Genomic DNA, 71,463 nt, shown 5'->3' with positions numbered 1-71,463 from the left:
AAATGGGTCTGGAGAATTGTTCAAAAGGTCAAAAGCTTCCAAAGCATTTGAACCATTGAAATTGCAGTACAGTTAACAAAAATTTGGGCCATGTAATCGGTGTTGTCCACACAAATTTTAGACATGGCTGATGGGGTCAGAACCTCCCTAGCTCTATCCAAATTCCAATCAAATCAGCTGCTTATTTGACAAAAAATCATGGCATTTGACAGGTGTTTTGTTTAAAAATCTAGATGGGTGTAGAAATGGGTGTTTGATGGAGAGAGAGGCTCAATAACCATCTCATTGCTCAATTCAAGCGTCTAATAAAATGAAAGAAAATGATTAGAACAAGTTGTAAAATCCAACATAATGCAACCAATATGTAATGGTTTTTTTTTTTTTTGGTAATTTTACGTTATTGTAGAATCTAGAGATGTATATGGATAACCAAAGATCCGAACCCAATCCGCATCTTTATCCGTTTAGAGACATTGGTATTTGTTTAGAGATATCCAGAAAAAAAATCCAAATACTCCAATAAAAACCAGTGTAGAAAAAAATTTATGATCCAAGATATATGGATTGAGAGTGAATTGTATCCGCTAGGGAGAGGAAGGTCTGGGTTACATAAGGCAGAGATGTAAACGGATGGTTGAAAATCTGAATTTGATCTGCATTCGAATCCAGAGGTATTTGTATTCAGATAGAGAATATCCGGATCCGATCACTTCTAATCCGTATCTGTTCCCTATCACTTTTCAGCTAATACTTTTAATTTCCCTTTCGTTCATCGCTACCGGCCCCATTTGATAATCTTCTATGAGAGTGATTCTTGTAATTTTTTTGGGGGTAAGAGATTGCTACCTTGGGCCTCTAGCGTCTGTATGCTTGTTGCCACTGGGATTGTGCGCACAAGCATTGCCTTCGACGAGATTTTCGCTTTTCATGAGGACAATGCGGAATTTTTGCATGCTTTTGTGTCTAAGCGCAGGAGCCAAGCAACCACGTATCGTTCTTTCTATCTATTTCCCTTTTTTTTTCATTTCTCAGCTTCCATTTGCATTGCTCTTCTCTTTCCATATTCCTCTTTTCCCATATTTTCCTTCTCTTTTTTGTTAGAACTCAATTTTCCTTAGTTTGTTTGGATCCATGTAGCCGACCTCATCAAATTTGGATAAGGCAAAGTTTGTTGTATTAATTTCAAGGAAAGAATGATTGTTTGATTGTTTCCAAAGAACTCCTTGGCATGGAGCCTCCACAAGTAGGTTTTTTCTTTTAAACTGTGAACAATGTCCCAATATTTCTTTCATTCATTGTTACACTCTTAATCTCTTCCTTTGTATGGGAACAAAGATTGAGGGATCGCACAGCGAGAGAGAGAGGAGCAAGATTTTCGTTGGAGATAGGGAGAAGTGCAGAAACACTATATATATATATTAGAATCAAGTGTTTCTGCACTGCTCCTATTTGATGGAGTGAAGTTGCATGTATGGGAACAAAGATTGAGGGATTGCACAGCGAGCAAGAGAGGGGAGCAAGATTTTTCGTTGGAGATAGGGAGAAGTGCATAAACACTTAAATTTTTTTTTTTTTTTTTTTGAATTGGGAGCTTATATATATATATATATATTTCGTTAAGGGGGAATTGAGGATGGGGGAAGGTAACAGCTAGGAGACTCGAACCCGAGACCTCCTAATAAGCATGGGCATGAAGCGCACCACAACTCACCAACTGCACTAAGCAGCTATTATTGAAATACTTGAATATTACAAAAATCCATTTTACCCCACAAAATACTCCCTCAGAATAGGATCACAAAAAAAAATCACTTTTAGCTCAATCACTCTCTAATAATAGAAATGTCGTGAAACAAGGTCTTAACTTCCTTGTTTGTTTGAGGATCAAACTGCATATTAGGATTCAGGTAGAACTTCCTTAAAAGATAGCCATTAATTAAGGAGAGTGCCCAAATTTTTCTATGCCTTCACATTGGACAATGGGAGCACACGTGGGATCATTGTTTTCGCATGGAATCCCAACAATCTCCCCCTCCACATGAGAGCACACATGGGAATAGATCTTCCCCGAGGTATTTTTTTTTCCTCCTCAGAGGCACACCAAAGTTGCCACCCCTTGCTCTGATATCACTTATTGTAAAACATAAATCATTTTTCATCTATGTGCAAATTAATGAATACATAACGAAACCAAGTATGCGGAAACAAACAATACACTAAAACAAATCAAAGCGACCACAAAAGAACAAATCAATATTTAACGTAAAAAAACTTCTAAGATAAAAAGGAAAAACCATAGACCTTGTTTAGGTAAAACTTTCTATTATAATCAATAAAGGGATTACATAGCTTCTCTCCACTCAATGCCAAAGCCTACTAAACATCAAAAGGGAAAAATCCTTCATGGATTATAGAACCACTTACCAAACAAAGGTAGATTCATAAAAATATGATACTCCTTAAAAAAACTGATATGACAAATTTAGGAAAATCCGTAGAACGTTCTTTTCTTTCGTAAACAGAGAGAATATCGTGATGTCGCAACCTAATATGAGGAACACGAGAGAGAGCACTTATAAACCTAGGTTTTCTTTTTCTTTATTGCCTCTTGTCTTATTCTTAAAAATTATTTTCGTTGGGAATAAAAAGGGTTTTCAAAGTAAGTTAAACTTGACTTATCATTATGTCAATTTCAAAAGTTATTATTGTCCATGTGAAACGACAAGATTTACCCTCATGGGGAAAATGTAATATACTGAAAGGGTCAAAAAAAATTAGGTTATAATTATTTTTTTTCATAAACTTAGGCTAAAAAAAAAATTAGGTTATAAGAAAAATAAATAGGAAAAATCTCATGGTCCTCTATCTATCCAAGTGCGATATTGGTAAACTCAACCCTCCACTAATAATTTGATGGAAGAAAATCCTCTAATTGGGAAAGGGGCATATTGTTGAAATGTTCACAAAATTTTACCCTTAACAATTCAAAGGATTTTTTTTTTTTAATCTAATGGTTGGAATTGGACTGACTATATTATCAATTTATGTGGGTTAAAATGGATTAAAATAATGAAAATATGGAAGCAATAAAAAAACAATAATAATAAACGCCAAGGTTGCTTTAGACATACCAACCTCATAACTTAGCAGGGTACGTGGTTCATCAATTTTAGCCACATGGTGGGATAATATGGTAATTTTGACCATTTATAGATAGGTCTATAATTGGATCACACAAAAAAAAAGTGTATGACCTAATTCAATAAAGGGAAGCAGTTTTCTGTACGGGAGTGTGGCCTACATCAGCACTCTCATGTGTCTATCTCTCTCCTCCTTAAAATAAGGGGGCAGAGATGTCTTTTCACATGAGAAAGAGAGAGATAGACTCATGGGAGTGCTGGTGTAGGCCACACTCCTGGACAGAGAACTTTTTCCCTTCAATAAAATATCCACTCATATGTTGGCATGCATCTTCCTATATTTCAATAGTCATAAGGGTTTTAAAACTTTTATTTTGCCACTTGGTGAACTCAAATTGATCTAAAGCTTCCTTGAGACCTACGTATCTATAAAATTTTGATTCTATCCAAACTACAATGTGAGGTAGACAGCTCGTACTAGAAAATGGGATAATTATAATTTTTTATTTTACCTCTTTCTCTAATTTTAATTTTTCTTTTGGTAAAATTAATGTTCAATTATAAATGCAAGAGACAAAATGTGTACACCCTCCCATACTACCACGACGAATAATTTCAAGACCATAAAGGTTATTCTTTGATTAACTTATGAGATTAGTTCCAAACATCGAAATAAAGGAACTAATTAATTACAACCCAAATAGGTTTATTTACTTAAACAAAAATAAAGCACCAAAATTGAGGTGAGGTCTCATTAAACATCTGTCGTTGCAGAATTGAAGACCTAATAAACATGGTTGGAATAATCAGCTCCCTGTGTTTTTCTTCGCTGCTCCTGCTATTACTGGTACTACTGTTGGTGTTTTCCGAGTAATTCCTCTGGAAAAGACATGAAAAAGTCAAACTCTCATGGGAAAAAAAAAATTTGAATAAGGAAAATGAAAATTGATATATAAAAAAGTGCTGATATTCTTTGTGCCGGAGCGCAGTCTGTGCTAAGACATACGGGCCTGCCATTCAAGGAGGCAGGGTGATCATTTCGTTCACCTTCATGTGTCTGAGCGCAGCCTGCACCCCTGGTACAGAGAACATTTGGCCTATAAAAAAAACAAACCCGATGATGACATCCCGAGCCTTTTTACGAGCCGCGTTTATAAAGTCTGTTACAATTCCACTGGGGTTGGCCTTTATGCCATCGGTGGGTGGTGCCTGGGCACTTCCCATTGCTTTGTTTGCTTTGTCTTGCACATTTTCCATAGTCGGTGGCGCATCAGAGGAAGCAGAGTCCATTAGAAACACAAAGGCAAATGCCAAGACCAGAACGAAGATTGCTGCTCCCTTTGCCATCTTCTTTATTAATTGTGTGTAGCTTGCTTGTTTTCTGAATTTCAAATATAAAGAAAGCTTGATGGATGGATATATGAGCTTCTTTGGTTGATCTGATCTTGTTTAGCCTTTGCGTTTGAAAATGGGGGAGACGAGGGGGGTTAATTTATAGTGTTTTGAGAGGCGAATTATAAGGGAGAGCTGAGGTTCTTAGGATCAAAGGGAGAGTTTTACGCGAGTGATAAGCGTGAGACCACCTGTAAATTGTGATCCTCATTGTTTTAAAATCATGGCATTTGAGAGGTGTTTCTTTTTTTAAAAATAACCTTCTAAAAAAAATCTAAATGTGTGTAGAAATGGGTGTTTGATGGAGAGAGGCTCAACAACCATCTCATTGCTCAAGCTTCTAATAAAATGAAAGAAAATGATTAGAACAAGTTGTAAAATCCAACATAATGCAACCAATATGTAATCTTACGTTATTGTAGAATCTAGGGATGTAAATGGATAATAGAAGATCCGAATCCAATCCGCATCTTTATCCGTTTAGAGACATCGGTATTCGTTTAGAGATATCCAGAAAAAAATCCAGATACTCCGATAAAAATCCGTGTAGAAAAAAATTCATGATCTAAGAAATATGGATTGAGAGTGAATTGTATCGGCTAGGGAGAGGAAGGTCCGGGTTACACAAGGCAGAGATGTAAACGGATGGTCGAAAATCTGAATTTGATCTGCATCCGAATCCAGAGGTATCTGTATCCGGACAGGGAATATCCGGATCCGATCACTTCTGATCCGTATCCGTTCCATATCACTTTTCAGCTAATATTTTTAATTTCCCTTTCATTTCATCACTACCAGCCCCATTTGATATCTTCTACGAGAGTGATTCTAGTAAATTTTTTTGGGTAAGAGATCGCTGCATTGGGCCTTTAGCGTCTGTATGTGTTATACCCGCACCCCAGATTATACCCGCACCCCAGATCATAATTAATTATTATTTCTTCCCTGTGACGTGTGGTTATCATTGCCACGTGCTGGTGAGCTGTTCTCACTGATGGTCAAACCCAGTTACAAATTATTGACCATGATACGGGCTTACCATTGATACACCATGGCAATGGAGAAGTAAGTTCTAGCCCTTGGCTTATTTATTTATCCTTTTCCTCGATGCTCTCGAAGTGCGGGTCAAGATTTAGACCGCCCGGGCTATTTTAGTTGAGTTGGGAATATTCTATTTGTGGGTCCCACTTATTTAAGGGAGCGTGTGATGGGCTTATAATCCCATGGTGGATGGACCCATCCCCAAGTGGGTTCTTTTTTTTATTTGAAACCTGTGGGGAGACCCATTTAGTTAAGAGGCCCATCCAACTTGAGGGTCCATCTAACTCTATTTGACCCAAAGATGGGTTAACCCATTCCTTTACCCTAAATAAGACCATGGGTCAACCCATTAAGCCATCTTGACCCATTTAACTTAAACTATCCATTTGGCCTAATGACCCATTTATCTTGGATCAACCCATTTAATTTTTGACCCATTTAACTTAAAGGACCCAAGGTCCATTTTCTTTAAATAAGACAAAGGGGGGGGAGAAGCTTTCTTTCTCTTTATTCTCCCATCTAACCTAAATCGTGGAGGAGAGAAAGAGGAGAGAAAGGAGAAAGAAGAAAGAAGGAAGGAGAAAAGGAGAAGGAGGAATGAAAAAGCTTGGTTGAAGGCTTGGAACCTCACCTTATGGAGCCCTCTACGTGGAGCTTTTCTACATTGGGGAAGGTAAGCCATTGAAACCCACATCTCTTCATCTATTTTGAATTTTGAGGTTTGGAAAATGGGAGAGATTCGACCTAGGGTTCTCTTGGAACCCAAGGAATCGATGGAACCTCTAAACCTAGACTATGGTGGAGTTATTTCACTCCATTACAAGCCCTAAGCCTAAGTAATCTCTTTCCATTTAAGAAATTTAAGGTTTCTACCCTATTATGTCCTAATTTAGGTTCTCTTTGTTTTTCCTCTTAAATCCATGGGATTACATGGACCTAATGAGGTCTTAGAACCCTAATGGACCTAGGAGGAAGCTATCTTGAAGCCTCCCTACCTTTAAACCCCTTGGAAAATGAATCCCTAGCAAGAAACCCTTCAATTTTCGATTCTGCAGGTATGTGGTTTTACATGTGGTTTCAGACCTGAGAAACCACACCTGCAACTACCCTTGGCAGAGACCTTCCTAAGCCCCTGGTTAGCTAGGATTTACATGTGATTTCAGACCTGCAAGAAACCACCCTGAAATTACCTTCCTGAGAAGGCCCCTGTGAAGCTCGGACTTACACTCGATTTCAGTTTTCTGAAACCACATCTGCATCCGACCTTGACTAAAACTGTCCTGAACCCCTGGTTTCCTAGGATTTACACTCGGTTTCAGTTTTCTGAAACCACATCTCGCATCCGACCTTGACTAAAACGTCCGAACCCCTGGTTTCCTAGGATTTACATGTGGTTGCGAGAATTTGGGCATGAAACCACTCCTGCAACCACTTTGTTTCTGAAACCTTATACTTAAGTGATTATGGGAGACCTTTTGAGGATCCTTTCCCTTCGCTCGTTTAACCTTATTTCACTCTTTGTTTAGGTTAATATATTCATTTTGTGGCTTATTGCTTGATCGAGGCGACAACTGATAATCTTGGTGCTTGGCGTATACGCTGTGAGTGGGTTTGGTTGTTTGGGCTTGATATTATTATTGCATTGTATATTATGTCATCATTATAAATTATTAAGCATGCTTGTGCATATTACATATTTTATATATGAATGTTATGATGTAAATTGGAGATGCTTTACTTTGATGGGTCTGGTGCGGTGGGTGTCGGTGCTGGAACCCTGGATAATATATATAATTATGAAGAAATTATGTTGAATGTCATGTTGAATCAGATGCGCCGTGCCGTCTGTGTAACCGGGCACTAAACCAGATGAAAAGTTGATGCGCCCGGATTACCTCTCGGGACGATAGGACTTGCATGTAGTTGTGGCTAGGATTTTACACCCTTACCAACAGAGGTTTAGGTGTTGGGTAATCAGTACACCGGATTCTGTGGAGGTGGGAGAGGCTAGTCATGGTAGTATTGGTTATGAGGGGTCTGCCACTTAGTGGTCTTGGAGGCTTTGATCGGCGTAGGTCCCAGGTGACAATTGAGGTTTCATTGTGGCGATAAGTTAAGTGACCCACAGTGTCTCCCGAGTTGTCACAGTAGCATATGCCATTGACTTAGTTGTGATGTTAGGTGGAAAATTTACTTAACATATGCATGCATCATTGGACTATGTGAATTGTGTGTTTGTGCATCCCCATCCCCTCACTGGCTCAATGGAGAGCTAACCCCCTCGTGTACACAATTTTTAGATTATGATGTAGGTACGGAGGAGCCGGAAGCTGTGTTAGAGGAACATGGCAACGGGTGTCCTTGTGACGATTGCGCCTACGGGCCGTGAGAATTCTTGGGACTTGTTCCCCTTTTGTTTATTTTAGAGCGTAGGCCCATGTAAAAACATTTATTGTTATACCCTTGTTAATCATTATTAGATGGTAATGAAAAATGGATTAACTACAGTATTTATCATCTAGGCTTTGATCATCTTGTAACTATTGATTTTATACGCTTCCGCAAAACTACTGATCATTTGGAATGTAATATTTTCCTTTCCGCACTCTGATATTATATTGTTTTAATATTAGTTATGACTGTGCGTTGGGACACTGTGTCAGTGATCCTGGCAGCTTAGTAGGATGACAAGCGTTGTCCTAGTCACCCCTTATAATGTATTTTATCCCTTGTTGGTATGGGGGCGTGACAGTATGCGCGTTGCCAATGGGAGTGTGCGCACAAGCATTGCCTTTGATGAGAATTTTGCTTTTCATGGGGACAACGCGGTATTTTTGCACGCTTTTGTGTCAAAGCGCAGGAGCCAAGCGACCACGTATCGTTCTTTCTATCTATTTCCTTTTTTTCATTTCTCAACTTCCATTTGCAGTGCTCTTCTCTTCCCATATTTTGCTTCTCTTTTTTGTTAGAACTCAATTTTCCTTAGTTTGTTTGGATCCATGTAGCCGACCCCATTAAATTTGGATAAGGCAAAGTTTGTTGTATTAGTTTCAAGGAAAGAAAGATTGTTTGATTGTTTCCAAAGAACTCCTTGGCATGGAGCCTCCACAAGTAGTTTTTTTCTTCTAAACTGTGAACAATGTCCCAATATTTCTTTCATTCACTATCACACTCTTAATCTCTTTCTCTTTGATGGAGTGAAGTTGCAAAATTGTACGGGAACTGTAAATCGGTATTGGGCTTGGGCTCAATAAGGACCGCCCACAAGGGGTAGGTCGCGACTCGCGTGATGGAGGGGGGCGGTCACTTAAGTGACCAACCCCTTTACCTGTTGATCTCTATGACTCCCAGTGGGAGTCGACATAGGGTGGGTCGTTGTTTGGCTATAAATAAGTCTTTATAGCATAAACCCTAACATATACGATATAACATCATTCAGAATTTTCTCTCCTCTTCAACTTCTACGTTTCCTAGGGGTTCCATTGTTGCCTAGGGCTTTGTGGTGTGGATTTCTGAAGCGGAGAAACCTATTGAGACCATGGTGCTTTGTTCGTGTGCTCATGACCATAAGCTCGGCATTTGATCCTTCTTCCGCTGGGCTTCCGTACACATTCAGGTATGATCTAAACCCTAGATAATTGGGATTTTGGTGTATGTAAGCTGACAGTAACAAAGATTGAGGGATGGCACAGCGAGCGAGAGAGAGGAGCAAAATTTTTCGTTGGAGATAGGGAGAAGTATAGGAACACTTGACTTTTGTTTTGGGAATTGGGAGCTTATATATATATTTTTCTTTAAGGGGAGGAATTGGGGAGGGGGGAAGGTAACAGCTAGGAGACTCGAACTCGAGACCTCCTCATAAGCATGGGCATGAAGCGCACCACAACTCACCAACTGTGCTAGGCAGCTGTTGTTGAAACACTTGAATATTACAGAAATCCATTTTACACCACAAAATCACTCCCTCAGAATAGGGTCACACAAAAAATCACTTTTAGCTCAATCACTCTCTAATAATAGAAATGTCATGAAACAAGGTCTTAACTTCCTTGTTTGTTTGAGGATCAAACTGCATGTTAGGATTCAGGTAGAACTTCCTTAAAAGCTATCCATTAAGGAGAGTGCCCAAATCCTTCTATGCTTTCACATTGGACAATGGGAGGACACGTGGGATCATTGTTTTCGCATGGAATCCCAACAATCTCCCCCTCCACATGAGAGCATACATGGGAATAGATCTTCCCTGAGGTATTTTTTTTCCTCCTCAGAGGCACACCAGAGTTGCCACCCCTTGCTCTGATACCACTTATTATAAAATATAAATCAGGGATGGCATGTTCATTGTTCATGCTTCTTATTTGGCTGCACGTGATTTGCTACTCTCCATGTTCCCATGATGGTGTTAAAGAACACTTATACAACTGGTACCCCATGCTTTGGATGACGTCCTCTTGACCATTGAACGTGAGAATATTGCTGTCTGGGTGCAAGTGAGCCCGGTTCCTATTGATGCTTTCTCTTCTGACACACTCAAGCAAGCTGTCTCTTGCGTAGGGAAAGTGCTGAATTTGTATCTGCGCAATGATCTTGGGTTGGCTCACAATGTTGCTCGAGTCAAAGTCAGTTTGAAATGGAAGAGACCGGTGTGTCCTAACTTAAAAATTTGCAACAACCGAGGGGATTTACTGCCGGTTAATTTAAAGTATGAAACTTTCCAGATTTTTGGACTGTGTGGCAGATTAAGCCACTATGCTGGCATTTGCCCTTTCACGGCTGACTTGAGGGTGTCTACAATTGATCCTCATATGGGTCTTTTTGAGAATGCTATTACAACTCCTCTGTTTCTGAACTCTACAGGTTTGGAGGATCTATCTCCATAGCATTTGGAGCCTAATTCTTAGGGTACCCTTGTGTCTTATGGCTGGGCATTCTATGGTGGTGGCGACTGAACCGGTGATTATAGAAGTTGATGATGATCTGAGTTTCACAAATGCTGCTCACGGCTTGATCATCTCCGAGATGGACTGAGAGAGTTCTGAACATGATAATTCAGGAATTGGCCTTAACTCTGGCTGCTTTGATGTTGACCCTTCTATTCCGGTGGTCCAACTGCCAACTGATGAACTTGCGGGGAGAAACAGTGTCTCCGCCCCTGAGGATTTCATTGCTTCCTTGCTTACTGATAACTGTCCAGTGGCACTTCCTGATGATCTATCCAATTTGACAACGACTAACGGTACAGACACCTCCCTATTGCTTGCTCCTACGACACTTCTAGATCTGGACCCATCTTTTGGGGTTGCTTCCAACCCTGTGGTATCGGTTGCGGCTGTCGACTAGAAGAATATCATTGTGGGGCATCCTCTTGACGGTCCTACTTTCAAGAAACGCAAATTCAGTCCTGATCATGTCTCCCGGTCTCTGACTAGTGAATTTGCTGAGTTTCGGTTGGGTTTTGAGTCCGCTTTAGCCTGCTTCAGTAATCCTGATGCTCTTTTCTCCATGGTGCATGATTGGTTCCTTGAAGGTCGTTGCTACATCCCTAGGGGTCCCTCACACCTCATTGTTGTATCTACTATTGTGCCTATGCCTGATCATGGTTCTGTGGTACTTCCAGGCTCGACTAACCCGGTCAGTCCTTTACTTGTCCTACACCTTTACCACCTTTATTGTGTCTTTTTTATCATCTTATTATCCTTTGCTTTTTGAATTTGGGATTTTAACGGCCGTGCTTTCGCATCGTTCGTTTGTTCGTCGTAGACTTTACAGATTCTGTATGTACTATTATTTTCCTGTTTTTGTCATCTTGAATATGCTGATTTTAGCTTGGAATACCCGTGGCTTATTTGAATAATCATTTCACTTGTAAATATCTTGATTTCCATCTTAATAAGTTTAAACCTGATGTGTTGTTTTTCTGCGAAACCAAGTGTGTGAATCACCAATGGCTTCACCACAAGTGCCCTTTTAATTCCTATATTTCGGTCAGGTACCAAAATAGTGGTGGTGCCCATGGTAAAAAAGGAGGATTGTGGGCTCTAGCCTTGCCTCATGTGAATATTGTAACTTGTATTTTAATGGATAACTTAATTGCTTTACTGGTCTCTGATGGTTGCTTGGGTTTGAATTGGGTTGTCTGTATTTATGCCCCACCTCGGGCTTCAGATCTTACTTCTTTTGGGCCTCGTTGGGCAAATTCCTTCAATCTCTTGAACATCCTTTTTGCATTATTGGTGACTTCAATGAAGTGATTCATAAGTTTGAGAAGATGGGGGGTCCAAGTTCTCCATTTCCTCTTCGGGTTTGGTACTGAAGGGGTTGCTTTCTGAGTTACATATTGAGGAAGTTGTCCTTTTTGGGTCCAAATTCACCTGGTCAAACAAACAAAAACCCCCAAACCTCATCAAGGAATGCCTGGACCGGGCCTTTGCAAGCAATACTTGGTTCAATTCCTTTCCTATGACTACCCTTTCTAAACTCTCCCCTCTTGGCTCTGACCATAATCCCATCCTTCTCTCAACGATGGGTTCTCGGCCTTCTTACAAAAAACTCTTTCACTTCCAAAACGCTTGGTTACATCACTCTGATTTCTCCTCCTTTTGTCATTCAACTTTGACTTCCCATTCCTCTGATCATCTTTGCAGTAAACTGACCACCCTTTCTAACTCGTTAAGAAAATGGAATCGGGATGTGTTTGGTCATGTAAATAATCTGAAAGATAAGCTCTTCTTCTCTTTCCAGTGCCTTTCAGACTCCACTAACCCTGATACTGAGATGTTACAGGTCATCAATAGAAAGATGGATTGGATATTTGACGCAGAGGAGGCTTTTTGGCTTCAAAAAGTAAGACATCTTTATATTAAGGACGGAGATCGAAATACAAAATATTATCATGCCTTGACCAAATCACACCTAAGGAGGAGACAGATTAACTTTATCTGGGATGCGAATGGAAATAAAATTGATGATCCGAATTGTTTACCACCACTAACCCCTTGGAGGCAAGTTTTATTGAATGCTTATTCCCTCCCACCTCGTTGCATGGTAATCTAGATTATCTTTGCTGTCTCCCCTCCCTGGAGGAGATATGAAATGTTGTCTTTTCTATTGGCTCTCTAAAGGCTCTAGGTATGGATGGGTTTAAAGCTGGTTTCTTCCAAAAATTCTGCGATTTAGAGTTCACATGGATGTCTTTCATCTGGTTTTGAATTTCTTCGAAAATGGTCACCTTCCATCTGGAATTAATCACACTCTCATCTGTTTGATTCCTAAAATGAACAATGCTGCTCATGCGGGTGACTTTAGACCTATCAGCTTGTGTAATGTTACCTACAAAGCCCTTTCGAAACTTATTGCCACCCGGCTTAAAAATACCCTTCACTCTTTTGTTTCACCTTTTCAAGCTGATTTTATCCCTGGTTGACAAATTACTGATAATATCATTATTGCCTAGGAAATTTTTCACTTTCTTAATCATACTCGTGGTAAGTCTGGCTTTGTCGCCATTAAAATTGACATGTCTAAAGCATATGACAGAGTTTAGTGGAATTTAATCCTTTCAATTTTCAAATTCTTGGGATTTAGTGAGAAATGGATATCTCTTATTCGGGCTTTGATTTCTTCAACTTCTTTCTCCATTAAGGTTGATGTAAGCCCCTTTGAGTTCTTTCATGCTTCCAGGGATCTTCGGCAGGGGTGCCCACTTAGTCCCTATCTTTTTCTAGTTGCGATGGAGGTGCTTTCCCCCCTGCTCTCTGTTTACCGTGAGCTGAATATGTTCCATGGGGTGAAGATTTCCAGAAGTGCTCCTGAAATTACTCATCTGCTCTTTGCCGATGATATATTTATTTTTTGTCGAGCCAATTCTGATGACATTCTTACTATTAAGGCTGTTCTTGATCTTTTCTCTGACCTCTCGGGTCAAGAAATTAATCTGTCCAAGAGTTGTATTCACTTTAGTAGAAATGTCCCTAATTCTCTCAGACACTCCCTCAGCTCTCTGGTAGGAATAAAGGAGATGACAACTGAATCTATTTATTTGGGTACTAACTTATTCCATGGCAGGTCAAAACATAGGGAGTTGGGTGAGTGATAACCAAAATGCAGCATAGACTTGCTTCATGGAAAGCAAATCTCTTATCTTATGCCGGCCGTAGTGTTTTAATTAAGTCAGTGTTGGTTTCGACCCCTGCATTTTTAATGAACTGCTTCCGTTTTCCTCGGAAGACATGCCACCAAATTGATTCTATGTGTCTCAATTTCTGGTTGGGGAAAAATAGTGGCTCAAAGAAAAAATCTGCTCTCATCTCTTGGGATAAGATGTGTACCCCCAAGGTGTATGGTGGTCTTGGGTTTTGGAAAGCAAAAATCCACAACAAGGCTCTGCTGATAAAGCTACGTTGGAGATTGCTCACAGAGTCTCATTCACTATGGGCCAAGTTAATTAAGGGGAAGTACTTTAACAAGCATTCGCTGTTTGACCCTTCAACAAGAGCCAGGAAAGGCTCATGGGTCTGGAATAGCATTTCTTCAATCATACCCGATCTGGAAAAATTAGTGATCAAAAAGATTGGTAATGGTTCTACCACGTTTTTCTGGTATGATAAATGGATCCCCAATTTGTCAGGTAATCTCTCTATGTAACACCTTTTAGCTTTAACTTCCACTGACAAAACCACAAAATACCAACTGGGATTTCACCCGGATTAATGCTTGTATCCGGCAATTTTTCACTACTTTCCTCAGTTCCATCACTATTTCTAATGTAGCTGATAAATGGTCCTGTATCAAAGCAAAGAATGGGATTTTCACAATTAGCTGCTCATACACTTACTTCTAATTTTTGTGCTAACTTTTCTGCTGTTGAATTTTCTTGGTGGAAGTTCTTTTGGAAAGTTCCTATTCATCCGCAATTTAAGATTTTCATTTGGCGTTTACTAAATGCAGGATTACCCACCAAGGCCACTCTTTCGAAATGGATCCAGATTGACTCTACATGTGCTCTTTGTGGAACTGGTGTTGAATCCTCATGGCACCTGTTCTTTTCTTGTGATTGGATCAAACACATCTGGGCGGGAGGTCCTTTGGGATTAAAAACTGATTCGCTGGATCTGGATAATCTTAAATCTGTTTGTTTCTTCGTTTTCCTTCATTTTAAGACGGACAAATGTATGCTCTTATGGTTCTTTAGCCTTTTTTTCATTACTTGTTATTTTATTTGGATGGTTAGAAACAAGTTGGTTGTGGCTTTGGTAATGCCTGATCCAGGGTAGGTTTTAGAAAATGTTTACCTTCATATTCCCCCCCCCCCCCACGATTTCCTCCCTGGGTGTAATCGATAACTGTGATGACTTGTCAATTTCTCCTTTGCCTTTCACCTTTTCCATGCTTAACTTCCCTGTTTTAATCTGTGCAGGATACTCTAACACAGGACTAACTACAACAGGATGGTCCTATGTCTTTTTGTTACATGGCAGACTAAAGTTTTTTGATACAGGAACTATCCCTAACACTACAAAGTTGGTAGCTGTTCTTTTTGCTATCCGCAAAGGTTGTGATCGAGCGGCCGGTATTGGGTTGAAGATTAAAGAAGTATGGGTAGATCGCAAGTTGGTTACTGATACTCTTCCATCTCCAACCAAATGCGCGTGGCCGTGGTTTTTGTTTAAAGACTTTCTATATATTTCTAACCATTCCCAAGGTGTAAAGTTTATTATGGACTATGATAGGTAGGTTATGTTTAACTTTAGCTAAAAATATGGCTCGTAATGCCTGCTCAGGTACAGTTACAGACGTTGTTTTTTAACTACCTTCTTAATATATTCTTTCTTTTCTCATCAAAAAAAAAAATCATTTTTCATCTATGTGCAAGTTAATGGATATACAATGAAAACCAAGTATGTGGAAACAAACAATACACTGAAACAAATCAAACCAACCACAGAAGAACACATCAATATTTAACGTAAAAAAACTTCTAAGATAAAAAGGAAAAACCACAGACCTTGTTTAGGTAAAACTTTCCATTATAATCAATAAAGGGATTACATATCTTCTCTCTACTCAATGCCAAAGCCTACTAAACATCAAAAGGAAAAAATCCCTCATGGATTATAGAACAACTTACCAGACAAAGGTGGATTTATAAGAATATGATACTCCTTAAAAAAACTGACATGACAAATTCAGGAAAAGCCGTAGAACGCTCTTTTCTTTCATTAACAAAGAGAATGTCGTGATGTCACAACCCAATATGAGGAACACGAGAGAGAACACTTAAAAACCTAGGTTTTCTTTTTCTTTATTGCCTCTTGTCTTATTCCTAAAAGTTATTTTCGTTAGGAATAAAAAGGGTTTTCAAAGTTAAACTTGACTTATCATTATGTCATTTTCAAAAATTGTTATTGTCCATGTGAAATGACAAGATTTACCATCATGGGGAAAATGTGATATACTAAAAGGCCAAAAAGTCAGGTTATAATTGTTTTTTTTTTCACAAACTTAGGGTAAAAAAAAAAGGTTATAAGAAAAATAAATAGGAAAAATCTCATGGTCCTCTATCTATCCAAGTGCGATATTGGTAAACTCAACCCTCCACTAATAATTTGATGGAAGAAAATCCACTAATTGGGAAGGGGGCATATTGTTGAAATGTTGCACAAAATTTTACCCTTAACAATTCAAAGGATTTTTATTTTTTTTTAATCTAATGGTTGGAATTGGACTGACTATATTATCAATTTATGTGGGTTAAAATGGATTAAAATAATGAAAATATGGAAGCAATAGAAAAACAATAATAATAAATACAAAAGTTGCTTTAGACATACCAACCTCATAACTTAGCAGGGTGGTTCACCAATTTTAGCCACGTGGTGGGATAACATGGTAATTTTGACCATTTATAGATAGGTCTATAATTGGATTACACACCAAAAAAAAATGTATGACCTAATTCAATAAAATATCCACTCATCTGTTGGCATGCATCTTTGTATATTTCAGTAGTCATAAGGGTTTTGAAAGTTTTATTTTACCACTTGATGAAACTCTGATTGATCTAAAGCTTCCTTGAGACCTACGTATCCACAAAATTTAGACTCTATCCAAACTACAATGTGACGTAGACAGCTCGTCCTAGAAAACAGGATAATTATAATTTTTTATTTTACCTCTTTCTCTAATTTTAATTTTTCAATTAATGTTCAATTATAAATGCACAAGACAAAATGTGTACACCCTCCCATACTACCGCGACGAATAATTTCAAGACCATAAAGGCTATTCTTTTATTAACTTATGAGATTAGTTCCTAACATCGAAACAAAGGAACTCATTACTTACAACCTAAATAGGTTTATTTACTTAACAAAAATAAAGCACCAAAATTGAGGTGAGGTCTCATCAAACATCAGTCGTTGCAGAATTGAACACCTAATAAACATGGTTGGAATAATCAGTTCCCTGTTTTGGTCTTCGCTGGTGCTGATGCTGGTGCTGGAACCTTCCCATTAAAAACTCCTCTGGAAAAGACATGAAAAAGCCAAACTCTCAGGAAGAAAAAAAATTTTGAATGAGGAGGAAAATGAAAATTGATATATAAAAAAGTGCTGATATTCTCTGTGCCGGAGAGCGCAGCCTGCGCTCAGACATATGGGCCTGCCATTCAAGGAGGTAGGGTGGTCATTTCGTTCACCCCATGTGTCTGAGCGCAGCCTGCACCCCCGATACAGAGAACATTTGGCCTATAAAAAAACAAACCCGACGACCAAGTCCCAAGCCTTTTCTGCAAAGTTAGCTCCACCTCCTGGGTGGCCCTTTCTGCCGTCGGTGGCTGGTGCCTTGGCATTTCCCATTGCTTTGTTTGCTTTGTCTTGCACATTTTCCATAGTCATTGGCGCATCAGAGTAAGCAGAGTCCATTAGAAACACAAAGGCAAATGCCAAGACCAGAACGAAGTTTTCTCCTCCCTTTGCCATCTTCTTTATTAATTGTGTATAGCTTGCTTGTTTTCTGAATTTCTAATATAAAGAAAGATTGATGGATGGATATATGGGCTTCTTTGGTTGATCTTTTCTTGTTTTGTCTGTGTTTGAAAATGGGGGAGACGAGGGGGTTAATTTATAGTGTTTTGAGAGTGGCGAATTATGAGGGAGAGCTGAGGTTCTTAGGATCAAAGGGAGAGTTTACGCAAGTGATAAGCGTGAGACCACTTGTGAATTGTGATCCTCATTGTTTTAAGGTCTCCTAGTGGCTTCGTTTGGGTCTTTGACTTCTGAGTATTCATTCTTACATATGTGGATGAGAGAGATTTAAGTCCTAAAATTAATCAAACCCCATTCAGTAGGGCTGTAACAGGGTCAGGTGGGCTGGGTTTTAAACCCTGAGTCCCCTTAGCTGGCTTAGGCCCGATCCCGCCCAACCCTGACTCAATGCCAGAAATTCCCATCTACCCTGACCTACCCTCAGGGTCAGTATCTTGGCCTAGGGCCTTTGGGCTTAGGGCGGGCTTGGGCCAACTGGTCAAACTTACAGCCCAACCCGGATTCCGATTGTTAAGATAAAAGATCTCCGGTAGAATCCGTCAGACTTGGCCCTGACACGTCTAGATTCTGAACAATTCAGTCAAACTCAGTAGGCAAAAAATCAAGGTCTTGGAATTTGTGCCTCGATTTCGCCCCCTACCTGGCCAGTTTTGAAATGACAGGCCTAGCTTTGTCCTTACCCAATGCACAAGACTCCCACGTTTAGCAGGGTCTGAGGAGGCTCAAATGTACGCAGCCTTACCCCTGTTTCCAAAGAGGCTGCTTCCAAGACTTGAACCCGTGACCAAGCAGTCAGCAAGTGAACATTTGACCAACACGCCAACCTTCTGCTTCCTTGAGAAAATGTTTGAAAATAAAATGAGAGGTCAAAATGGATGAAGAAATTCTTATCCCATAGTTCACTCTTAGTTAGTAAGTTCGGACGGCAATTGAACGGGACGGATCGTACGGCAATTAAACGGACAAGACGGTAATAATACTTTTTAAAAATTCGGCTTCATAAAACGCATACGGTAATAATACGATACGCATTTAATACGTGTATAATACGGCATAGACGACAATAATACTTTTAAAAAAACGGGCATATATTCATTATATAACATGCATTCACCACCTAATAAACAAAATAATATCATGATTTTATAAACTAAAATAAACACAATAATATAATATCTTATATTACATCTCTAAGATTAGCACTTAAAATATCAAAATATCAATAAAGTAGTCTCTAAACGATAAAATATCAATATAATAGTCTATTACATCTCATCAAACATAAAAAAGTAAGACATAATGTATTCGGAACCATGAAAACCCCATAAAATAGTCTCTAATAGGAACAAGTCCCATAAAATAGTCTCTAACAATAACAAATCCTTCATGTCATAAAGAAGGAAACCATCAATCATTGATATCTAATGGTTCTTGTGTCTCGAAAGTTGAACCATGTGTGAAAGGAGTCTCGAGAGATTGCGCACTGACTTAGAGTGCCACCATATGTTGGAGTTTGAATACTATCACTGCCTCGTGCATATTCTCCAATCCCAAGTTCTCTATGAAGCCAATCGCATCATCTTCCATTCTTTCATACGAAATAGAGAAAGGGATACTAACCACGTGGAAGAAGTTCTTCCGAAGAACAACAGTGGAAGAAGAAATAAACAAGGAGAAACATCGCCAGCTGCCGCCTGTCATCGCCTTGTCGCTTCGCCGCTGGGTCGCCGCTGCCGCTCGCCGCTCCGTCTTGCCTGCCGCTGCGCTTGCGTGCCTCTTGTTGGTGATTGCATGCGGTGTTAGCGGTGAGGCTGCGTGCTCTGAGTCTTGCCTTCTAGGGTTGGACTTTGGAGTGAAACGCAAATCACAAAAGAAGGGAAAGTGAAATCGTGAAAAATTCTAATCTTTGGGGTTTTTTTTTTTTTTTTTAAACATTAGAGTAAAACTTAAAAGTATAAACGTATAATACCAATTATACGATATAATCGGATCGGTTAAAACGCGTTTTTATAAAAATACAGGAAAGTGCGGGACGGGAGTATTATTCGTTCAAAATTGTGCGTATAATACGTGTATTATACGGTCTTACTAACTAAGGCCTGATATGATAAATAAGAGAAAAGTGAAGGGGTATCCCTTGATTTGTTTCCCACCTATTCAGTGGGATAAATTTTGTTGGGAACACCTTTCTCACTCATCAGTAGGACTGCTTTTTCTCTTTCCCCTGGTTGAAATCCAATGTACATTTCAAAATTTTTGGGAACGACTTCAACTTAAACATTCTTCCCTAGCAAAGCAACCAAATCCAGCATTGGGGGAAGCCTATTTTTGCATAATCTTCAAGACTGACATATATCAGTCTCAAACTTTCTACATCTGTAGCAACCATCTCAAATGCTCTAATTCACTTCACTATACCCATATAAATGAACGAAAAATTAATTTATTTTCCATACAAGAACCCCAAAAAAAAAAAAAAAATTTCCATCATGTGGAGGAAATATGTTTGGAGGCCACTCTTCCACTCTTGTAAGAATAATCTGAGGAATAAATTTCTGAGCTAACTAAACACCAGTTGCTGCAAGCTTCATACGCTGGTGATGCTCTGCAACTTTATAATCTACAACTTCATTGAAAAGTTGGGAATCCAAAACACAGTCTGGTCTCCCATACACTGCAGCTTGGACACTGGCCATAAGCTTTGCTATCTCCCTACCAGAGAAACCTTCTGTCTTCCGGGCAGCCTCGCGGATCACATCCTCGGAAATGTCTTTTACAATTATCTTCTGTTGTTTCTTTTTCAACATCGATCCATACAAGGATTCAGTCTTCTCTTCACTGGAGAGGTATTTGTTCAAATAGAGATTCAGTAGTTTGACACGCTCCTCCTCTCCCGGGAGTGGAAACTCAATCACCTCATCTATGCGGTCTGTGATAGCACTATCAAGATCACCAGGTCTATTAGTGGCCAGAACGAGGACTATGTCCCTCGACTGATCTCCAGTTCGAAACAGCAACGCATTAAGAGCACTTCGTTGAGCTTCACTCATGTGAGTGCTGTTACGCCTGCAATACAACAAGGACATGTAACAAGAGTCTTTCACACAAATGGTTCCTGATGAGATCCAATTCTTTATCACCATGAAATATTGGTGAGATAGTAAAAGTACCAACATCGTTTAAAATAGTCTTACAGTTGCAAAATTTAGTCACTGTACATGCATATAAGCAAGGAACAGGACCAACATGAATAACCATTCAATAGGATGTGGAAGGGGATCTAGAAATATCTATGGTGTACCTTGCCATCTCCTTCTGGCTTCATATGTTTTGGCAAAACAAATATTCTTGGAAATACAATTTGTAATGTAACCTTCCTTTTATTTTCTTTGTTGGGAAAAAGATCCCCATGCCAAAAGTGTGGGGGTTCTTTCCATTGCCCTCACATAACTAACACTCTCTCTCCTCCTAACATTCTCTTTCTTCCCCGACCTTGTGGGCCCCCTATTGACAAAACCAACTGTCATGCACTGATTGGTGTGGCATGGGAGATTTCCACCCAAACCAGCAGCATGAACCCTAGCCCTTCTTTGTTATCTGTCCAAGTGTCTATTATCTTTCTTCTTTTTTTTCATTTTAACATGGGAAGGAATCATGATTGATTTAGGAAAAGAATCCAACCATATGATGGGGATAGTGTTATCCATGTGAGCCAATTGTACAATTGACCATGATACCATCACTTTTCTCGGAAAACAACATGTAGATAATTAAATTGGAAGATATTTTCTGAATTTTGTATTTCAGTTTTAGAACATTATTTTTCCCTACAAAATTTTCTTTTGCTTTCAAGACAATTCCTATAAAATATTTCTCACTGAAAAAGATGTAACCTTAAACTGAATGTGGACAGGGGGTACACCATAGATAAAATCAAGTAGGGTCATAAAAATTCAAAAGCATCTTGGAGACTATTACCCATTCTAGAAGAGATGCTAATAACGATACCCCTACTATAATCATAATGATGATGATGCATAACAATAACAATATTCCTATGGGGTAAACAGAATATTAATGTTAGAAAAAGTACGAAGCACTCCATGAGAAGCTCATTCTTTGCATAACAAACCGACCATACAAAACATTGTCACTATGAATCTTGAAAGAGAGAACTTGCCTAAAAATGCAACTAAAGATTTCTTCGATCAGAAAGAGAACTGCAGCAACTTTGGAAAATTATAAATTGGACAACATACGCAAGTACATGATAACTTACTCGCAAAGAAAAGCATCAGCCTCATCAATAAAGATCAGTAGGCCTTTCCTTGACTTTTTAGCCCAATCAAAAATTTCATGGATTTTTGTCACAGCCTGAGGACCCAAAGGTGCAACATCTCCCCCTGTCATCATGGCGTAATCCAGACCCTGTAAGATGTCATTCAATACAATCAGGAAGAAGTCATATATTGTCACCTTTACAAATTTCCCTTTCACCAAACAAAAATCTCTTATCAATGTCTTAGAGAAAAATCTCAAAGTGCGTATAGATTGAAATTTTGCAGAAAAAATACACCAATAAACAAGTTCACATCTCAAAAAGGAAGCAGATACAACCAATAAACAGGTTTTCTATACCAATGTACTAAAGCCAAGCATTTTTAAGGGTTGTGCCTACTAGTTATTCTATTACACAGAAACCTAACCAAATACATGTTGCAACAGGGGGGGAAAACTCAAAAATAAACTTGTGAAAGAAATCAAGAATATCGTACCGATTTCCGAGCTATCTCCCTTGCAACCATAGTTTTACCAGTCCCAGGAGGACCATAAAACAGCATGTTGCGAAAGGGTGCCTGATGAGTCTTGGTGTTTGCTGTAGCCCGAGCAAGTTGCTCAATCCTCCTCTGCAATGATGGGTGAAGAATTATGTCCCCAAAACGAGCTATATGTTGCGCACCAGTATCTTTATTCAAAACCTTCTTAAGACCACGAGAAACGACCCCTGACAATGGAAATTTTGCAATAGATGATTCTCGAATAAGCGAAGGCTGGCCCAGTATCCGGTTGATGTAACCCCAGGTTACTCTAGCACCTTCTCTGTAAGTATTCAGAGGGGGAGGGGGGGAAGAAAAAGAAATAAGAAGCATAATGTAGTACATTCCTATTATGACACATTGTATAAAGGAAAGTACAAGGGGTAATAACCACACAACCACAAACCATAGGTTAAGAATTTTACCCACCCCACCAACCAAGCACAAGAGATTTTTAGAGAGAGAGATAACAATAATAATAGGAGAATGATCTCATGACCTCAGTCTGATTTTTACCCCTCTCTTTTATCAAATTAAGTTATTTGAAATAGGGAAAACTTAGCTGGTTCCATCGAGGATAGATTAAAGGTCAAACCGCCAGTCATTGTAAAACATGCACACTGATACATATCTCTCTAGTACCCATAACCATGCCTCTGGCTGTCTTAACAGTTAAGACTAACAATGGTGGCAGATTCACATTACAACAATAAAAGCTATTGTGACCAAATGAACCTTATTATACAGAGCTTTCCATTCCTGACATATAATTCAAATTCATAATAGCTGTTGCCAAAAGTTGATAGCTTTTTAGCAAATGAAATGAAGTAGAATAAACAAATGCATGTTGTATACCGAGTCGTGTAAATTCCAGCAGCTAAAGCAGTAGCTCCACCAACGGCCATAACCAATTTACTCTGGTCCGTCAATAAAATCCTGACACCCCCTACAAGTAGAAATTGAACAGTGATCATCACAATATCTTCCACATGTTTCATAAATAAAGATTATATTACAGAGTAATAAATATAACAGCATGAATTTTTGTGTCCAACTCAAACCTGACTAAGCCTTCCACTCAATCATATGTTTCCCTGGGTTAAAATAAATATACAATTTCAACACAAGATATATCTTATATTTTATTAAACAACTCTTTTGAGAGACAAGACTGACACTAGGATAACATGCCAACCAAAACTGAATGAAAATAGAATTGAAGTTTAAATCTCAGTAGTTGAGACTGACTTAGAGAACCCAATATCTAGTATGGGTCTACCACAAATTAGCCATGCTCCTTTGTATCTAAAAATATTGGATATAATTAACGTGTAGGCCTAAATTTAATGAGGCTTAAACCACGTGATTTCAGATGAGAGATAAATTGGATATTCTATATCAGCACAAGTCAGCCATATCATAATTTTAAGCATTTAATGATCAGGTCGTTGAACCATGATACAAGCACAAGTTCTTACAGACTAGCTTGTTTACTCATCTGAAGCTCAAATCAGATGAAATTAATACAACAATAACATTCAGCGAATATATACCTTCAATATGTCCAAAAGTTGTATTGATGGCAGCAAGCCACTTCTCTCTTTCACCATTAATCCGTTCTACAAGCATTCTCCTGTTATGGTCTTCTGTCAGTTTGGCCTCATGGGCTCGAGCTTCAGCCTCAGCCATCGCCTTGACTCTTATTGTTTCTCGTTCTATCTCAGCTCTCTCTTTTTCAGTCTGGCGTTGTTGGGCTTGGATTTGTTCTTCTGTGGCACGTCTAGCTTGTTCTTTTCGAACCGAAGACTCCTCTTGCATCCTAACCAATTCGCGATTATTTTGCCTCTGGGATTCATGATCTGCCTACAAAGAATAATCAGGCACGGAGACATTGAAGGATTTCTTCATAAAACACAACCATTCTAATATTGGGCCTGGCAGTAGAGAAGAGTCTGGGATTTTAAACAATAACAACAACAGCCACCTGCATTCTTTTCCTGGCCAACTCATCTTCATGACGCGCCATTTGTGCCTTTATTTGTGCTTGTTGTTGTACTAGATTTCTTTGTTCTTCTGCCATTTTTCTTTGCTTCTCCTGAGAAGACAAAATAGCTAGTTGTAAGGGAAAAAGGAAGTAATAAATAGATTATAAAAACAAACTCATTATACAACGATGAATAAAATCTAATAGGAAAATACAATTCAGATGGTTAATTCCAGTTCTTGCTGCCTTTAAATGTCAGTTATATGACTGACATGGACACACAGAATTAAATGAACAAAAGGTTTATAAAATAGAGCGCAGCAAAACACACACACACATTAACTTAACTGCTCTCTAATGTATTTAAACCTTAATAGTGAAAAAATTGACTTTCCACCTCATCGAACCCTGCTATCAACAATCATTCTGTAATTGAAATTTGAACATTTCCGATTATGAACTTAACAGAGTTATTGAGTACAAAAAGATTAAAACCACTCACAATATCAGCTTGAGCTTGGAAGGCTTCAAATTGGGCTTTCTCAACATCCAGCTCGGCCAAACGAGTCTCCTCTTGCTTCCTCATTAATTCGAAAACCTGATGAAAACAAGGAAATGCGGACGCACCAAATTCCAGAACTCAGATATAGTTCCAAACAAAATACAAACCAACGCAACCTCGAGAACACAATAGCAAACACCTGTTTAGCATATTTTGAGTTGTTAATCTCTCGAAGGGCTTTGGCACCTCTTTCTAATGATTCGGGATCGAATCCGGATGAGCCGCGTTGTGGCTCTTCGGCCTCCGGCTTTGGTTCTACTTTGGGAGGATTCGTTTGATCAGCCTGCGATGTCGAGGGAGGTGAAGAGAAGGAAAATAAGCGAAATGGGCCGTCAGCGTACACGCGATCAGTATATGAAAGCGAAGCGACGGCTGCAGCCATTGCTGCGCAGGATGATATCCTTGATGCAGCCATTGCTGACCTTCAAAAGTATCGGCTTGCTGCCTTGTTCTGTTAACAAAGAACATGAATAATTCTTTTAACGAAGAAAATTTTCGAAATCCATGTTTTAAAGAGAATGGAGCTTGGGCAAGAAGAAAGAAGATGAGAAACGCGGCTAGGGTTTAGGGTTTTACGTTTGAAGCAGAAGCAGAAGCACGAAACAGAAGGCCCAAGTCCTAAAGTATTATGGGCCAGCCAAAAATATCAGAATAGTGGTCCAACAAGAGGAGAGGACTGACCCATTACCTCGACAAAGTACGCTCTCGTAGTATGGGCTGTTGGGCTTGCAAGTCAACCCCATTGTAGGGCCGAATCTCGCATCTTCTTATGTTTGAATTTAAGCCCACGGCCCGTGTCCACACATTTTTTTTCCCTTCTAGTTCTTTTTCTTTTATAAGTACAAGGCAAAAGATTTCGTGCACGGCCGTGTATGAAAACTCTCCCCTAAGTACTATGAATCTATAAAAGGGGATCCGGCTCCTCTCCAAGGAGCTCAGCACCCAGGGAGTGCCCAAGGGACATCCAAGGGTTGGGTTGTGCCACACACATCTCGGCGCATGCCTAGAGATACGTGTAGCACAACCCAACGGCTGGATGCCCCCTGGGCGTGCTAGGCTCCTTGGAGAGGAGCTCAATCCATAAAAGGGTCTACCCTTAATATATGATAAATGATTAAAAAAATCATGAGAAAATAGCCTCATATTTTGTTAGGTTATTTTTTACATAAATTGGAAAACCAAGTTTTGAGTATGACGAATCACCTCTCTAGAGAAGCATAACCACAATGGGTAACGAAGTTGACAAAAGTCTTTTGGTAACCCAAGACTTATATAGGGATTTTTCAAATGTAGATTTGTAGAGAAGTGTTGAATTTTGGATTTTCCTCTATTTGGTTGCGTGCGGCGTGGCTCTTGCACCTAGACACATAATTGTATGAAATGACTATTGTGCCCTTAGGGATTTTCATCTTTCCATAAGGGTGTGGCAGTCATCTTACGTGATTTTGTGTCTAGGCACAGGAGCCACGCATTGCACACGATCAGGTAGAATTCTTCCCCCCCCCCCTCCCCATCACCCCCAAAAAACAACAAGCGATTCCAAAACCCTAATCCAAGAGGACATTCATTGTAAAGTGTAAATCCATGACGTCTTCGGAGACAATGTCTCTTTTATTTCGTTTTAATCCAAAAAACCATTTGGGCAATAAGTATAGCGTATCTATATCCTCCATGTTCATTTCAATGTAAGAATACAAACCTTGATAAAAAAAAAATCCGTGAACTTACAGTTCTATAGCCGGATCCAGATCCTCTACTATCATGCTGCTCGACAGGACTGTGCTGCACAGACATGGTGAGGCGCGCAATAACTGCCTTATCCCAACTCGGGCAAGGCGCTCAGGCAGGGGTCTCACCGTGTCTGGGCAGCATGGTCCTGCCGGAGCAACTTAGCACTAGAGGATCCAAATTGTCTGTGGCCAAAGCACCTAATGTAATCCCGTATTTTGTCAACCTTATTGTGGAATCTAATGCATCAAAGCTCAAATGGACGGGATAGATAATTAAATACCATATGATAGCATATTTTGCCGGTTTACCACAAGCCAGACAAATTTTTCTCCTCTCAGGTTCCCTGCCCGACCAGGTTCGTAGGTTCCTCTCATAGGGAGGGCGGAAATGACGACCTCATCCCACCCGGGTAGTGTGTTCCGGCAGGGGGTGAGGTCATCATTTCCAGTCCCCTATGAGAGGAACCTACGAACCTGACCGGGCAGAGAACCTGAGAGGAGATAAGTCCCAAGCAGACAGGTAGAAGAAACTGTCCTCTCAGTCTCCATCGTCCCTTTTGCCATTTCTTTCCTTCAAAAGACCAAAAAAAACAAAAAAAATAACAGAGAGCAAGTTCTCGAGTTCTGCAGTGCCTATAAACAAGTGCACGTGTGAATCCTTAAAGAAGATTTTGACTGGTGGTTCTGATTTTTCTAATGGAGTTCGGCAAATCCACTCTTATATCACCATCATACACGCTTGAGAGGGCAGGGAAGTTTTTGGTGGGTGAAGATTTGTATAAGATAATGCTATTAAATGAGGAACTGAGGAGAGAAAGGAGAAGAGAGTCCATAAGGGAGTATCTACTCCAATTTGGATCCTCTAGTGCCGAGCTGCCTGGCAAGACCCTACTGTCAAGACACGGTAAGGTGGTAAATGACTGCCTTACCCCCACTCGGGTAAGACACTCAGGTAGGAGTAAGGTGGTAATTTACCACCTTGCAATGTCTTGGCAGTAGGGTCCTGCCGAATAGCTCGGCAGTAGAGGATCAGGGTCCGTATCTACTCCACGGATAAAATTCCTCTGCAGTGCATTGATCTGGCGGTGAACTGCGGTGTGGCCTTGCAAGCTCTACACATGGACGCGGTGACATCTAATAGTATGAGCTCGATTACACTTTCTTTTTTTTTCCTTCTCAAGCTTGGCACCGTTGGATGTCGCCGCATCCATGTGTTGAGCTCACAAAGCCGCACCGCAATGCACCGCTAGATCGGTGCACTGCAGAGGATTTTTTTCCTTCTACACCACACGTATGTGCTCACCTTTTTTAATATTTTATTGAGAAAAAGTTTCATTCCCAGCAGTGCCACCTTCATTAAGGGTGTCAATTGATTTGATTTCGGTTTTGGTTCAATTCAAGTTACAATATTGTATCACCAGTAGACTATCCATTCTTTCCAAGTTCAATCAACAAACAACAACTTAGTCTTATCTCAATCAAATGGGTTCGGCCACATCAATAAGTGTCCTCCAATCAATTTCAATCAACATCTATCACCCTAAAAAAAATTGAATCAACATCTAACTTCACTTTGAGACACCAAGATACATTTAGAATGTGCCACTTGCCCTCTTGCAAGGATCTTGGATTATTGTGGTTAAGTTATGAAATGGAATGTGTTGCCAAATATAAATAAATAAATAATCATCAAATGGGATTTCCTTCCACCCTTTATTCTTTTATTCCTTTATTTTGAAAAATAAAAAGAGTTCTTTTCGAAAGTGAGAAATTGGCAAATCCACCAAGTTGATTCAAAATAGTTCTTTCCAAAAGGTGAGAAATTGGCAAATCCACCAGGTTGACTCATCTACTTGAATCACTTTCAAGCAGAAAACTGCTAGCACATGGTTGGTTGATGCTTTGCTAATAGAGTGCAAGATGTTAAGAGGTCACAGATTCAACTCTCTTGCTTTCACCTAAAGCACCCCGACATCCCCTCCAATACTCTCTGGCAGTTGTAGTTAAAGCCCCTTGGGATGGATTCAGATCGTCTACGAGACGTTCGGGCAGGGGTAAGGCGGTCATCGCAGTACCCCCTGTTTGTACGCCGCTATAGACAGCGTGCTGTAGAGGATCTGATACAAGGGGAAACATAACCCGCCTTACCCCAATCCAAAAGCACACAAACTCACTCTAAAAAGCACGCCCAACCCCGGACAACTTTACAATCTAAACACTGGAAGACCAGCTTTGTCTTCACGCAAAATAGTCTTAAGATTTAGACGTAGATTTTCCCCTACAGGGAAAGCAGAATTAGTCAAAATGGTAATTAGCCAAAAAGTCAGTTGCACGATTACTTTTCCAAAAGGAAAAAGGACAAGTTAACGCCCATAGTGTCGACCAATTTGAGAACCTCTTGAAACCAATAACAGCAGCTCCATAAGGTGCACTTCCTACACTGCACTAATCTAATACTGACCAAAGAATCCGAATTTACATGACAGCTTGTAAAACCAAGTTTCTTTTCTCTTTTTTATTTGTTGTTTTCAATAACAAAAAACCAGGGAGATAGAGTTATCATGCAGGACCTTGCCTATCCAGCCCTATTCTATAAAAGAGTGTCATAAACCATTTTAATTAACCACAAAAACATGATGAGTTCCAACGGAGATTTATGGTTAAAGAAGCCTACAAACCACAATGGCGGGTCCCTAATGAAAATTAAAAACACAGTTTGTAACGCAAAGCATGGCATTTATGCTAATACAGTACAGTACTCGTATATGGACTGTCTGGGTATATATTTGTGTCCAGCTGAAAGGAAGAGAGGAAAGTATTTCAATTGTAGGGTCGAGGTAAGACTTTGGAGAGAATATAAAAGTAAGGTGCACCCATGGGATCATTATGCTTTATAGAAATGCTATCCCTACGCATCAGTTGCTGTATAGCACCACTTGTTCCTCGCTGTTCACGAGAATGGTTCAGGTTTCTCGTATGAGAACCATTCTCGTACACCAAGAGCCACACAGATAGAATCCAAAAGAGTGAGTGGTCCATAATTAATGCGTCACTATTTGCCTTTTGGTAGTACATGGATTAGAGGATATGAATACATCTCAATGGCCAAATTTTAATTCAAAGTAAGCAAAGGAAGTTGTTCAAAAACTCTGATTCAAAATTTTAGTAAAATTTTCCAAAATGCCATCAAATGGAAATGAAAATGACATACTTTTTAATTTTAGCTACTTCCTCTACTCATTTTAAGTTGAAATTGTACCAATTAAATGTAATTTGTCTGATCCTTTATATTGTACCAATTAAATGTTTGTCCGATCCATATACTGTCATGTGATAAGTAGTGAAGCGATATATTTCACTAAGCATAATGATGAGGAGCAAAACTCAATACATATAGTAACTAGCACACAAATGACTTTTAACAACTTGATATCATTGAAAAAAAAAGAAACACAAGGTGAGTCATATGGTTGAATTAAGACCCTAAATTTGATACATAACTATTACACTGGGTAAATCTTTTGGGTTTATCCAACTACAAATCATGTGTCAGAAATAAGGGATTCAAGGGGGGTGTGGTGGTCATTTTGCACACCCTACGTTTGGGTGCAGGGATGACGTGCGCTGCACAACTACGTGGCATTCTTTATCCCTTAATTTAATTTCATCTTCATTTTTTTTATGTCCATGAATTGTTCTTGGAATTCTGAATTAATCACTATATTATTTGCCTTGGTAAACTACTTCTTTTGGGCTGAAACTTGAGTTGTTTGCAAAGACTTGGTTATACCAGCCCATCAAAAATCAACTCCACCCAATCATGCCACATGACACAATTAAGGGCCATCCAATCAACATTGGCCAAGCGACCCAACTAAAGGAGTTGGGCTCACATTTACGTGAACTTACGAGAACAGGTCACATCCGTTCAGATAGAATTCACCCCCTATGGGTCCCGTTGGGTGGATTCCATTTGAACGAACGTGACCCGTTCTCGTACATTCACGCACGTACGTGAACCTGACTCCAACTCTCAAGGTGCTGTCAGTTGTTGGGCTGTGCCACACACATCCCTAGACGTGCGTCGAGATGTGTGCGACATAGCTCAACCGTTGGATGCCCCCTGACAGCACCCTGGGCGGCGCTAGGCTCCCTAGAGACGATCCTGATCCGACCCATTCCCCAAAGAAAATAGGATTGTTATATTGGATTAAGTTAACCTTTATCTAAGGTGAAGAGAGAGAATCTTCACCAATGGTGATGTGATGCTATAATTGGACTTTGGACTTATCATTAAATTTAATTCAAGATCCAAATAACTAATTTTTTGTAGGTCCAATCAAAAGGTCAAGATCAGGCAGATGAAGATATTCTCTCTTGGGCGGAGAGAAACTTTATATACAATTGGATGGAAATCTATGGGTAATTATTGAGAGATTCCAATCAGAGAGTTGAGTGCTTCGTGGCAAGGCTGTCACGTTGTTTTCAAATCGACATCTGGGTAAAAAAAATAGGAAAAAAAAGTTCTTCAAGCGCGAAGGTATAAAACCGGGCTTTAATTTGAAGTAGATGCTTTCCCGCCTCTTGATCTCCCATATAAAACTTAAATCCCTGCATAACGTTTCTCCCCGGTTCTCCTTCCCGAGCTCTGTTCGTTTTCGTCATCCACGGACTACGGATCTGTCGGTATGCCCATTTCTCTGCACTTGTTCATCAATTCAGGATATTGCTTTGGAGGATTTCGATGGTGAAAGTGTTTGATCCCCACCTATAACCGAACAGGTTAGCAATCTACATAATCTCCGACGAATTTGATCATTCCGGTTTTTCATTTTCTTTGATTGTTCAAGTATCCATGTCAGTAACGATGAAGAAATGTTTAATCGCATACGATTTCGATCATTCCGGATTTTCATTTTCTTTGATTGTGGATTTGATTTTGTTATTTCATGTTATTTAGTTGAGATCATAGCTGGTTCTGTTCAATCGGCAGTCCTAGGGTTTTATGTTTAACTTTCTACTGTTTGTCCAATTGGTATATAAAGAAATATTCGCTCAATCTGGTACACAATTACAAAAATTTTCTTCGAATTAGAGAATCAATTACAACAGGAACGATAATAAACCAGGATTTATTGGTCCATTCTTGTTACATTCATTAGACGAAGAAAGTAGGAATAATTAAAGAAGAAATGGCGAACCACGGCTGCATCTATTTTTTTAACAGATCTTTTACCAGTGCAATTTACTTTAGTTTATGAACCTTGCTCCAATCTCACTGAAGCTTTAGATACTTCAGAAGCCTGTTAAGAAGAAAGACAGAATCAGTTTTAGCCCATATAAAATAAAACCTTAGCATTTCCCTGAATTGGAGGAAAACTTGAACAAAACTGTCAATGTATTTCATTAATAATGAAACCGATAGGGCCTTAATAGAGGGAGGTTTAGGGATGATATAGATTATAGAGTTTGTTATATTACCAACGGAAGCAACTCATGGACCACATTAAGCACTTTAGGTTTAGGGATGATATAGATTATAGAGTTTGTTATATTACCAACGGAAGCAACTCATGGACCACATTAAGCAATTTGGCTCTCCTTCAGTCGTGGCGGCGGGAGCTGGACGGTCCAACCAGCAAAAACAGGGGGTATGGTCATTTCACAGATTTGGGTCCTCTGTAGCGCGACACAGAGTGTAGCGTATCATTCGACGACCCACAGTGCTCGGGCATGCAGCTCAATACACAGGCAGAGCATTGGGCTATGTGCTCAAACACTGTAGACCGTTGGATGTGCGCTACACACTCTGTTGTAGCTGAGGAGCCCAACGCTCATTTCACAGGGGGGACTCAACTTGGGTCGTCCCACGTTAAGTTATATTTTATGGACCCTCTTTCCTCTTTTTATTCATAGCTCATAGAATCCGGATCAATTTCCTTCGTGGGGAGAGGAGTTACCCTCTCCATCCCATCTCCCACCTCCTTAGCGGTATCTGGACCACGAATCAGGGCATTTAATGCACCATTGACTCATGGTTTTATAAGGTTGACTCAGGTACTAGTATGAGAACCATTCTCCTACTCTTCTGGGCGCAGAGATGGAATCCACTCATTCTCTTGATTCCATCTCTGCACCTAGTTTGATGAGGCTGGCTTAGGTTCTTGTATGAGAACCATTCTCGTATGCCCTTGGGCGCAGATATGGAACCCACTCATTCTCTTGATTCCATCTCTTCACCTAGGGGTGTAGGAGAATGGTTCTTGTACGAGAACCTGAGCTGGACGTGTAGTTTGATACCCCCATGAATGGTGTAAGATGGGATGAGAACATGCTCATGGCCCGCTCATACTGCCCCTTTAATTGCAGTGGCGGTGCTATGACTTGCATGCAACCTCCTCGGACATTTTCCTAAACTTTTAGGGGAAGGTCCCTCAGAATGACAGGACATGGCCCCCTTACATGAAATGGGTTACTAAAATACATTTTGAGATACAGGACCAAACTCAAGACCAGTGTGTTTAATTACAGAAGTATAAAGAGGTTAACTACTTATATATTCCTCGTCTCCCATACCTTTTCCATTGCTTCCACTAGACCTGTAATTGGGGAAGGGAACTTGACCAGACTCAATGTTCTTGAGATCCTCTATAAGGATCTCGTAATGCCTTTTCACTTCTTCTGCAGATTTCCCTCCCACAGCCTTAGAAACATTCTGCCACCGGTCAGGGGTGTCTTTGTCGTATACGGCCAGGGCCTCCTCGAACAATTTGTCTTGCTTGCGTGTCCAAGATGAGCCAGAGATACGTGAGGAAGAGATAGAGTTAGACGCCATTACCTTTAGATGATTTGAATGGCGACCTTTTACCTGGAAAAAGGTGATAGGTAGAGAGTCTTAAGGGGGAAGGGAGGGTAGAGCTGCGTGCTTCAGTTAAGGGATGATATGGGTAAGAGCCAGCTACCATGCGTCTCCTTATAAGCAAGGAGGGTGCATGGTAGGGTGGTGGTGGTGGTGGTTTGGAGCCAGTTGGCGAATATATTTTTGCGAAAGGGGTAGCAGCATATGGTGTGGGTGTGACCCGTCCTCTCAGGAACCACCACAAGATGGAGCAGAACAAAGGAACAACAAGAGGGAAGGAGAATAACTGTTATAAAAAGAAAGGGGTTCTTTACTCAATTAATTAGAATTAGAATATGTTTACTCCCTTCTCTGTCCTTTTAGCATGTCACCAGCTATTCGGATTTCCTAGGCAATTTACCTGCTGGTAGTGGGACTGGGATTAGATATGTGAGTACATATACGGAAGCATGAGAAGCAAATAGTCCCTCACACCCATCCATTACCTTCGCAAAACCAACAGAGCTTAACTTTCAGATATTTTTGGCAACTGTTATCGTCAGTGCTAGTTACAGCAACTTGGCATAATCCACCTGGTAAAGGTAATTGGAGGGTTATCACCATTCACCAAGGATGAGAACCCAGAGCCAAACCCAAGTGGTTTACTAGAAATGATAAAGGATTTTCATGGTTTTCTCGTGTACACCATTAAATTGTTGGGATATCTATGCATAAGACAAAAAGAATAATCTTGCATCGGATATGAAAAGGGATGTGTGTGAGTTAATAGATATTTAGGCATCCTCTCCTTAACGGCTAGTTTTTGAAGATGAGACCCAAGTCCCTAACAAGTGATATCAGAACCGGATGTGAGTGAATTGATCGTGATAAATGGTTTTTGCAGTTTTGCCCTTGAGAGGGCATCTTCTCCTATGAAAAGATAGTTGGAGCTTTTATTCCTATACTTTGTTTTGAAGCTGAATCAGCCGAGGGTCAACACGTTTTATACAAAGAAGGACCCTTTGTCTTGATGCAAGAATGATCTTTTTGACTATTTACTCCCTTTGGTCTCCCTTTATGTACAAGCAATTACGAAGCAAAAGTCGCCGTTCTTGTAGCTGGAAGATTATTTATTTAATTTTTTTGGGAGTAGAGGGGAGGGGGAGGGGGTGGGTGGTTGGTTGGTTGGGTGGGTGGGTGAGAATGGGGTTGAATTATACTGTGAAAACATATATTGTCATGTGAAAATTGTAACAAATGTGTTTCATATCTGCACACCCCTGGAAACTGCTAGTTTGCCATGTGAAAATTCTAACAAATGTGCTTCATATTTGCGGTGGAATTATATTAATCACAAAAAATAAGCACTTACCATTAGCTCCGTTTGATTGTTAGGGAAATTAAATAGAAAAGAAGTAAAATTTTCAAATCTAGAAAGCAAACTTTTTTGTATTTATTATTTCACATAATTATATTATTAATTTCAAACCATTTCATATTTGGTTAAGACAATTCCCTTTCCTTTGCATTTAAATCTCCTATATTTGTTCTATGGAAGAAAAAAAAACCCCTTGTATATGAAAAAATAAAATAAAAAATACGTTAAAAAAACATCATTACTAAATATGATACAAAAAATTAAATAATTTATGCAATCATGTTAAATAATGATTACAAAAATTTTTGTTTCTCTTTAATTTTCCTTCCAACCAAGTGGAGCCAAACGATCACTCTTTTTTAACATCATATAAAAATCCTCATTCAGAAAATGGACTAAGCTTTACCATTATTCCTTTTCTGCAAGAAAATATAACTAAAAAACGAAACTGAAAACTTAAATCGTATTATATCAATTTTTTTAATCTTTAAAATAGTCATAGATTAGGATTACCATTTTCAAAGACTAGTGTATTAAAACAACGAAAGCCTATATTACCACCACCACAACCCTTGCAACTTGGTTTTGAAGATAATCTAATCTTTATTACCTAACAAAGTCTTGTTCTTTAATAAGCCCGTCTAGCTCAGTTGGTAGAGCGCAAGGCTCTTAACCTTGTGGTCGTGGGTTCGAGCCCCACGGTGGGCGATATTTTTGGAAAAGTGGCATTAGCTTTTAAATGCCAACTTTTATGGAAACAATCTCTCAATTGAGAACAAAGGAATCAACTTCTTGTAAAGGCTTCCTTGAAGCATCCGAACTTGTTTGTTTATTCACTTTTTTGGTAGTTGTTATCACCCCCATGGTAGTCTTCTGCCCCCACCTCTAAAATGACCAATCCCTCCTTGTGTTTTTAAGGCTGGATCCTCTAGCTCCCGCCACGGTTGGAGGAGAGTCAGGAATCCTCCAGCCTTGTGAAACAAAGTCAAATAGATAACCACTGAAGGCAGTGGTAAACACACTTGGGAGTTCTGAGTAACTGCTGCTGCCAAGTCCTGATTTCTGAGTCCCATAACTCCTCTCTGACCACATTCATGAAACTGTTTGGGCACAGGACTGCACAAAATTCCTGTCATATTCCCCAATGGTGCAGTACGGTGCAGTTCGGGGTGGAGAGGTCAACACCTGGCTTTTGGTTCAAAAGATCTATCGTCATGCTATGCTTCTAGCTAGCTGCCTGTTCCTTTGTTTAAACCAGTAATGGGCAATGACCTCGATCTGTGCTTTCAAAACGATTGTAACAAATTATATTTCTTAAACATTCTTTTTTCCTGTACAGTCAACAAAGAATGAATTGAAGATCCTTCCAGCTCCTTTATATATTCTGTCAACTTTGGCCCTCCTCTCCAATACCAGATACCTTAACACGCATGACCTGTTACTCATGTCGTCGGTGAATCTATCAATAGTTGGTTTGATCTCCTGCCATTTGATATTTTGATTTTATTGGGATTCTTTTTTAATTCTCCCTTAATTAATAGACCACTATAGATAGAAGCGGGATAACAAGTGGGGATGAAACTGATTCTCAAAATCTCAAGTGTTCTATGAAAGAGTCTTTTAGAGATTGAATAGGATCGAGTGGATTCTTTAGATTCTAGACCTGAAGGATCTTGGAATCCATAATGGTGGGTGGGGTGGCAAGACCTCTACATATATTAGTTGTTTAGTAATAAACTTTTGATGCATGCTATTGCTAGCTAGCTACTAACCTAATAAGATACGTTCTGGGTTCTCAGTAAATAAAATAAGAAGCTAAAATAAATTCCATGAATTGTTAGGGTTTCTTTCTAGTATACTTTCTTCTGCAAGTTGGTTGTTGCAGAGAACCCAATGTTATTCAAGTGTACTCTTAAGTCTTGCCTATTTTTATTTCCACCACCCACTTGGAGTCCGGTTCTCATTTAATTCAATAAAACAGGAACTCAAAAGATTTGGGGGTTCTGTCCCATCAAGTACAAATGTAGTTTTAGAAAGTCTGCAGCAGTTTCCATTAGAGGATCCTGCTCTGTTCTGAGAGAGAGAGAGAGAGAGAGAGAGAGAGAGAGAGAGATGGAACTGTGGTAGGATTCTGTACGAAAAGTGATCCTTTAAGATTAAGATACACCATAATGCAGATATATAGAATCCTTATCATCTCAAGTCTAGTCTCATCAAGAAAGCAAATATACATATATGATGGTGGATTCCCCTGGTAGCTCTTTTCCTTGTAACGACCGTTTCCTTTTTACTCCTCCATGAGGAGGAGGTCGGTGGTCCAAGCTTCCTTACAAGTTGGAGTTGGGCCACAGGGAAGGGACTGTGTATGGTTCGTTATTGCTTAATAGAATAACTTGTACGTTGTCAAGAATCCAAGCTTCTAGATACTTGATGGCTTCAGCTAGATGTGGCCAAGTTTCTTTTCAGGTTGAAAAAGTCTACCACTCATTCTTGGTCCACTTCTCTTTATCAGGTAGAAATTAAGGGAAAATAAAGAAAAGCAATGAGAACTACTACGTACTAGCTTTTGGATGGAATCAAATTGGACAAGGTGGTAATAGTGTCTTTGTATTCCTGATATCTACTTGCAGACGACAAAGTAATGTGGAAGGATATATCTCTTCAGGGATGTAATAGATAGATAGATAGATAGATAGATAGATAGATAACAGTTGTGCGGCTTGAATGGGTTTGGACAAAGCTTGGTGTTCGATCTACTTACTATTATTGGGCAGAAGCTTGAAGTAGAGGATAAAAGGCCTTTCTTGTCATGTGGGGGCAAAAAACCAAACAAAGCAAGTTCCATTCGATCTTTCCACTTTGGTTAAGGCGGTCGGGGTGATGCGTTTTCATCAATAACCACTAACAAAACTGTTCGATGTATTGTGGTGGGTCCCTTGACTCCTCAACCCTGATATGGTGGGACATGGTTTCCAATTTTTTCTTTTTTCTCTTTCCTCTGAAAATGACAACTCAAAACAAAAAGCTGATCGATATGACGTTGGTTTCTACAATCACTGGTTGGTTTTCGAAAATAGTATCCTTTCTATGTTGTGGTACGGGGTCTTTGCATCACAAATGAGAGATAGGAGGAGTTCAACAAAAACAAGGGTTAGCTCCAAGTTAAAAAGATCATAAAATAACTTATTTATTGTAATGAAGAGAGCATCTAATGTTGCTATTGTAGTAGTGACTTGGAGTGATGGAGATGTTTATCTCACTAATTCATTAGGTACGAAGTCTTTGGATTGGATTTTAGATTTTAGTTGTTCATGTCATATGTGTTTAGTTAGATTGTTCGCTGTTATATGTGTTCAATTAGAAATCAATTTGCTACATATTATGCATGTGATAATGTTACAGACAAAATGAGAAACAATGCTAAAAGCAAGATTAGTGGAGTCAGATTGTACAAATTTGCATTCTTGATGTGATTGTGCAAACTTTGATTTGAAAGGAGGGGGGGTTTAAACATGTGCTGAATTGGAGGAAAATCTGATTTCACTATGAACATTGGATTTGAAGGTGGAGTTCTTATGGTCTTTAAAGGGGGCCATAATTGTACGTGATGCATGGATAGATGATTGATAATTTGTATAGATTCTCAAGGAGTGTTGAAATAGCTAGGTTGAGCAACTGTTAGAACTCACACAAGAGGTACAAATGAACGATGAAGGCAGTATGCACTTTAGGTTGTGAACACATGCAGATTTAGAAAGAAGTGGGTCTCTTGCATTTTGAATCTCGTGAGTGGAAATGATCTCTTCAATTAGGTTGTAGTGGTAGGCAGGTTGGAGTCACGTCACATTGTGTTTATGACAATGTGTTGCTTGGAGCACTCTGGATGGGGTTTGTGGGCCATGCTGGTCGGGTAAGACGTACAAGCAAAGACAATGGCAAAGTTTTCAGAAACATCAATATTTATTTTCTTTAGGATAGTTTGCATAATCTAAGTCAAGGTGGAGATTTGTTCGATTTTGTATCTTGTATTCTACAATGGTTCACATAGTTAATATTGGGCTTGTATATGTTTTGCTCAGGTTTTCGGTTGTATTACATGCATAAGGGTAAATTTATAACTATGAGGGGATTAAGGTTTTTAGGGTTTCCTGTATACTGTTTATGTGTGTAAATCCAAGACACAAGCAAGGGAAATCATATTATGAGGTGGAGAGTGGAATATAGTGTTTTTTCTATCTTAGTGAGTAATTTTTTTCTGGTTCTCTTAAGTAAACATGGACATACGTGATGAACCACGTTAGATGCTCATGCCTATGTGTGATTGTTTACTTGTTTTTTTCTTGTGTTTACGAATTTGTTCTGAATAGTTTTTGTGTGATGGCCATGTGTATATCTCTTCTCTCCTTGTGAAATAACATCTATGCCCCCTGTTGGGAAGGAAAGGGATAGACCCAAGGATCATTGATGTAGTCCATGCTCCTCGACAGAAAAACTCAAGCCCTTCATTTAGTGCTTGTAAGTTTAGAAGTGAAATGAGTATATTAAGTGTAAGTAACAAGTTTTATTCATCTTACTTTCAATCAAACATCCTATTAAAAAATATTTTTTATTTTTGTATTTTATTTTACTTCAGTAATGAAAATTTTATTCACTTGCTGCTTCACAACAAATCAATTTGAGAAGGATTTTTTTTTTAAGGAAAGTTAGTTGTTTGCTTTGATTTTCGAATTTCCATTCAAAGTCATCGAGGTGTGTCTTCACAAAAAAAAAAAAAAGGTTAAAATATGAAATTTCTCCTACCAAAAAAAAAAGGGGGGGGGGGGAGGATCTAGGTTACACAATATCTGGCCAGGTAATATCTGGATCCGATCACATCCAATCGTAATATCATTAATAATGGGACTTCAAATTTGTCAGTCTTGTCTTTTGGTCTAAAGTTCCTCGTTTGAGTCAATTCATCAAAGTCTCTTGCCCCTACTGTTTTTTTTTTTTTTTTTTTTTTGGGTAAATACTCTTGTTCCACCCACAAGACAACTTTTGTGGAGACATAAAGTTGTGGGAAAGTGGCCTAAATGTAATTGGATTAGTCCATGGGCAGCTTCTTATAGGCTCACCAAGATAATCTTGGGGGCATCTTATTTTCTTTTGTACCCACTTCACAGGTGTTAGACCCAGTTGTGGTTAAAGGATATTTTGGATCATACCATATGAATCACATTTTACTTTCCTTTATAAGCAATATGAGATTGAACATTTTTCACTACTTTCCTATACTTGGCATCTCCCTGTATCCAGAGAAGAACTCACAGTGGCTTGTGTTACATCCGTGCCCGGATTTGCTATTAATTATAATTTCTCTCTTGTGACGTGTAGATTCTATTGCCGTGTACGCGGGTGAGCTATTTTCACTTGTGGTCAAACCTAGCCACAAGATTGTTGACCAGTTCACAGGCCTGCATGTGGAAGAGAGGTTCCTTTACCGGTAGTGGGGGAGATTTATTGACGGTGATTTCATCGACCATCTTCCTAGCACGAGTCCCCGGAGTGAAGAGTACCGGAAGGCGTTCCCTGTGTCCCCATACTTAGACACCTCTTTCGGTGATGAGCTTAGCATCGCGGTCGGGAAACTCTTTAGAATCACGAAGGACACGTTGTGACGGTCGAGGGGTAAGATACTGCCCTTGTGAATGTTAGTATACCCTCCCCTTGTTGGCCTTGAAGTGTGGACCAAAGCCCAATCAATTCCTTTAGGGTTCTGCCCTTGACAGCAGCAACTGACGCACGAACGGACTCATAAGATTGCTTTCATCCGTTAGTCCGCCCGTACTGTTTTAGGCTTTTGAGTGATTTCCTCATGTGGGACCCACACCCCGTGCCCTAGGCATCTTACCTAGGCACCTAGACAAGGTGGGCCGCACCCTTGGTCTCCTTGGCTTGTGTATGTGCCATCAAGGTAGACCCACTTGCCTAAGTTGGCATATAAATTAGTTTTAATTCTTAAAGCCCCAAACCAAACAAGCCCTAAATGGGGACTAACTATAAAAGCAAAGCTCAGCCTTTAAGGTTTATTTACTTCTCCTACCAACCCAAAATGTTGGAGGCTTGGAGAGCTTTGGAAGCTTTGAGAGGAAGATTGGAGGGAGCTGTGGAGGTGGAAGCCTTTCATTGGTCCATTCTTAAGGTGAATGTCCTCACCTTTCTCCCTCTCTTTTCCATTTTCATGCTTGGAGATCCTCTTGGGATCGATCCTCAGCCTAGGGTTTCTCTTGGAAAATCAATAACCTCTAAGAGATCCCCAAATTGAGACTCACTCCCCTTCCCTTGCTGCCTTGTGGTTTTGATGACCTAAATACTGCTCAAGGCATTGAAGACCTAGAACTAGGTTAGGAAAAGCCTTGGAGTTGGATCCAATCCCTTGAATCCTCTAAGTTCCATATTGGGTTATATGTTTTGGACCCCCAATGAAGGATTGGACTCACCTCCCTAACCCTAGGACCCTTATGGTTCCACAGATGAAAGGCTGCAGGTGGAAACCTTCCTAGATTTCAAAGAAAGAGTCGACGGATCCACTATCGTGTTTCCGCCCGTAGCTCAGTTAGCTCTCGGGAATGTCTCAGGGTTTGGACGGATGCACGAGCGGATTCACTTGGAAGTTCCGTCCGTGAATCCGTTCCATATGTTTTCAAAGTTTGGTTTGGACGGATCCAGGAACAGACTCACCTAGCTGCCTCTGTCCCTGTACCCGCCCTTGCTGTCTTGACTCAAACTTCTAATAAATTGTTGGGGGCCCTCATGGGACCCACCTATATACTTCTAACTATGTTTTCACGCATCCTCAGACTTCAGAATCTATACGGGAGTGCGTGCACCAAGACAAACCTTACCAAATATACCGAACGACAAGGAAGCAAATTGTGAGTGGGCTTTGGGTGATGTTTGGGCTTGATATAAAATATATAACTATATAAATTACATGATGGTTTTTATGCTTGCATTCCTTCTTACCATATTGCACCTTTGCATATAAAACCATGTTGGATACGAATTGATGAAATGTGGATATCTTTACTTTACTTTATTGTATTGGGTTACGGTGCCGGGTATGCCGATGTCGGAACCCCAAAATTTTTTATTTTATTCATTGTTTGCCATCCTGGTTTGTATGCGCTGTGCCGTGCTGGTACTCAGGTACTAGATGGAATGGGACGTTGATGCACCCGGAATACCTCTCGGGACGATAGGACTTGCATGTAGTATATCTGCCGCTAGGACTCTTATTCTCTTATGCTATGACCCTTGCCTAGGGGTTTATGTGTTGGATATTCTGAGCACCTGTTGCCTGTGGAGGTGGGAGAGGCCAAGTCAGAGGTAGTAATGGCTATCGGGGTCTGCCACTGGGTAGTCTAATGGTTTCTACTAGCGTAGGCTCCCTCGTGATAATTGAGGTTTCACTAGGACGATAAGTTAAGTGACCCTCAGTGTCTCCCGAGTTATCACAGTAGCATACACCATGACTTAGATATGTTTGTTAGGTGGAAAAATATATTTAACATTACATGCATCACAGACTATGTGTGATTGTGTGTTTGTGCATTCCACTGAGCCAGTGAAGTGCATTCCTCTTTCCCCTCACTGGCTCAGTGGAGCTAACCCTCTGTGTACACAACTTTTTAGATTTTGATGCAGATGATGGCTATTTGGCTGGCCTAGAAGCTCAGCTGGCAGATTATGACAGTATTGGCGCACAGGAACCTGAGTTTGTGTTAGATGAACACAGCGACGGTTTCCCCTGTGATGATTGTGACTACGGGCACTGATGTTGTTGGGGATTGTCCCCAGTTTTGATTTTGCCTGTTATGATATTTTCTGTAATAACTTATTATTATTATGAGTAGTTACGTCATGATCAGGTGGTAGTCAATGTTAAACTATTACTGTATCACCTAGCCAGCTGAACATATTGTAACTACTATATAAATATTGCTTCCGCTCATATTAACTCTGATGTTTAATGGAATATTCCTTCCTTTTTACGCAAACATAATCATTTGGGTGGGTCCTTGGTTGTTGATTATGGCTTGGGACATTGTGTCATTGATCTTGGTAGGAATTGGGGTGGCGCATGTCATCCTAATCACCCTCTTGACTGTGCTTAATCCTAAGCTTGAGATATGGGCGTGATAGCTTGACCCTTAGATGGAACTATATATGGCTTTTTTTTTTTTGGTGAGAGAGAGATACTTCCAATACAAATCCAACGAAGGACCAATTTATTTAGTATTCAACAATCTTGATTCGAATAGACCGATCGATCTCTGACCCAACTTCCACAAGTATCAGCTAATATTGTATAGTTGATGTTAGTTTTGATTCTGATCCCGGTCCTTGAAACCTTGAGGACATTGCCCATGCTTTTTGGGCAGAGCATGTAAATGAAAGAATTTGGATTTGAAAATTTGACATTTGAGTAATTTGAAACATGTAATATCAAATATTAAAATTGCCTTATAAGTGGATCACGTAGAAAGGTTTTTTTATTCGGATTATTCAAATCCAAGAAGGACCCAGTTTCTCTTAACCCATTATGAAGAGAAAACTACCATAACATCTAACCTTCTGATTGAACTAGAGAAGGGTATTTTGGACCTTCAACAATAGCATTACTTGGGACTATTAGTTTTTACTCATGAAAATGATATGTGAACCACCATAGCATTCATACATAAGTCATGAAGAACTAAAGAGTAAACGATTTTAAAGAACAAGTTCCATGTAACAATACTTTAAATACAACAGGAAAACCCCTTAATTAGCAATATATGATTCAGTTCCATCAAACTTTATGGATCTAATTTTATTTCAAGGTTTCCTAATTGCCTCAATGAAGTTGTGCAAAAGGGATGTGATGAGAGTTGGTTATATTTTCTAATTCCTGAGAAATGTATTGCATAGTTGAACGAGATTTTGGATTGGTGTGCAAAGCATGCAATTGCAAGCATCATTGAGAAAGTCAAATATTGTGTTACCGATTGTGTTGGTGGTTGGAGACGTGGGTCCAACAAATCCTTTAGTATTATACCATTTCCATTTGGTAAGGATAGTGAAGAGATGAGTTCACCCGGATGTCTTCCCATAATTATCTCTAGTGTCAAGACCCCAAAGCTAAAAACATCGCATTTTTCCGTCACAACCATTGTATAAGCAAGCTCTGAAAAAGGGGAAAGGAAAAACAACAAATTCAGCTTCTTAATAAAATTGTGAACATACTCATATTCAATATTAATTCAAGAAATATGTAACATTAGACAACAATAGAGGTAACAATTTTTCTTTTCGCCTCTTTACCTTTTTTTATGTTTTTAGGTTTTTCTGAGAGGCCTGTTGTTCCTAATGTACTGATACAATGTATTCCCCTATTAAAAGATTTCATAAAAAATAGTGAGTAAATTTATGGGAAAATTTCTTAGATCTACTAGATAAGAACGAAAATTACAAAATAAGTAGGCTCCAAATTAGTTTTACATCCACCACTTACCATTTCAAAAAGATTTACTTAATCTACAAAGTTGGTTAGTACAAGGAAAAAATAAAAATAAACTTCCAAAATTGTGCCCCAACCTCATTCATCGAAAATAAAAAACTGTTTTAAAAAGTTTGCAAAGTGTCTCTTTCACGTTTCACCCAATGATATTTGTAAAGATATTCTAAAAAATAGCAATATAATAATTGAAATTAAGCTTTCTTTCTTTCTTTTTAGGACTAAGTTTTCATCTACCCATAGAGGACGGTTCACCTACCATCGTAGGGTTCATAAACCCCTCCCAGGATTTTAATATGTTCCAAAATACCCTTCCGATACCCTTTCCCGCTTTGCAGTGAATTGGGATCACATTCACCATCGTATGGAGACATTGACCACCACACGCCCTTTGGACTTGACGTTAGATTTTTTTATTTTTTATTTTTTTTTTAATGATCTCGAATTTTGGTATTCCGTTTTCTTTGTTTTTAATTCCATTACCTTTGGACTATGACGCTATAAAATATGTTTTCATCTTTTTTGGGTAAATACCATAATAGGTATTACCACTTTAAATTTTAAAATCCTCCATCACCATAATACCGTAATAGGTATTATCACTTCCCGTAATCTTCTCATCCCAATTTATCACAATCATTCCCTTTTTTTGTGGACATCAAGGTTGTTTTCTTCAATGTGGTTTAAACAGTTTTTTACTTTTCGATAAATGAGGTTACGGCAATTTTGGAAGTTTGCTTTTATTTTGAATGAGTACTAACCAACTTTGGCGATTAAGTAAATCTTTTCAAAATGAAAAATAGTGAATGTAAAATAAATTTAAAACCTACTTATCTTGTAATTTCCGTTTTTATCTAGTGGATCTAAGAAATTATCCCTAAATTTATTGGAGTTTAAATGAGGCTAGAATGAGAGTTTGCCAAGGTAGACCAATTACTGTGTGGCTGTTTGAGGATGTCATAAGTTAATGGGCCTTTGGGCTTGGAGAACCAGTGAATATTGTGGAACTATATTTTGGGTGGGCATACCTGTAGATGAGTGCATACTCGGATTGAGAGATTGAATTATAGATGGGCCTGAGTTTAGATTTGGTTTGGGGCCTTAACCAGCCCTAATTTTGTTTAGACTAATTAATCCACCAAATATACTTCAAGATTCTAGGCAAGGATGTTCTAAGCGGAAATAGTTTCACTCAAACAATGCTTAGCCAAGATGTATATCAATCTTAAGACTTCTGCATGGTGAATTCTTTATACTTTTTTTTGGTAAAAATGATTAAAATGGTTCAAAATGAGAGTCAATGTACTTAGAATTATAAGCATGAGAAAATGATAGAATATATTGTAACTTACCTGGAGCAATATATCCAAATGTGCCTACACGTATAGTGCGGTTGGATGAATCAGGATTTAGAAAGTTAGCAGTTCCAAAGTCGCCGACATGAGGCTTGAAATCTGCATCCAACAAAATATTATTGCTTGATATGTCCTGATGAATTAGTGGCGGCGTGTAGTCATGATGCAAGTAAGACAAAGCATGAGCGACTCCTCTGATGATATTTAAACATTTCCACCAATCCAATTCCACAGCTTCTGCTTCATTTCCAAGAACATAAGCTAAGCTTCCCCTTTCTATGTATTCGTACACTAAAAATTTGCATCTTAGATGGTAGTAAAAACCATAAAGTCTCATAATGTTCCGATGCCGTATTCTTGTTAATACATTTATCTCGTTAGTGAAGCTCTCATTGTAGACTTTCTTTTCAGCTTCTAAGGGATGGAGCTTTTTCACAGTTACTACTTTCCCAGTAGGTAGCTTTGCTATGTAAACACTCCCATAACCTCTAGTCCCAATACAATATTTGATGTCAAATTCTTCTGTCGCTTCAATGATGTCCCTATATGCAATTGTTCCATCGTAGTTCCATATGGAAAATATATCTCCATTTTTTTGTGCTCTTGTATCATTAATGGTGGAATTTACTGACTTATGCCTGAGGAGGAACCGGACAGCAACAACTACAAGTGCAAATGCTATCGAGCATACAAGAAGGGCAATGACGAGGATGAGCTTTATCGAAGCAGCAGAGAGTGGGCCTCTCTCATGGGTTTGTTGGCCGCCATTGCCAACACCAGATTTGCAAGACCGCAAGTATGGGCCACAGAGTTCGGGGTTGCCAACGAAGGAAGTGGAGGAGTTGAAGTAACTGAACTGACCGGTGCCCAGAACCAAACCTGAGAGATTGTTGTAGGAGAAATCCGCTAAAGTCAAGCTTTGCATTGTTGAGATTGAAGATGGAATGCTCCCAACTTATAGCTCTCCCTTCTCACCACCATTAATAGTGTCTGCAAACCAACCAAAACAAAAGAGAATCCTTTCTAAACAATAGAGATATATTTTGCAAGAGAAACAAACACAGATCTTCTTGTCCATCAATACAGAATAACTGTGGTTACTACCCAGCTGTATCACCTCCTTTTTTTTTTTTTCCTTTTTCATTCACAGTTTGGTGATAAACTTCAAGTTTTTGTCCATCAATTCTTATGATTTCTGTTCTCTGTTTTATCTGTCTCTTTGCTGATCATTTTAACCTCAAGTTTTCAATGAACCCATTATTTTTATTGTTGGAATAAGATGGATGTAGTAAGAACAATAAGAATTCTGGGTTTTGCAGATTGTTTCTTCTTTATATTTTTTTAAAGCTTGATTCTCATCAATGATATTGTTTTCTAAGATTTTTTTTTTAAGGTGAGTCTTTAGCTCAAAATGGTAGAGCACTTGGGGATTATCTAGGGTATGATTGTTCGAATTATCAGGATTCATAAATACACTTAGATAGTAAATGGTTGCTTGTTGAGGTAGATCCCATAGCCCTTGGGTGGATTACCTTGGGTTGTATTTGGTGGATTCCTTAAGTACTCTTTCTTCTTCTATTCTCTGTTTTTGTTTCAGTTTAGTGATTTTGTCCACTGTGAATTCTAGTTTTAAATCAGCAACTGTGTTAGAAAAAAACTGCTAATTAGGTGATCCTAGCCAGTGTAAAATCAATTAATTTCACAAAATTATAAAAACAACCATGCTTCCCATTGCATGATACAAAATAACATGGATTACAATATACAAAATGAAGGCAGTCATTCTATACTACAATATCTTGCTTCATTTTTCTCTTTCATTTGTACACAATGGATAAAGTTAAAGTGGGAAGGGGAATCAAGACCTGACTTTCCGGATTGAATTAACATTTTCAGGTCTCAGCTTAGTTGTAAGTAATCTGATGGTAAAGTCATTTGTATGGCTTCTTGAAGGCAAAAAATTATCAGGACTCAAGCAACATATCCTCAATCATTGATCACAATAGATTAAATGGTTTTAAACATGTCAAATCATAAAAATGATTAAAAAGATCAAATCAGTTTTTATGTTAGTTGAATGGACATGAGTTAAAAGCACATCAGTAGGGAAGTGAGCTCAGGAAAGAATCCTACATAGATATTTTTCAAGGCAACAAAATGGAAGAAAAATAAAGAAAAAATAATATCCATCAATGGGATACAAATCAACCAACCCCTTTTTCACTCCTTCCTCCTGAAGTGAAAAAGGAGAAATATACAAAGGATTGAGAACTTAAGACTTTCTTAGAAATCTACAAAGGATTGAGAGGGTTTAGGGGGTGCCATCAAGCAGGGTTCTTTTTGCTGATCATCTTTATTTCTAGCTAGTTCCTACATTCATTGCTATTTCGGTAAGGGAAATTTGCTAGAATGGGTCTTGTTGGAATCTCAATTTTGTCATGGAAACATAGCCATTGATTTCAATTAAAAGCAGAGCCAATGGGGTTGGATAGAAGGAAGAGGAGGATACAGAGAACCCTCAAATCTTCGATGGCACTCCTTTGGTCTAGACAACAGTACTGACTGGAAGAGGGCAGAGAGAAAGAAGAGTGTCTGGATTTCAGCATTGTAAAGCTAAAATATATACTACAGGGCTATACCAAGGTTTGGAAATATCCAACCCTTAATTTGTTTTAAAACCTATCTAAGTGTATTTATGAATGCTGATGGATTCGAATCATCATACACTGGACAATTCCCAGGTGCTCTACCATTTGAGCTAAGGATTCACCTTCAAAAAAACTTCTTAGAAAACAGTATCATTGATGGGAATCAAGCTTTCAAAAAATAAAAAGAAGAAACAATCTGCAAAACCCAGAATTCTTATTGTTCTTACTACATCCATCTTACAAATAAGGGTTTTTTCATGTACCCCTGAGGTTTGACGTAATTATGGAAAAATCCCTAAGTTTTGAAAAATTTTGCGTGTCCCCTAAGGTTCTTAACAGTTAACAGATATCCCCATTCGTTAGTCTTGGTCTAACAGTGTTAAAACCAAGAGGTGAATTGACAGAAATACCTTCATTTTCCCCAAATAATTTTCCCAAAACCTGCTACTCATTTTTCCCAAACCTGCACATAACTTCCCTTTCTCCTTCCATTTCTGAAGCCTAATCCAATTAAAAGTATCGACCCATTTTCTCCATCTAATCCCAAATCTAAATCCATCTTCTATTTTTGAAACATGGATCCTCTCTCAAAACCCATCTCTTCGTCTATGTAAGAAAGTGTTATCTTCTTCTTTACTTACATGTAAATTTTTTCCTTTCTTCTGTGATTCCTTCTGTTTTTTTTTTGGGTTGTGAACTCTGCTTCAGAAGCATGAGATTTCTTCAAGAAATGTCTTGTTTTGTGTCTGATTTCTCTTCATTTGGATTTCCTTACTTTTAAATTTGTTTCCAATTTTGTCTCCAGAGGGAAAACTCCAATTCAGTGAACAATCTCGTCGAAATTGGCATTGGTGAAGTCGAGTGTCCTTTTTGAATCCCATTAAGAGCCCCAGAGATCCTCAATTCTTGATCTTCTAAATCAAAATGGATGGATTTGTCCATCTTTTATCGAAAGGTGGTAGCTTTTCCATTGATCACTCATTGCGGACCCTCTTTTTATCTGAGCTTATGGATCCACTCAGCTGAGATTCGAACAACTGATCCATGGCTACGGTCGTTTCTAACCCTAATGGCTGCAAAAGCAAGCCCTCAGAAACAAAAGATCCTCAGAGAGGTCAGGTTACTCTTGATAGAGAAGAAAATGATGAATTGAAGTCTTTGCTATCGCCTAGAAGGGGTGGCATATCGAAGAACCTGAAGAAATCGCGTCAAAAAGTGCAAGTTTTGTAACCCTAGTGTTCCCTACAAAACCTGCAACTCATCTTTCCCAAATCGTTTGGGGAAAATGAGTTGCAGTTTTTTTAGATTCGGTTTTGGGTTGGAAGGAGAAAGAGAAGATATATGCACAGCTTTTTGTATCCTTAGATGGATATATATATAGGTTTCTTTTTTATTTTTTGGTGAGAGAGAGATATTTTGTATCCTTAGATGGATATATAGTTTTTTTTTTTTTTGGGAGAGAATCTTCCAATCCAAATCCAACGAAGGACCAATTTAATCAGTGTTCAACAATCTTGATTCGAATAGACCGATCAATCTTTGACCAACTTCCACAAGTATTGTCAATTAATATCGTATAGCTGATGTTAGTTTTGATTCTGATCCCGGTCCTTGAAACATTGAGGACATTGCCCATGCTCTTTGGGCAGAGCATGTAAACAAAAGAGTTTGGATTTGAAAATCTGATATGTGTGTAATTTGAAACATGTAGTATCAAATATTGGAATTGCCTTATTAGTGGGTCACGTAGAAAGATTTTTCTATTCGGATTATTCAAATCCAAGAACGACCCAGTTTCTCTTAACCCATTCTGAAGAGAAAACTACCATAAGATCAAACCTTCTGATTGAACTAGGTGGGGTTACACTTTTACCATTTAAGGCTTCTTCGTCTATTATTGTTTTGTTTCAATTTTATGTTGAGACTTGAAATTATTAGTTTGAAAAAAGGAACTCCACATTGCCAATATCATGCACAATTCAGATCCTCTACGGCGCAATTGCTCGTAGCGGCTTGTGCGACGAAGACTGGGCCGCATGTGCAAAGACCGCCTTACCCTAGCCCAAACACCTTGCTCAAGTAGGGGTAAGGCGATCATTGCACGTGCAACCCAATCTGTACCGCACAAACCACAGCGGGTAGAGTGTCGTAGAGGATCTGGATCCATATCATGCATCCTCTGATTTGATTCCATATACACAAACAAATTTACCGTTTGGACTTCAATTGTTTTGCTTTCTTTTTTTATTTTTTTTTTTCTTTTCGGTATGAACTTGTAATACTTTGTAATATCAATTTCTTACCTCTCGTCTCACATACAAAATTTAAAGGGCTCATGCAAAGACGGCCCAAAATGACAGAATATAAACCTAAAAAAACTGGTCCAAAAACTAAGCATAAAGTTTTCCTTCACCGCGCAATGAAAGAAAAATATAGCCATCAACGGCTGTACTTCTCTGCTCCTATTTACAAATAGTTGAAACTACCCACTAATATTGCATGATACCCTATGGACACCTTAGTTTGTAAATTCGCGAATCATATGCGTATTATATGCGTCTCCGTATTTTTAAATGTATAATACTCCCGTCCCCATATTTTTCCATATTTTTATAAAAAAACGCATTTTTTAATCGATCAAGTATTATACTCGTATAATACGCATATTATACGTTTTTTTTTTTTAAAAAAAATTACCCAAAAGATTAGAATTTAGGGATACGATTTCACTTTCCCTTTCGTCCCTTTCGATTTGCGTTGAACATCCAACCGTAGCAGGCAACAGTAGCCGCCCTCCATCTCCAATCATCCTCGCCATCTCCGTTCAACAAAGCGGCACTTAAGTCTTATACTCTCCTCTTGTTTCTCTGGTCTTTGAACTTTGATGGTGGTAGTGAAGCAAATGAATCTGGTGTGATATTAGCGAGAATGGCTCAATCTCTATTTTATTTTATTCTTGTTTTTCTGTCTCTTGTAGCTAATGTGTACAGTGGAGATCCATATCTGGAACTCTCCCTCTTGTCTTGTGTTGGTTAATTAGTGGGAACTCATCCCCCTTCACAAGAACACATCTGGTTAAAAATATATGGTTATCTCATTGTAGATAGAAAGAAATGTAATGTTGGAAGAATGATTTAATGATAAGGTAATCAACTTGCTCATGCCATTTTCAGACAATCTACATTCATTTCTTGTAGATTATTGATATTTTGGTATGTTAAATGATAATCTTAGAGATGTTATATAGCATATTATATTATTGTGTTTATTTTAGTTCATAAAATCATGATATTATTTTGTTTATTAGGTGGTGAATGCATGTTATATAATGAATATATGTCCGTTTTTTTAAAAGTATTATTGCCGTCTATGCCGTATTATACCCGTATTAAACGCGTACCGTATTATTACCGTATGCGTTTTATGAAGCCGGATTTTTGAAAAGTATTATTACCGTCTAGTCCGTTTAATTGCCATACATATCCGTTCCCGTTCAATTGCCGTTCCCGAACTTACTAACTAAGATGGACACCATTCAAATCCCTTGATCAAAAGACTTTGCGATATGAGGATCCATCACCCTTGACCATCGGTGCCCAAAAACTTGATCGGGACAAACTTGAGATACCCGTGCATCTGATGCCTCACCTAAGGGCCTTCAAGCTGAGCTTGGATAAGAGAGGCATGTCAAACCAGGTCAGGATCTGTAACTCGGTACAAGCATAAACTTGGATATGAGAATTGGAGGAACAATGAATGAGGACTTTAACAGAATCAATTAGTGGTATTAATGTGCAGGTCAGGTCCCAATGAGGTGAGCATGCAGCTTCTTATGGCTTACCAATCCCAATTCGGAAATACAAACTAAATGGATATGTTGATGAGATGGGCGCAATTTCTTCGGTTTGGGCCTATTATACCTTCTCAAACAGTATTGGGTATGTAAAACCAAATCCAGTAATACTTATCCGATCCTCAAAAACCATTGCATTAATCAGATTATTAATGCTAATTTTAGGTCCATGAAGTCATTTATGTGAAACCCATTCATTCGAAAGCCCAGAAGCCTGAAGCCCAATCTTCTCTGTTCTTTTTCTCTTTTTGGTACTTATCACTTTTTAGTGTCACAAGAGTCTGATGTTTCTGAAAATCACAAGAAGAACTGAGTTTTCATCTTCATGGTTTTTATCATCTAAACTGTTTGTTCATGCTCAGAGTTGAGAGAGTGCACATTAATGGTTAGACTAGAGTACAGGTATACACATGCATGGACACACACAAGATACATGCCAATATATGATGGCTTGTTTGATTGAATTAGATTCTAAAATTTGACATACGTACGTACGGTTTTTACCATCTAATAAAGAAGGCTACATCCGCGGCCGAGCGATAGAACGATTCCACCATTTCTGTGAAGCAAAATACAAACCCTCGATCTCACATCTCTCAAAAAGATACCAACATAATATAAGAAAACCCTAACCCATAAAGTACAGAACTACCCCTAGAGACCCACTTGGTCTGTTTCAGACCAAAAGCCAACATAAGTCGAAATACATATCAACCAAAGATCTCGACAAGCTCTACAAGGGTCATCACCTATGGTGCTAGTGTATGCACTTTTTGGCCATTCTGACTCGTTTCGAAGGCGAGACAGCATACCGAAGAATCACTACAGCACTTTTTGGAATGAGATTAGGCTTCACCAAAAACACATCTGTCCACATGATAGAAAAAAGTGTATTGTGATGCTTGAAAAAATAATAGACCCATGTGATAATAATATTTTGCCTTTTTTTTAAGAATTTGAGGCCCTAGGTCCAATTTTGTTTTAATCAAGGAGGTTTTCTAAAGGTGAGTCATGGAAACTAGCCTTATATTCCTTATTGTCTCTAAGATAATTGTTATAAGTTTTGGTTGAATGGAACCATAGTTACTTGTAGCGGGATCGACAAAGAAACTATGTTTAGTACGTTGTGTTTAAACATGCTCAAAATTTGAATGAGATGGTAAAAAATATGGTCAAACATTTTGATACCAAAAAGAAGAAGGGGGAATTGCCTCGATCTACTAGATTGTAAAAAGAATTACAAAAATAGTAAGTATAAATTATGTTTTATCATCACGAATTACAATGTTGAAAAGATTTACCAAATCCCCATATGAGTAAATATAGCTAAATAAATAACCTAAAATACCCCCACTTCATTCTTCTCTTTCTTTTCTTCTTCCTCCGACAAAGGAACACCTTCGTACTCCCTCCCCCCCCCCCCTCCTTGCAACACCGCCCACGGCCCACCTTCCTTGCTACAAATTTGCCCTGCACCACCACTGCCACCCGAATTTTTATCCTCTCCTGTTATTGCACGGTGTAGTATTGCATCGTGCGGTGTTGCAGAGGCCATGTGGTACAACGGGCCACACATGATGCACATGGCCTCTGCAGCCGTCGCACAATGCATTACTGCACCGTGCAGTAACGGGAGAGGATAACAATTCCTGCCACCCAGCCCCTCCCTCCCCTACAACCCCATATTCTTTAAAAGAACTGTTTCCCTTATTCATTTTGCCCATAATAATGAAATTTTTATGCTTACTGTTCATAGGTCTTCCTCTTTATCTGTAATGGGGGTTGTCTCTTACTGATGATTTGAATGATGGCTTTGAAGTTGTGATTGTGAAATCCATCATTTTTGACAATTTAATCACAGCACTACGATCCGTCAGTTTCAAAGATCGAAATTTTGAACTCAAAATATAGAAACCCTTGGCTCCGAAAAGATGCTCTTAGAAGGGTCTGTCAAATGGAAACCATGATTTCAATAAAGGCACCGTCTTCAGAGGGGGAAATAAAATCCGGAGAGAGAGATTGTGGTTTGTTAAATTATTCTATTCCTAGTTGTCTGGTTTTTTTAATCTTTTATTGAATGATTTATTAAGGAATGGGTGCAGGTTGGGGTGGTGGCAGTTGCGGTGGAGGTGGTTCCAAGCGGATTTGCAAGGAGGAAGGCGAGGCAGTGTTGCAGGGAGGGGGAGGGGGAGGAGGGAGTGTGGAGGTGTTCTTCGGAGGAGGAAGAAAAGAAAGAGAAGAAGGAAGAAGTAAGGAGAGAAAAAGAAGATGGGGGTATTTTAGGCTATTCATTTAGCAATTTTTACTCATATGGGGATTTGGTGAATCTTTTCAATATTGCAACTTGTGATGGTAAAACATAATTTGTACCCACTATTTTTGTAATTCTTTTTACAATCTAGTACATCAAGGCAATTCCCCCAAAAAAGAAAGAAAGAAATAAATAAAACAGATGGCATAAAATGGCAAACACATTAGAACAGTTTTAATTTTTGGACTTTTTTGCCATATAATTGGAATCAATTTGAAAAACGGCACAAAAAAATAAAATAAAAAAACATTTTAAATGCGTTTTAACTAACTATGAACTAGACAGGGCTTAGACAGTTAACAGTTGTTGGAATTGAAAACAACCCAGAGATAGTGACTCTACCTTCCTTTATATTACTGAAGGAAATTTTTTTAAAAGAACATGGACTACCCTAAAAATAAAGCATCTTGGACTCTAATTGCTATCAAAATGGTTGATAATGTGATAGATATGGCGCTATGAAAGTCAGGAAAGCTACTTCATAGTTCATATTGAGAGACTAATCAATCACCTGAATTCTACTTTACAAATGGTTTAATACAAGTCCATTCCACGCCCTGCTTGCACGGCTTAATGTGTGGCACCCAAATGCTGATTGATTTCTCCTTAATTAGTGGCAGGTATCTTTTATTTGATGGCTTAATTTGAGGCTCTAGATCTAATAATGTTTCAATCAAGGAGGTTTTTTAAAGGTAAGTCATGGGAAGTAGTCTTATATTTCTCATTTGTCTCTTAGATAATTGTTATAAGTTTTTGTTGAACCACACCATAGTTAGTTATAACGGGAATGACAAAAAATCTTCGCGGCTTTGCCCCTTTTCAGTAGGGGATCAACGCAAGGTTAGACCTTAGAAAGTCAGCAAATTAAACAGCGGACCTTCTATGTAGGTATGGTGTTCGCTCTTGACTCTACTAACATCGAGCTAAGTGACTTCGTAACCTTTGCATAGCGTGGCATCCAAATGCTGATTAATTTTTCCCTAATCAGTGGTAGGTATCTTTTATTTGATAGCTTAGTTTTAAACATGATATGTCTATGGGGATCAAGTGATTCAACCACGATTATTCAACCTATCTTGTAATTATTTTTCTGGGAGAAAGAATGCCACCTGGTGGTTGCGTAGTGCATGCCACCCCTGTGCCCAGACATAGGGGTGTGTGAAATGAGATCAAGGGTGCAACGGTCATTTTGCACACCCCTATGTCTGGGTGAAAAGAAAACGTGCACTATTTGGGAAGCATTCTTTATCCCTTATTTTACCTTCATTGTTTTTTTGTACCACTGATCCGGTATTGGTCGATCGATACCTAAATCCATGCGCCTCCCACACAATACTCTGGTGACCATAACACAACTGCTACAACCCACGATGCTTGCATATCTTATATAGTCTTGTGGCGACTTCAAATTTAAGTTTTTTCCTTTTTTTTTTTAAAATGGAAAAAGTTCTTTGTCCGGGAGTGTGGCCTACACCAGCACTCCCATGAGTCTATCTCTCTCCATCCAATGTGAAAAGACACCTCTGCCCTCTTGTTTTAAGGAGGAGAGAGATAGACACATGGGAGTGTTAGCATAGGCCACACTCCCGTACAGAAAACTGCTTCCCTTAAAAAAATTATCACTAGCAGTTGGTTGGTGATCCTAAACCCCATTTGAAGAAGAAAGAAAAAGAAAAAGGAATTTTCTTTTGTCAGATCTCTTATCGAGGGTGCATAAGCCACTATGGGATTAGTGTCCCAACTCAAGGGCGGCAGGAGGCAAGGGGGGATAACATGATGTTTATTTACTTATGATGGGGGCGGGGGAGTCGAAACAGTAATCTTTCCCTGGACTTAGGCTAACGTTTTATTGCACTAGCAACCACCACCATACCAAAAGGTGTTTACCCAAAGGGTAGTTGGTTTTTGAAGAATGCATGGAATAAGCAACTTATCATGGAAAACATAGATGGAAGGCATTTCAATTGAAGTTGCTTTGTTGTGTGGACTATTGGTAGAGCCATTTTGACCATAAGATAGATGTGTATTGACTTTGATGGACCACACCTCAAAATTAAGAGCTTATTTCAACCATATGACCCATCGTTTGAAGTATGTAAAGACTTTGTGTTTTTTTGGTTAGCTCATATGTTGCACCTAATACTACAGGTTTAACAGGGTCGGGTGTTTTTAAAAAACCCTAGTCCAACCCTGAGTCCTCTTAGCTCAACCCAAGCCCAATCTGGTCCTTGGTTGGGCTGAGATATCTCAGTCTAGGCTCAATCCTCCCGGGTTCAGCCCAGCCCAACCCAACCCAACCCAACCCTAATGGACCTTGATCGGTCTGGGCTAGGCCAGATTGACCCTGACTTGCCTTGCTTTTTTGTCATTTACGTCGTCCTATGCATTAAAAAAATAAGACAAATGTGATTGAGTAGTGGTTTGTTTTATACTCATTTGACTATTAGGCTTTTATTTGAGTTAAAAAACTTAGCCCAATTTTAAAATTATAAATATTTTCGTTCAATAGATAATCAATCTTATTTTTTTTAATAAACCAATAAATAATTAGATACTAAACAAAAATTGTAAAATGTACACAATAAATTGTAAAGCATAACCTAACATAGGGTCAGGCTGGGCTGGACTTAGCCCGAGGCCTCAACCTTGACCTAGCCCGATCCTAACCCAGAGCCTGAAAATTTGAACCCTAACCCGCCCTCAAGGTTTAAAATCCAACCCACACCCTATTCGGGGTCAGGGCAGGCCAGTGCGGGCTACAGGGCCAAACTTACACCCATACCAAACATGAATTTATTTTTCTCTATAAGACATTAAAACAACATGTGAGATGATCAACTTGATTTTAAACAAATATACAAGAATTAAATGATGACATGGACAATTTACCTACTAAAATCTTATTTCAATAGACATTTTCAATTGGATAATTAGGTTCTTCATGCACCATCAATATAATTTTTTTCCATAAGAATGAACAGAGGGAAAGAAGAAAAAGGAACCTTATGTTGTTCAAAGTATAAGAATAAATAGGCAAAAGAAAGAGAACACGAAAAACTAACCTCTGAAAGAGAGACAACACGCGGCTATCTAACGTAGAACCCAACTACCCAAAGGTTTATTAGTGTAGAGTCGTCCACTTGGAAGAGTCTGAATTGGCCAGTCAGGTGACCTAGATAAGGAGTTGGGTTCACATTCTCATACGAGAATGGGTTCCAACCATTCAGATGGCATTCACATGGTGGGACTCAGACATAGTGGATGCCATCTGGATGGTTGGAACCCATTCTCGTATATTCACATATGAGAATGGGAGCCCGCCTCCTAGATAAGCTATACGAATTTTTTTTCTGTCACCCATGATGAAGAGAAAATCCGTTCATCATCCACGGGGAGTCAAAACTTGACAACCATACCTACACTTAAATGTCAATGTTTAAGAGGAATAGTGTTCAATGGCAGAAGAGGAAAGGCGTGTACTTAACTACCCAACAACCAACTGCAACTTTAATTATCCAAAGTCAAATAGCCCGGTGGGCTCTGCCGGGGTAATGGGCTTGGTACCTCTTGGGCTTATGCTTCCTTATAAATATAAGCGTCCCATACTGACTAACAAGGCTTAATTTGTAATGAATTGTATTTAATTTTATGGGTGATGTCTATTTGAGAACTTGTTTGATTTGATTTTTAAACCTTATTTCAGTGAAATACATATCAAATGGAATAGAAATTCCGAAATAATTGTGGATCTGTTTCAATTTTAAAATTATAATTTATTTCACTCTAGCTTTTTAATGAGCACATACTCTTCTTTTCCTAATAGTCTCACCACTATCATGCTACCATCTTTCCACCATCCTTGCCCCTATCATTATCATCAGTTCATCACCACTGCCATCAATATAGATCTTCAACTGTCGAGTTGCCCGACAAAACTATGTTGCCAAGATATGGTGAGGTGCATAATGACTGCCTTACCCCTGCCTGAGCGCCTTATCTGAATGGGGATAAGGCGATCATTGTTTACCTCACTTTGTCTTCGCAGCACGATCCTTCTGCAGCTCAGTAATAGAGGATTCAAATTGCACAATCATCCTCATCCTCAGAAATATAGGGAATTTGAACTATCAAATGAACTTTTTATTCTTAAAAATATTTTAAATTGATGTAACAACACAATTTCAATTTGTTGACCAAAAATAAATTTATTGACAAGTTTTCCTCATTAGGCGGCTAACGACTTTAGATTGGAATATAATCCTTAATTGGGAATCGAATTAATCACTTAGTTTAAGGAATTAGTTTATGTTGTGGTGGAATTTTTGATTGCCTTCTTAACTTTAATAGATTTTTATTTGATGCATGGGCCCACATCATAAATTCAAACAGAGACATCTCACATCTGTGAGAGAGAGAGAGAGATTGATTACTATGCGGCGCCACTTCTGTTGCGGGCTTCTTCTCCCGTCCCGCCCGCCTTTCTCTCTCTCTATCTATCTCTGTGTGTGTGGATAGTGGTATCTGTCTTACCATCCGCAAACAAAGACTTCGCAACTGTGATTTTGGAGCCTTGCACCTAATTCCGGCAAGAATTTTGTTCTCCCAAGGAATAGAGAAACTTTCATTTTGCTTCTATAAAAAGTGGGTTGGTTCTACAGCATTCTTTCTCCTTTGGAGTCTTGCTTCTCTCGTATGGACTCCTGCGTACACTTCCTTCGAGCTTGCCCTTTCGGGTTCTGAAATCTTCTAATTTGACGGTTAGAGGAACTGGGTCATTTTGCTTTTCTCTTGGATTGTCAATGGGAGATATTAAATCTCAACCTTTTGCGTTGAAAGGCTCTATTTTAGCTTTTAAAGGAGTTCTCATGGTTTTGGAGTTCGGTTTTAGTTAATTGGTTTGTCCAGTGGATTTGGTTTCTGCGTCTTTGCTACTGTAGGGAGGAAAGGGTGCTCGAGCTGTTGCTTCTGCAATACTTCAAGTTTGGAAAGTTCGTTGCTTTATCTTCGACTTCACGGGAACCTCGGTCTGTCTCTTTACTCACCTCGTTATTCGCCGCATGTGTTCCTTTGGCTACGGTAATTGCTACCAGTGACTGCTCAATCACTTTGATGTGTGCGATTGTTAATTCTGATTTACCATTTGTTTCAGTAGTTTGAACTTTGAAGTGGAATATGTAGACATGCCATTTCTCTGCACCGTCATTTGTTTCAGAAGCCATTGGATTTGAAAACTTGTTAAGACGACCCTGAAATGAAAATGACAAAACCTATTGCCTTCCATTGGAACTCTATTTTAAGTGTTGATCCATTTATTGGGAGTTCCTGTTCCTTTCTATTTTCAGTAGGAGTAGGAATTAGACAGGAGAGATCCCCATGGAACTCTTCTATGGAATTGAATTGGATGATACTGTTTTATTACTGGCTGGTGGCGCTCTAGAGAATTAGATGTTCATTAACCAGGGAAAAGACTTTATCAATGATTTAGAGACGACCTTCTAATTGGACCATTTACCCAGTACAAAATTGTTGTGTTCAGAATCTCCTTAAACCCCAATCTATCAATGCCTTGGGATTTCTTGTTGGATACATTCTTATAAGAAGAGGTGCTGCATAATCCTTGTTTGAGTTGCTCTTAACTGTCATCCTTTGAATGGATATATGACCTATCCAGTCAGTTTGCCAAAAGCATCGTCAAACACCAGGGATGTGCAGGGATTACTAAGGGGACAAAGATCCAAAGTTTAATGCGTTTTTGAGGAAGGTTCTCACCTATGATGTGCCAATGTCAGAAGAAAAAAAAACCCCTGATTTGTGAGGAGCACATGACTCTGAGTTACTTGCCACTGGTTGAGTCATCTGTCAATCAAATTAGCTCACTGCATTAGGTTCTTAGTTCTTTAATTCTTTGCCCAAGCCATATGGGATGTCACATGGCTAGTTTGAATGGGTCTGGAGGTGACAATAAACCTAATCCTTGAGGATGCAATTTAGGATGACCTGATTAGGGTTCATATATTTTTTAAATAATGGTTTCCCAAGGTATTTCTTAATACATTTTTTTTTTAATTAGGGTTTCCCTAGGAATTTGTTAAGGAAAAAAAGTAAGCATAAATCTTTTAGAAAGTGAAGTTATTACTAGTCTTTCATCTTTTTTACATTCCAATTAATTGATTTGACCTTATTAGTATTTATTTTACTATCCTACATAATGCATTGTCATTCTGATCGAGAAAAACAATTCTCTCATTCCCTGTAAATATGTCTACCCGTTGGACACCAATGAAATTGATGATGTTCAAGGAATCAGCTTCTAGCAAAGCGCTAACTTTGGAATGCTGGAAGCAGTTTTTGAAAGGGACATCTGGGATGGCTGTCATTTTTCTTTTTGTAGTTTTTGCTTTTGTGAAGGCCCAGGATGCGCGGAAATGCCTGATGGTTACCTGGACTGTCCTGCATTAAAAGATCTTTCTTTTTTAAAACACTGTCTGTAAAGGAAATGTAGCACTGAACCAAATTGCTAATATCTAAGTCTCACTCTAATTCCATTCACACACCCGAGTTTTAAGATGACTTGATCTCCTCTTGCTATCACTTACTGAAATTTATGTGATTTATCAATTTCTGCATTGGTATTTCTTATGGATTATATCATACTTTATATTTTTATTTATTAAGGAGGCAATAACATAATAGTAGGTCATGTAATGCAGTTATTTTGCAATTGAGTTTCAAATTATGACTAACAGGACTTATTTTTTAAACTAGTATTGTCGACATCTTTTAGTAACTATGATTGTTAGAAACTTACTTTTATGCATGGGAGACAAGTCTGTGTATTTATTATTCTTTTAAATATAATCCTTTCAAAATGTGAAATTGAACAAACAGATCGAGGGTACTCTATTATTGGATGGAGAATAATTTTGCCGAAGTTGTGCAAGACCTGCGTCATTCTCATGCCCATATAAAGGTAAATAGCAATGCTATATTGACACCTGAGATTACTGCCTTATCTTTTGTTTTTTATTGTTTAAATGTGTTTAGTTACGTTGACTTTGGTTTTTTATCGTCTTAAGATCTCTAAATTCTAATTTGTTACATAGCTTTTTGCCAATTTTAGTACTTACTCCCAAAGCTTTATGATTAAGTTTTTTGAACTTACTCTCAAGGCTGTATGACTAATTTTTTTGTACTTACTCTCAAGGCTTTATGACTAAGCTTTTAGTTATATGCGTGAGCCACAAAATCTAGGAATATGATAAGAGATATCGAATAATTTAATGGATCCAAATCTAAAAGTATGAGGATTAAATGGAAAAAAGGTTGTATATAAAGTTCAAACTAGATGAATGCCTGACGGTGTTGTTGGAATCATCCAAGTGAAGCCGTTTTTGCAATTAACATTCCCCACTCTTTTATAGAACTCTATTGGGATCAGAATGGATGAGAAGCCAGGAGAGTTCTTTTCTACTCTTGAGTCAACCAGGTAAATGTTGCCCTGATTTTGTTTTCCCAAATGGTTGTGAATCTCTTAAGGGTAAAGCCAAGAAATGTTTTATCTTGGGGGAGTGTCATGGCCTAATGAGCTGCATAACATGGACAGATTGACATGGGTAACTGAAACAACACCACTAGAGAAACCATAAAGCAAATTTCTAAGCACAGTTTATCACATTATTAGATATATTCCTACAATAATTTAGTTCATGTAAGTATGCGTTTAATAAAGATTGTAATTGGAATAATCTAATGCACACTGAAAGCTATATAAATGGTCTACAGTCACTGGTTGAACAGACATGCATGTTAAATTAAATTTTGTCTGATGAAATTTGTGGCATGTTCCTGACACATGGATACAACACTGGGTCTGAATACTGAACTTTAAGGTTGTGGACTGTCCATGTTACAGGGCCAATTAGTTATTTTTATTTCTCTTCTTTTATTTTTAACGAAGAAGCACATATGAGCTCGTTGAGGTAGCAATTGAAAACTTGGTTGGCCAATATGTTGATTCAACTGATAGTCCTGTTCCCCCTGTTTCAGTTCCTTGATTTCAACTTGTCCTATGTAAATGTGGAGAAAGAAATAGAAAAGGGTTTATCCTTGTATATGTTTATTTCAGTTAGCAGATCCAGTCGGTTGGATTCTTCAAGCTTCTTAGTTGATATCTTTATCTCATTTCCCGTCTCTACATTTATATAGTTTTATGTTACTGGTTTAGTACTTTCAGGACATCCTATCTGATCATAATCCGTGGTTGCAGGTGCACCGGTTAATGTGCACAGAGCTTATGAAATATGTTGATAGAATCTCACAAATATTTCCCGATATAGAATCTGCTCGACCACGATGCACAGAGGGAATACAAGCGCTGTGCTCGGCAAACCTTGCAATAGAGAAAGCCAAATCGCTGATTCAATATTGTGCAGAAAGTAGCAAACTCTACTTGGTATGTATTTAGTAAGCACCACTCTCCACCTCACACACCCCCGCCAAAAAAATAAAAAAAGGTAATGATTCTAGATGTACTTTAAACAATTTTGCCAAAGAAATCCAGAACAAAATGTGTGGTTTTGTATTTATTCTGAATGTAATATGCCAACCTGTATTTCTGAAGGCAAGAACTGCAAGACAACAGGATTTTTTTTTAATATTTGGTGGTAACTTGGCTGTTAGAATGCAAAAAGATGAAAGAGTTCTATAGATATGTATGTGAGTTAACAAGAGAATACAAATGTGAAGATCAGTTCTTCAACCATATTTGGAAACTTTATTTCAGCCTGCATTTCTTCTAATCAAGTTGGTGTTGTATGATATATGCATCATGCACAATGGGCTCGCTAACAGTCACAAGTTGATTATTGTGGTTAGGCTATTTAATACTTTTATGAGGGAAACAGTTCATAAATCATGGCAACTCCTGTATTTCCTTAGTAGACCTCACTGGAATATTTGATACTGAAATCATCACCATTTCAAACATTAGAGACTGTATTCAATCACTTTTGAAGTTTTATTACATCCATGTTATTCTTTTCTTACAAGACTATGTTCATTACATGTATGGAACCTCAATCCCCAGTATGTTTCCTACATTAAACTCAGCTAATTGAACAATTGTAACCCCCTGATGGTGGACTTCCTCGCAGACAGTTAAAAGCTATCCGTTCCTCCATCATGCAAAATAATGCAATTATTTGAATGGATCAGATCACTTGGTTTTGCCATTATCAATAGTTCCATGTTTGGACCATGAATGAGACAGCCTATGCATATTACTTTGTATTCAGATGTTGAGTCAGTGAGGCCAATATGAACATAGTTGGGGCCCATTTATTTACCTTAGTTGAAAAATACAGGATTCAACTCGACTTGCCTGACCTCCGAAATGTTGATTGACAAGTTGATTCACAAGTCTAGCTAAATCATTGTGTATATGCATCAAGTTTACTTAGGCTTATTAGTTTGTTGACTGCGTAAATTTCAAAATGTTTACAGAAAGGAAATAAATACTCAAGATTCCAATAGTTCGCAAATAGGAAAAAGATGGGAATCAGAGAGCTGAGGGATCATCTTGGTTACGCCATTTCTCATGCCTGATCATCTGCTATTCTCTATTGTTCTGACCCTTATTCTTTGTCTTTTATGAGCTAGTAAAATTTGTAATTAATCTTTTTTTCATTCTAAGGATCTATTCATTGTTCTTGTGCTTGATGCAACTGTTCCTTTGTTCTTGTGCTTGATGTAGCTGCCCTCTTCATTTATTTGTAATTCCAACAGTAGTTCTTAGAGCTGTTTCCCACCCTCCAGCAATAGGCCAATGATATGAAGCACTATCAAAATGTTGCAGACCTCATTTAACTGAGATTCTCCTAACTTGCTGGGCTGTGCCTCCTTCCTCTTACTTTCATCTTTCAAATTTTTTTTTTAAAATTTTCCCTTCTCATTTCTCATCTCATCCCCCATCCCTATTTTGGTCATCTCTTCATCCCCCTTTTCTCGTTTAGACATTTGTTTCCCTACTTTGTGTTGTTGGATCCATGTAGCCGACCCCATTAAGTTGGGATAATGCTGAGTTTGTTGTTGTTTGTATATGAAGCACTATCAAAGTTCTGTGCATTTCAACATGGTGAGTAATTTAAATAACCATGTTCGACAGTGCCATGCAATGGATAGCATAGTTATCAAGGCGATCCAAGGGATTGGAGGGGTGGCTAAGTGACAAGGCGCCCGCCTAGGCATTTTCTTGGTGCCCTAAGCATGCAGTATGTATACTGTAGCAATGATAATTTTATATAATTATGCATATATGCAGCTTAGAAGCCATATCAATGCATTATGATATATAATTATGTGAGTATTAACCTAATATGAGAAAATCTACATATAATAAGCAAAGTATTGTTTGTAATATAAGCATAAGCATTGGATATAATATAAGCATATTCATCAAAAAACAAAGCAATAAACATAAATCGACGTAAACTCGTGAAGTGACAAAAAACTAATATTATATAAGGCATTGGATGCCTAGGCACCCAAGGCGGTTCCCTTTCTTGCATCAAACAATGTGTGCTGTTGCCTTGAACCAAGAAAGCGCCTGGCTGCCTAGGCGCTTGACATCTATGATGAATAGAGTAAGTTGGATCCCGATAAAGATCTAAGTAGACAGCTCAAAGAACAGATTAGTTGGATCCAGACAAATGATTGAAAAAGATTATTCTGTTCTGAACGTACAGACTACAGAGCTGAGTGGAAGGCAAGGATCCATGTAGCCAACCCCATTTAGTTGGGACAAGGCTGAGTTGTTGTTGTTGAACGTACAGACTACAAAGAGATTGAAGAAGATGATTGGTTGTTTCAAACCCAAAAAACAGATTAGTTGAATGTTATTTCATAACTTTCCTATTTGACTACTCTACCCTTCATCTCTGGAATGAACTAAGAAAAACTGCACCATTTTTCTGAATTGATCCCGGACTTGGTAAAAGTAGCCAACTCTCATTATTCCTCAAACCATAGCTTGGTTTTTATTACTTTTTGACTTGGTAACTACGTGGAGATCACTGATTTTCCAACTTTGGTATATACCTGCGTGTCAAGCAGTAATGAGTAAACCAAGCAAAGACAGTTGTTAAAAATTAAAATCATATAAGGGAATTCCAGGTATCCCATCTATATAGAAATTGTAATAATTAGTGTTGTTGTGAAGATTTAGAAAGCAATTGCAAGTTCATCCGCCTCCTAGTATTTCTGGTATTGAATTAAATAAATTTATGTTTACAAATAAAAAAAACCCGATTTACCAACAGAAGGGGAAAAAAGAAAGAGAAAATAACTGTAGCTGCATTAAGTAACGATTTGGAAACTGTTTTGTTGCTGTATCTCTATTTGAATCTTGATCACTTGCACCATAACCATGATTTATTGGAAGAGTATTTTCAAACAAATGACGGGGCTTCAAATGGTGGTAAGTATGTGATGATTATGTTAGTGAAAGATATCTTGATCATTTTGTAAAAATATTAATTGTTTTGTAAAATATAGTATGTTATGAATGTTTTTTTTAAATCTTCTCAACTCTTGGGTTATCATAATGTTAGTTATTGATGTAAAGTTTTTTCTGATTAACCATTTCTCAGGCAATCACAGGAGCGGCAATATTGTCAAGATGTGAAAAAATACGCAAGGCGTTGGAGTTAAGTTTAACTCAAATTCAGAATATGGTTCCCCTGGTGTTAGCAAGGCAGGTCTGTCCCTATCCATCCTTCTAAGCATTGTTTCCCCACTGAACCACAACTGCAAGTAAGTAGTTCATGCATAAAGAAATGTTTATAACATTTAAAAAAAATAAATAATAATTCTATCTACAGCCCGTATGTACAAGGATCTGGTTATCTTTTTTTTTTTTTTTTTTTGGGGGGGGGGGGGGGTGTGTTTGTGTTGGGTCATATAACAAGGATCTGGTTCTATCGTGTATTATGATCTCTCTCCAACCAGTGCCATAATACACTCTCTCCACTTCTGAAAATTTGTGTCACATTCTCCTAGTTTATGGGATATGAACCAACAGCAGAACAGATTTTAGCAATTGAACAAGTCGAATGAGTCATATGCAAAGCTCATGCTTGGACTGCATCTTAATGGAATTCCACCAACCGAAAACCTGTTAAAATCAGATATACATTACCCCATTCCCCCATACCTAACCCTAGAATTTAACCTAAAAACCCTAATTCTGCCCAGCCAAACCAGCAGCCTTATTAGATCCTATTGCTTGGCCTCTAGTGGGATTTTGTCTCCTATCTAGAGCTACATTAAACGGTCTACCAACGGACACCTCAGATTTAGTAATGAAAATGTGGCAGGTTTGGTACGGTTATTCATTAATACCATACCCAACCCCATTGCCATTCCTACATAGATTATCTAACTAATTGCCATCTTGCTTTCTTTGACTTCGAATAAGCTTAGTGGTTAAGGAGAGATAACAACTCATGGTTTTTGTTGCGAGTTGCAAATATAATAACTTATGGAATTTGTTGCAAGTTGCAAATATAACTCTCTCTCTCTCTCTCTCTCTCATGACTATATGCTTTGCTTTCTGACATATTGTTCTCTAATAGAATCTGATAGTGAAATTTGTCATCTCTAGATATCTGGAATTGTTGAAGATCTTAGGGATGCAAAATTTCTCATGGAACCTTACGAAGGAGAGGCTGGGAAGGTTTTGCTAGCTTTGCTTCGGCGGGGCCCATCTGCATCAGATTCCATAGAAACTTCTGAATTTGAGGCATTTCAACTTGCAGCTGTAAGGCTGCAGCTTACATCCTCAAAGGCTCTCTTGATAGAGAAAAGATCTATTAAAAATCTACTTGGTAAAGACCACGAGATTGACCATAAAAAGGAAACTATCCTGAAGTACCTTCTTTATCTTTTAAGGAAGTATGGAAAATCGGTTCGATATGAACAAAAAGATGGAGCTATTGTTCAGCATGAGGGTTCACATACAAACACTAAACCTGCATGTAATAGTGCTTTATGTGACGAGGCTATTGAACTGGAACTACATGTTCAATATGGGTTTGAAGAGGCTCAAACTGATGCATGTAGGACATCTATACCTCCTGAGGAATTCATATGCCCAATTTCTTTGAGACTTATGTATGATCCTGTTGTCATTTCTTCTGGTCAAACATTTGAGAGGGTGTGGATTGAGAAGTGGTTCAATGAGGGTCATGATACATGTCCAAAGACCCAGGAGAAGCTTTCCCATTTGTCAATGACACCAAACTCTGCCATGAAGGACCTCATTTCCAAGTGGTCTAGGAGGCATGGGATCCCTATTCCTGACCAATGTTCACAGTCAAATGCTGGAGCACTTGGGTCATGGAAATCTTTGTCTTGCAGTTCCATTGCTAGCTTTGGAAGCTCTCTAAATGATTTGCCTATTCAAATTGATGTCAGCAGCGTATCGCTTGATTCTTTGGATTCTAGTTATGGTTCTGATTCATCGCTTGTTAAGATTGTAGATGCCTTGAGTTTGGTACCCTCTCAGATGAATAGTGATTCACATGGATGTCAATATTTTGCAAATTCCAGCCGTTGGATGAGTTCAGGTTTTCTCTCTAAACTTGCTGAACTTCCATGGGAATCACAATGCGAAGTGGTGGAAGATGTTAAAAACCATTTGAAGGAAGATGATCAATCATGTTACTCTTTGTCCTCCGATTCCTCTGTCCGATCATTGATTAGATTTATGGAGGATGCATGCAGCCGGTATGATGTAAAAGCACTGAGAGATGGAGCTCAAGTGCTTTTGCCCTTGGTTAGCAAGTGCAGGTAATCTTTTCTTTCTCTGGTGACTGATGACAAAAAATAAGTTGCAAAAACACAATCAGTATTTTCTGCGTTACAAATTGTCGAATGTTTAAATCCTCACAATCTTTACATAATTGATAAAAATCTAATTTGACTAAATTGATTGAAATTTCCCTGGTTGGCTACCAGGCACTTAATTCTGCCACATGGGAAGTGTAGTGTCAAATCTGACTCAGATATTTAAGGGATGATCTGGATATGGCATATGTTAAACTTCAGAACCAAATTGAATCATATACCCCCCTCCCCCCCCCCCCCCTGCAGTAATGGCATTACCCGCCCATGTATGTCTGTGCAGCCCCTCTGTAGTCCCATCCACCAATGTCAAATTCTTGGATTATTCATTAGTTTGTTTTGCACCATGGTCTACACTGTTTGGACTGAAACTTGACATGTGAGCTGGGGACCTTAGGGTCTACCTCTCCACAAAGTTTCAGCCCATTCCAATCTGCCATATGACAGAACTAGGCACTCTACAATGGATTCCTTATCTGGACCACCAGATGAAAAAACCTTCTCCCTCACCTTTTAACCCAAAAAGTTCCAACTCATTCAGTACAAATGTACATTGGTTTTGCTTAGCTCAGACTATGTGATTTGGTGAAGACCTGTGTCAGATACGTAACTTGTATTGTTTGTATATTTACAGTGGGATTGCAATAACTTGGATGAGTCTTACACCGTTTCTCATTCTTTGCCTTAATTTCTTTCATGGTATCATCCCTGCTTTGGAACTTTGCTGTGTTTGTCTCTCTCAACCCATGTAAAGACCTTTTTTTTTGTTGTTTCTTGCAGAAGTGAAGTACCATCATTGAGAGAAGATGTGTTTCATCTGTTGGCATCATTTATTGATTCCGAAATCACTGGCGAGGCTCTTTCCATCCTTGAAGTCCTATCGGGCCACCAATATTGTCAATCCAAGACATTGGCATCTGGTTCTATTCTCTCCATCCTAAAGATCCTTGACACCCAAATCAGTGATTTCCAGCTGTCTGCTGTTAAAATACTATATAATTTGTCATTGAACAGAGACATTGGGTTCCATATTCAATCATTGGGGTGCATCACGAAGCTTCTTCCTCTCTTGGGTGATAGCTCACTTGCAGGATATTCCATAAAAATCATCAAAAACTTATGCAACATTGCAGAGGGAAGGGTTGCCATAGCTGAAACTAATGGATGTATAGCTTCCATTGCAGAACTACTTGAAACTGGCTCTCATGAAGAACAAGAACATGGAGTGGCTGTTCTCCTTTCTTTATGTTTGCTATGTAATGAATATTGTCAGTTGGTTCTGAATGAGGGTATTGTCCCACCTCTAGTCAATATCTCTGTCAATGGCAATGCCAGAGGGAAGGAGAGTGCAATGAAATTACTTCAGCTCTTGAGGGATATCAGATACAGTGATTCTCTAGATAATTCACTTCCTCACCCTAGAGCCAATCTTGAACTTTCACTGGATAGCAACTGTTCTAAAGAAAAGAAACCATCTTACAAGGCTTCTGGATTTTTTGGAAGGAAATTGAAACTATTGTCAAAACCCAGATCTTTAGCTCTTTTCTGAGCTACTGGTGACTGAATGGTCTTGTATTGTGTAATAGATCAAACAACTAGGTATGATTTCCTGTACAGAATTCAACTAGCTTATCTGGTTTTCCAGAGGAGGCTAAAGAAAATATCTTTAGCGTGTATAGCAATGGATCAATGATCATTTTGTGCTGATAATGTAGCCTTCTGCTTGGTTATTCATGTTATTTCAGCTGGCTTTAACATGAAAAGTAGAATTCAGTCTTGCTGTGGTGGGTTTTTTTTTTTGGTTATTGTTGTAGTTGTTGTTGTTGTTGTGTGTGTGTGTGGATAGCAAGTCTCTGATATAATAGTTTATTTTGGTACTTATGATCTGTATTTCTGTACCATTTCAATCATGTGTTGAATGTAACAAATTATCTTCAGTGGAATATTTTTTTTTTTTGCAAGTACAAAAGCCAAAAGCACTAAAGTAAATCAGCAATAAAATTTGGTACATCACCCACGGAACAACAAACCCTAATTCTATCAGTTTTGGCATTTGTTGCCATACACTTGACAAAATCTATAGAGTCAGCTGATTGTTCTTTTCAAATCATCTTACTAAACTCCTTCAAAGCTGTGTTAATCATAAATAAAATATGAAACAAACCCCATGGTCACATACTTGCCTTATGCTCAGAGAGGAATTGGATTAGCAGTGATGAGTCATGTTTGTCATTAATGATTTTTGTTATACCAAATTGAGTGACCAGATCAAGCTAGGGTGCGAATATTTGATCAATGGAAGTGTTTTCAAATGTATGAATCATGTTTGCCATTAATGATTTTTGTTATACCAAATTGGGGGAGAAACTAAATGTTGTTAGATCCCATCGGTTGTGAGTGGGATCCCCATTCCGTTTATATATTAGATAGTACCTCCAATTAACATATCAGTCTTTCGAGATGGAGATTTACATGGTATCAGAGCAAATCTCCAGGATCTCTGAGCATTCCAATCATCTCCGGCAGCGATAGTTCCGATCACAGCCCCCCCCCCCCCCTCTCTTATGTTCCATCTCTCCCACCTTGCAGACCCCGTATCCTCCCCACCCTATCGAGCTCTCCCTCCCCACACACACCTCCTATTTTGCTCAGCACATCAAACCCCTTCATGCACATGATCACTCCTCCATACATCCCCGTCGTCCACTTGAACTGTGGTTCCAACGCCCTTACAAATGAGGGGGGAGTGTTAGATCCTACATCGGCTGTGAGTAGGATCCCCATTCCGTTTATACCCTTAATAGTACCTCCGCGTAATAAATCAATCTTTTGAGATGAAAATTTACATGGTATACCTGTGAACCTTCTTCTTATTGGATTGATCTTTTGAGATGGAGATTTACTAAGGTAATACAGGGTAGTGACATCTCATT

At 38.7% G+C, this 71,463-nt stretch overlaps 4 protein-coding genes and 1 non-coding gene across 8 annotated transcripts; 2 read left to right on the top strand and 3 right to left on the bottom strand.

Moving 5' to 3' along the window:
- Positions 1-20,175: 20,175 nt before the first annotated feature.
- On the bottom strand, positions 20,176-25,575 carry LOC122659890 (ATPase family AAA domain-containing protein 3-like). Of its 2 annotated transcripts, none has more exons than XM_043855046.1 (8): positions 25,120-25,575; positions 24,921-25,016; positions 24,419-24,529; positions 23,988-24,297; positions 23,293-23,380; positions 22,393-22,720; positions 21,897-22,045; positions 20,176-20,683 (listed from the first exon to the last, which is right to left on the bottom strand). In XM_043855046.1, exons 1-8 carry the CDS (start codon positions 25,393-25,395, stop codon positions 20,182-20,184), a joined length of 1,860 nt encoding a protein of 619 aa, XP_043710981.1. In that variant the 5' UTR covers positions 25,396-25,575; the 3' UTR covers positions 20,176-20,181. The 2 variants fall into 2 exon arrangements, with proteins under 2 accessions (XP_043710981.1, XP_043710979.1); XM_043855044.1 differs by having other exon boundaries at positions 22,393-22,717; positions 23,290-23,380; positions 25,120-25,573.
- A 6,358-nt stretch (positions 25,576-31,933) lies between these two features.
- Positions 31,934-33,584, bottom strand: LOC122659891 (protein RADIALIS-like 3). Of its 2 annotated transcripts, none has more exons than XM_043855048.1 (2): positions 33,287-33,579; positions 31,934-32,013 (listed from the first exon to the last, which is right to left on the bottom strand). In XM_043855048.1, the coding sequence occupies exons 1-2, from the start codon at positions 33,543-33,545 to the stop codon at positions 32,006-32,008; spliced, it is 267 nt and encodes an 88-aa protein (XP_043710983.1). In that variant the 5' UTR covers positions 33,546-33,579; the 3' UTR covers positions 31,934-32,005. The 2 variants fall into 2 exon arrangements, with proteins under 2 accessions (XP_043710983.1, XP_043710982.1); XM_043855047.1 differs by having other exon boundaries at positions 31,981-32,015; positions 33,267-33,584.
- A 1,977-nt stretch (positions 33,585-35,561) lies between these two features.
- Positions 35,562-35,634, top strand: TRNAK-CUU. The gene has a single exon. It is a non-coding gene; the product is annotated as a tRNA-Lys (tRNA).
- An 8,132-nt stretch (positions 35,635-43,766) lies between these two features.
- Positions 43,767-46,744, bottom strand: LOC122658994 (MDIS1-interacting receptor like kinase 2-like). Its single transcript, XM_043854161.1, has 2 exons — positions 45,817-46,744; positions 43,767-44,134 (listed from the first exon to the last, which is right to left on the bottom strand). The coding sequence occupies exons 1-2, from the start codon at positions 46,742-46,744 to the stop codon at positions 43,767-43,769; spliced, it is 1,296 nt and encodes a 431-aa protein (XP_043710096.1).
- Positions 46,745-55,631: 8,887 nt separating this feature from the next.
- Positions 55,632-70,183, top strand: LOC122660098 (U-box domain-containing protein 5-like). 2 transcript variants are annotated; one of them, XM_043855273.1, is made up of 7 exons: positions 55,632-55,643; positions 56,224-56,228; positions 61,479-61,601; positions 62,898-63,083; positions 66,277-66,384; positions 67,290-68,476; positions 69,311-70,183. In XM_043855273.1, the coding sequence occupies exons 3-7, from the start codon at positions 61,542-61,544 to the stop codon at positions 70,077-70,079; spliced, it is 2,310 nt and encodes a 769-aa protein (XP_043711208.1). In that variant the 5' UTR covers positions 55,632-55,643; positions 56,224-56,228; positions 61,479-61,541; the 3' UTR covers positions 70,080-70,183. The 2 variants fall into 2 exon arrangements, with proteins under 2 accessions (XP_043711208.1, XP_043711210.1); XM_043855275.1 differs by lacking the exons at positions 55,632-55,643; positions 56,224-56,228; positions 61,479-61,601 and having other exon boundaries at positions 62,967-63,083; positions 66,287-66,384.
- Positions 70,184-71,463: the final 1,280 nt, after the last annotated feature.

This window comes from Telopea speciosissima, chromosome 4, assembly GCF_018873765.1.
Source record: "Telopea speciosissima isolate NSW1024214 ecotype Mountain lineage chromosome 4, Tspe_v1, whole genome shotgun sequence".
In the NCBI taxonomy this organism is placed as follows: Eukaryota; Viridiplantae; Streptophyta; class Magnoliopsida; order Proteales; family Proteaceae; genus Telopea; species Telopea speciosissima.
The sequence above is the reverse complement of the archived record's forward strand: the minus strand, read 5'-3'. Positions and strand labels throughout refer to the sequence as shown.

What these genes read in the sequence shown, in the direction of transcription:
- LOC122659890 (XM_043855046.1), bottom strand. Translation starts at nt 25,395, where the DNA reads ATGGCTGCATCAAGGATATCATCCTGCGCAGCAATGGCTGCAGCCGTC. An exon ending in AACTTTTGGACATATTGAAG is followed by an intron (nt 23,381 to 23,987) that starts GTATATATTCGC and finishes TTCTACTTGTAG; the next exon opens with GGGGTGTCAGGATTTTATTG. An exon ending in GCTGCTGGAATTTACACGAC is followed by an intron (nt 22,721 to 23,292) that starts TCGGTATACAAC and finishes TCTGAATACTTA; the next exon opens with CAGAGAAGGTGCTAGAGTAA.
- LOC122659891 (XM_043855047.1), bottom strand. Translation starts at nt 33,545, where the DNA reads ATGGCGTCTAACTCTATCTCTTCCTCACGTATCTCTGGCTCATCTTGG. An exon ending in GTATGGGAGACGAGGAATAT is followed by an intron (nt 32,016 to 33,266) that starts ATAAGTAGTTAA and finishes TTTCTTCTTAAC; the next exon opens with AGGCTTCTGAAGTATCTAAA.
- LOC122658994 (XM_043854161.1), bottom strand. Translation starts at nt 46,744, where the DNA reads ATGCAAAGCTTGACTTTAGCGGATTTCTCCTACAACAATCTCTCAGGT. An exon ending in ATTTGGATATATTGCTCCAG is followed by an intron (nt 44,135 to 45,816) that starts GTAAGTTACAAT and finishes CCCCTTTTTCAG; the next exon opens with AGCTTGCTTATACAATGGTT.
- LOC122660098 (XM_043855273.1), top strand. Translation starts at nt 61,542, where the DNA reads ATGGAGAATAATTTTGCCGAAGTTGTGCAAGACCTGCGTCATTCTCAT. An exon ending in AAAGTAGCAAACTCTACTTG is followed by an intron (nt 63,084 to 66,276) that starts GTATGTATTTAG and finishes ACCATTTCTCAG; the next exon opens with GCAATCACAGGAGCGGCAAT. An exon ending in CCCTTGGTTAGCAAGTGCAG is followed by an intron (nt 68,477 to 69,310) that starts GTAATCTTTTCT and finishes TGTTTCTTGCAG; the next exon opens with AAGTGAAGTACCATCATTGA.